The following is a 72,089-nucleotide window of genomic DNA, read 5'->3' as shown; positions in this document are numbered from 1 at the left end:
GAGCATCGCGCTTCCTTTGAGCATTTTGCTTTACCTTTCCACCTCTGTTTGCAGTTTTCTTTTTGGATGCTTTGGTAGAGGGTTCCACAATTTCAATATCCTCATCCCTAAATCTAAAAGATCGTCCGACCCCCCTAGAACCACCTCTAATTCTAACCATGGTGTAATGTAATCGGATGTTGATGTAGGAAGTGGTGCAAAGTGTATAAGATAGATGAAGAGTGCAATATGAATTAATGGTGATGCGCGAACCAACCACAAGAAGTCTGATTTGAAAAACTTAGGGTTTCTGATACAAATTAGGGAAATGTGAGGCAGTTGGGAGTTGGAAGAGATTTTTATGTTCAGACAACGGGCAATAGGGGTGTAATGGTGTCAATTGAATCAATTTCTTGGAACTTGATTAGAGGAGAGAGTAATTTGAATTTTGAACTTTGAGAGAGAACTGAAGGGTTGCGTCCGAGACAAAGAAAGTTAATGAACTTAATGAGGTAGGTGGCTTCCTTATATGAAGCAATTTTTGAGTGATTGTCCGAACCAGAATTTTTCAGAAAAGAATGAAGAACACTGTCGGACGTTCGTTTTAATCTATCGGACGTCCGATAAGAAGTGACCAAAGAGAAACTTAGAGAATTTTTTCTGAGACGCCCAGTTTTGTTCTCAGATACACAAATTGATCCAGTGGAAGGGCTTTTGTGAGGATATCAGCAATTTGATCTTTAAAACAAACATATTGAACACAAATTTCACCCTTGTGGACAAGATATCGAATGAAGTGATGCTTAATGCCTATATGCTTTGTCCTAGAATGTTGAATGAGATTTTTTATCAAATTAATGGCACTGGTGTTATCACAAAACATAGGTACGAAATTATACACTAAACCAAAATCATTCAAAGTGTTTTTCATCCATAACAATTGAGCACAGCAAGCACCAGCAGCAACATATTCTGCTTCGGTTGTAGATAATGAAATGGCATTCTGTTTCTTGCTGAACCAGGATACTAAGCAATTTCCAAGAAAATTACATATACCAGTTGTACTTTTTCTATCTACTCTACAGCCACCAAAATCAGCATCAGAGAATCCACACAAGGGAAGTTCATGACACTTAGGCTACCAAAGGCCAAAACTTACAGTTCCTTTTAAGTATCTAAAGATTCTTTTTACCGCAGTTACATGTGATTCCTTTGGACAAGATTGAAAACGAGCACATAAGCACACAGCAAACATGATATCAGGTCTACTAGCTGTTAAATAAAGCAAGTTACCAATTATACTTCTATACTTCTTTTCATCAACTTTTGTACCTTCTTCATCTTTGTCAAGCTTGGCAGATGTGCACATGGGTGTTCCAACTTGCTTTGAGTCCTCCATTCCAAATCTTTTCAGCAGTTCCTTGGTGTATTTGGTTTGATTGATAAATGTTCTATCTTGGGTTTGTGTCACTTTTCAGAAGGATCCCCAATGATAAGTTCCTTGGGATGATTTTGGACAAATTTCCAGGCTCTTGGAAGATCATTTGGAATTCCAGTGTCACTGTCATTGTCTTCTCTAGCAGGACTGTCTTGATTTTCATCTTCCTTTGAATTATTTTCTGATGGAGCTGTGCCTTGATTGCTGATTGTTAGCCTCTTTAATTCTTCTCGAACACCTGCATCATCATCTTCACCGCAACTCATGGAAGTGTCACCATTAGATTCATCAAAAGTGATATGTATAGCTTCTTCTATAACCAGAGTTCTACGATTATAAACTCTAAAACCTCTCTTGTTTTCACAATATCCCAAAAAGATCCCCTAATCAGATTTTTTATCAAACTTACCAAGATGCTCCTTGACGTTCAGAATGAAGCATTTGCAACCAAAAACTTTAAAGTAACCAACTACAGGTTTTTTATCAAACAACAGCTCATATGAAGTCTTGTTCAAGATTGGTCTTAAGAGAACTCTGTTCATGGTATAGCATGCAGTGTTTATAGCTTCAGCCCAAAAGTACTTTGGTAAATTGCATTCACTAAGCATGGTTCTAGCAGCTTCTTGAAGAGTTCTATTTTTCCTTTCAACTATTCCATTTTGCTGAGGTACTCTAGCAATAGAAAACTCATGTGTAATGCCATTGTTGTCACAAAATTCTGGAAATCCATAAAAATGAAATTCTGTGCCATTGTCACTTCTTATTTTTATGATTTTCAAACCAATTAGATTTTGAACCTTGGCAAACAGGGAAATAAAGTTTTTGAAAGCATCATCTTTATGTTCAAGAAATATCACCCAAGTGTATCTAGAATAGTCATCAACAATAACAAAACAGAATCTCTTGCCACCAAGGCTTATGGTTTGAGTTGGACCAAAAAGATCAAGATGTAGGAGTTCTAAGGGCTTTGAGGTAGAAACACAATTTTTTGGTTTCAAAGGTACCTTGACTTGTTTTCCAAATTGGCAAGCATCACAGATGCGATCTTTATAAAAATTGAGTTTTGGAAGTCCTCTAACCAGGTCCTTTTTGGAAATTTCTTTTAGCAACTCCATATTGAAGTGACAAAGCCTTCTGTGCCACAACCAGGGATCCTCATTTGCTACTTTGAGACAACTAAGGCTGGAAGCATCAACCTTTTCAAGAATCACCACATAAATGTCATTAACTCTTTTTCCTTTGAAAACAATGTTGAACTTTGAGTCAAGAACAAGGCATTCATGTTTCTTAAATAACACGAGCAGGTTCCTATCACATAGTTGACTAACACTCAGCAAATTGTAACTCAGGTTGTCGACTAAAAGAATATTATGAACAAAAGTCTGACCATTCTTACCAACATCACCAATACCAACAGTTTTGGCTTTATTATTGTCTCCAAAAGTAACCTTTCCACTTGTTTTTGGCTTGAGCTTGATGAACTGTGATGCATCACCAGCCATATGTCTTGAGCATCCACTATCTATGAACCATTTTGATTCTTTAACACTGTTCACCAGGTTCACCTACACAGTAGTTCACGATATAATGTTTGGTACCGATTACTTTTTGGGTCCATCATGGTTAGCATTATGTCTAATAACCCACATGCATCTCATTCCATTTCTCAAGTTTTTCTTAACATAACAGTTGCTATTCATGTGACCAAATTGACAACAAAAATTGCGTACTGTCATTGGATCAATCAAATGAACAGGTTTAATGAATCTGACTTGTCTTCTCCTATGGATAGCAAACTCATTCGCATTTTGATTCAGTCTTATCTGATGAGTGTTAAGGTGAGGTTCAGTGTCATTCTTTTGAAGGCGGTTCTGTTTCATATGATGTAACAATTGACATAAATCATCCATCCTTTTTTTTAGGCTGCATTATTCACTTCTTAGTATGTCAAAGAAATTTGTCTTTTTGTTAAGTTCAACAAGCATATCAATTTCAATCCTTTTCAGGTTCTCATTTTCATGCTTAAGACACTTATTTTGTCTAAAGAGATTTGCATTATCTTGTATTAGAAAGCTAATTTTCTGCTTTAGTTCCTTGTTTCTAACATAGGATTCTTTTAAGCTGTTATGCATTTTTTCTAGGAAAGAATTAATATCAACATCAGACTCACTATCACTATCAGTTTGAGAGTTACAATGAGTTATCTCTTCATCTCCAATGGCCATGAAAGCCACTTGGGCAGATTCCTCTTCTTCCTCTACTTCTCCTTCTGAATTGCAGTCATTCCAGGTGATCTGAAAATTGTTGAATTTTGGTTTTCGTTCACTTTTGTTCTCCTTCTTTTTCTTCATTGGACATTCATTTGCATAGTGACCAGGTTGGCCGCATTCAAAGCACTTATCAGTTTGCTTTTTGTTGAATTCCAGCTTTCCTTTATTTCCGAAGTTGTTGGACTGATTTGGAAAGGAATTGCTATGTCCTTCTTTTCTGAATCTTCTCTTGTTGAGTATTCTTTTGAAGCCTCTTGTGATGAGTGCAATGTCACTATCATCACCTTCCATGTCATCTCCATCCAGAGAGATCGTATCATCTTCTTCTTGTGAAGTCTTCAGAGCAATGCTCTTTCTAACTCTTGTGTCCTCTTCTTGCTGCACCTTAGACTTGAGTTTTAGCTCGTAAGAGGTGAGTGAATTTATAAGGGATTCAATAGATAAAGTGTTCAGATCTTTAGCTTCTTCAATGACAGTCACTTTGCTCTCCCAATCCTTTGATAGAGCGTTCAGAATTTTTCTATTTTTCTCACTTAGAGAGTAATCTTTGTCAAGAACTTCTAGATCCTTAATAAGATCATTGAATCTGCAATACATCTTGTCGATATTTTCGTGAGGTTCCATCTTAAAGGATTCATACTTCGTGACCAGAATAGACTTCTTCTGTTCTCTCACATTTTCACTTCCTTCGTGTATTTCTCGAAGTTTGTCCCAGATTTCTTTTACAGATTTACAGCCCTCGACTCTAACAGATTCGTTTGAGTCTAAAGCACTGTACAGTACGTTCATCGCCTTGGCATTCAGAGTGAGATGGGTTCTATCTTCAGCAGTTAGTTCCCTTCTTGTTTTTGATCTCGGCCTGTTTGTCTCTATATCAATAGTAGAGGCATCAAACAGACCTTCATTGACAATAAACCATAGCTCAATATCAATAGATTGTAAGAAGATAACCATCCTTTCCTTCCAACTCACATAGTTTGAACCATTGAACATAGGAGGTCTAGTAACAGATTGTCCCTCAAAGAACATGGCATTGTTGGTTGTCATTTTTACTCCTAAGCCGATTGAGCTTAATCTAAAGGAGACCAAACTCTGATACCAATTGTAAGGATCGAGAACAACCTAAGAGGTGGGGTGAATTAGGTTATCTAAAAAAGTAAGCTAAGATATGAGTCACCCCTTTTTTTTGACCTATTTTTCTTTTTCAAGAGGACCTCACAGAAAAGCAGTTGATCGACTAGCACAAGCAATTTGTGAGTAAAACAGGTAAGCAATATATATATATGTATATATAGCAAGACAGTAAATGAAGGGATAGAATTGCAAACCAAATTTCAAACTTGACTAAGTTTGAATATCACTTTATATATCAAGCTTCTTCAATATGATCAACTATCAACCAATCTCTTGTGTACAAATGAAGGATCACTTCCTTCTTGCCTCAAGTGTCACTCGATCAAGCAAGAAAGTTTTACAATCACACGGATAACCCTCACAAAGCTACACTATTGAAGAAATTGAATCACACTTGAAAAGCTAAAAAGAGATGACACAACTAAGAGTACAAATCTTCCTTTTGAAGTATTCACACACTTGAATCACTCAAGATCTGATGTAGACTTAATGTGTAAAAGTCATTTTGAAGAGTTGACTAATCCCTATTTATAAGGGACCAAAAAATTCTTCAATAAATGCTGTCAACGGATAGAAGGCAGATGGAAGGTCAGCTAGCCGTTGGTAGTGTCGGACGTCCGGTACTCTGATTTTATGCGTTCGAACGAAGACAGTGAGTTCAAGATGATTTCTTGCAATTCTTAGGACGTCCGGTCCCTCCACAGTATACGTTCGAAAGTGAACTTGCAAATCCTTCTTCATTTCTATCGGACATCCGATGCTCCAGTGTTTTGCGTCCGAAGTACAGCAACGTTTGTCGGACGTCCGGTATAGAGGTATTGTGTGTCCGAACGAGGTCAGTGATCATAGATGTCTTGACATATTACCTTCGGACGTCCGAGTGTGAGTTCTTCATGCGTCCGAAGTCACTCAATGGTTGTCGGCCGTCCGTTATGGTTCTTTTGTTCGTCCGACAGTAATTTGTCAAACCTTGATCCAGTTTTTGCTTCAGGTCTTTGATCTGGTTTTTGTTCCAAATCCTGAAATGAACTCTTCAAAGAATATTAGTAGCATCCAATTGTTTTGTAATCATCAAAAGTTATGAACTGAGATATACAATCTCCCCCTTTTTGATGATGACAAAACATTGGATGGATCAAAAAAGGATTCAACTCCTCCTTAACTCGACTCCCCCTTCCTTATAGATTCCATGACCAGAGTATTCGCAACTCCCCCTCATTTATACGATCCATATCCATTTTCCCCCTCATTTATACGATTCATATCCATTTTCTCCCCCTTTTTGTCATCATAAAACAGCCATACCAGCATTCAATAGACATTATCAATTTGACAAACCAGAACAATATATGAACATTATCAGCAAATGATAAAAGCATCCATTCATAGAATAAAAACATCAGTTAACAGAATAACATCATTTTTACAGACCAAAAGAGGATTATGATCCTCAATTCATAGCAGAAGTTTTTCAATGCAAAAGATGAACTAATGTCCTAATGATGAAATGCAAAGTCCTAGTAGTGCTTAGATGGTGATTTTTAATGATCCAGGCCTTCTCCTGGTTAGACGAAACTGCTCAGGATCCACTTGGTCTTCATCCTCAGTGTCCTCATCATCATCTTCAGTTGTCTCCACAGTTACAGGAGCCTTGCCTTTATCTTTGGGCTGAGAGCTGGAAGCATGTGCCTCTGGAGTGGCTTCAGGACCAGGAGTATGCTCTGTGGGCTGAGGTCTTGGCTCTTTTTGATGAGCACTTTCATTGAATTCAGGGATTGGAGGCACGAGGAGATTCCTTTTTTCAATGAAGATGGACTGCTGGGCAGGAGACATGGTCATCATGAGACCATCTTCAATGAGCAGAACATGTTGTTTGAGGTTCTCAAGTAAGGAGATGACCTCAGAATTGGAAGAGAATGACTTACTAGCTGATTTTCTAGGGTGGATGGTGAATGGAGAGACATACATGGACTGATCACGAGGAGTCCTAGGAGTGATAGGGGTTTCATGAAGATTTTTTCTCCTAGTTTCTGTCACAGTTTCCTTATAACACCAATGGCCCTAAAAAAATTTCAGATTCTTTCTTTCAAAATACGCTTGTGAGAAAACTGTTGAGGCACTATCTTTGGGTGATTTTCCAGTAAAAGGAATTTTAAAATGGGCAAAGATAGGAGTCAGAAATTTTTCATAAGAGAGTTTCCTACGACTATCAGTGCTAATCTTGAGCAGAAATTTGCACATCACAAACCCAAAGTCAATTCTGATTTTTTCAACAAAACAGTAAAAGAGATAAAGCTCCATTTTGTTCGCATCAGTTCTGTGGCCATCAGTGGGCACCAAGAAATTTGAAATGATGGTAAAAATTATCAAGTTCTGAGGACTAAGATCTTCTAATCTTGCCTCAGCAGGAGTGTTGAAATGTGATTGAAAATAGGTCATGAGTTTAGTAACGTGAAAATGATGATAGGCAGAGGGATATTCTTCATATGAAAAGGAATTTGCAACTTTTGCTTTAAAACCAGATTCAATACTTGTTTTCAGAATGTAATTCACAATGTCAGGAGTTAACGTGATGTCTACATAGTTGACCCTAGAGATGAGTTCAGTGTGTGAGTTACCCTTTCTGAGATTTGCAAAGAACTGATAAAGCATATCAGGGTAAAAAGTATTGGGGATGGACAGAAGATGAATCCATTTTTGCAACTCAAAGAGCTTAATGATAGGTTCGAGGTCAAGCTTACGAAATTCAGGAGGAAAAATGGTCCTTTGAGTGATGAAACCCTTTTGTGAGACCAACTCAAATCTGTCTCTGGCCTCATCATCAATGAATTTTGGCAGAGGAGAAGGTTCCTTAGCAGGCTGAGTCACTGGTTCCTTTCCAGACCATTTTCTTTTTGCAGTTTGCTTGGCAGATAACTCAGTATTCTGAACCTCAGGCCTTGTCCGTGGAGATTTTCTGGTAGATGGCTCAGGGGTGTGCTGAACCTCAGCATTTTTCTCTGCATTTGATTGAGGAGTGCTTCCCTTTTGGGCAGACATTTTTCTTTTCCCAGGAGATTTCGAGACAGTCACTTCAGCATGGGTGGGTTCCTCCATTTCTTCTGCACTCCTACCACCTAGATTTTCTTCAGAGTGATGCTCTTCCATCTGCTCATCAGATGGCTCAACAGTTGGAGCATCGCGCTTCCTTTGAGCATTTTTCTTTACCTTTCCACCTCTGTTTGCAGTTTTCTTTTTGGATGCTTTGGTAGAGGGTTCCACAATTTCAATATCCTCATCCCTAAATCTAAAAGATCGTCCGACCCCCCTAGAACCACCTCTAATTCTAACCATGGTGTAATGTAATCGGATGTTGATGTAGGAAGTGGTGCAAAGTGTATAAGATAGATGAAGAGTGCAATATGAATTAATGGTGATGCACGAACCAACCACAAGAAGTCTGATTTGAAAAACTTAGGGTTTCTGATACAAATTAGGGAAATGTGAGGCAGTTGGGAGTTGGAAGAGATTTTTATGTTCAGACAACGGGCAATAGGGGTGTAATGGTGTCGATTGAATCAATTTCTTGGAACTTGATTAGAGGAGAGAGTAATTTGAATTTTGAACTTTGAGAGAGAACTGAAGGGTTGCGTCCGAGACAAAGAAAGTTAATGAACTTAATGAGGTAGGTGGCTTCCTTATATGAAGCAATTTTTGAGTGATTGTCCGAACCAGAATTTTTCAGAAAAGAATGAAGAACACTGTCGGACGTTCGTTTTAATCTATCGGACGTCCGATAAGAAGTGACCAAAGAGAAACTTAGAGAATTTTTTCTGAGACGCCCAGTTTTGTTCTCAGATACACAAATTGATCCAGTGGAAGGGCTTTTGTGAGGATATCAGCAATTTGATCTTTAAAACAAACATATTGAACACAAATTTCACCCTTGTGGACAAGATATCGAATGAAGTGATGCTTAATGCCTATATGCTTTGTCCTAGAATGTTGAATGAGATTTTTTATCAAATTAATGGCACTGGTGTTATCACAAAACATAGGTACGAAATTATACACTAAACCAAAATCATTCAAAGTGTTTTTCATCCATAACAATTGAGCACAGCAAGCACCAGCAGCAACATATTCTGCTTCGGTTGTAGATAATGAAATGGCATTCTGTTTCTTGCTGAACCAGGATACTAAGCAATTTCCAAGAAAATTACATATACCAGTTGTACTTTTTCTATCTACTCTACAGCCACCAAAATCAGCATCAGAGAATCCACACAAGGGAAGTTCATGACACTTAGGCTACCAAAGGCCAAAACTTACAGTTCCTTTTAAGTATCTAAAGATTCTTTTTACCGCAGTTACATGTGATTCTTTTGGACAAGATTGAAAACGAGCACATAAGCACACAACAAACATGATATCAGGTCTACTAGCTGTTAAATAAAGCAAGTTACCAATTATACTTCTATACTTCTTTTCATCAACTTTTGTACCTTCTTCATCTTTGTCAAGCTTGGCAGATGTGCACATGGGTGTTCCAACTTGCTTTGAGTCCTCCATTCCAAATCTTTTCAGCAGTTCCTTGGTGTATTTGGTTTGATTGATAAATGTTCTATCTTGGGTTTGTGTCACTTTTCAGAAGGATCCCCAATGATAAGTTCCTTGGGATGATTTTGGACAAATTTCCAGGCTCTTGGAAGATCATTTAGAATTCCAGTGTCACTGTCATTGTCTTCTCTAGCAGGACTGTCTTGATTTTCATCTTCCTTTGAATTATTTTCTGATGGAGCTGTGCCTTGATTGCTGATTGTTAGCCTCTTTAATTCTTCTCGAACACCTGCATCATCATCTTCACCGCAACTCATGGAAGTGTCACCATTAGATTCATCAAAAGTGATATGTATAACTTCTTCTATAACCAGAGTTCTACGATTATAAACTCTAAAACCTCTCTTGTTTTCACAATATCCCAAAAAGATCCCCTAATCAGATTTTTTATCAAACTTACCAAGATGCTCCTTGACGTTCAGAATGAAGCATTTGCAACCAAAAACTTTAAAGTAACCAACTACAGGTTTTTTATCAAACAACAGCTCATATGAAGTCTTGTTCAAGATTGGTCTTAAGAGAACTCTGTTCATGGTATAGCATGCAGTGTTTATAGCTTCAGCCCAAAAGTACTTTTGTAAATTGCATTCACTAAGCATGGTTCTAGCAGCTTCTTGAAGAGTTCTATTTTTCCTTTCAACTATTCCATTTTGCTGAGGTACTCTAGCAATAGAAAACTCATGTGTAATGCCATTGTTGTCACAAAATTCTGGAAATCCATAAAAATGAAATTCTGTGCCATTGTCACTTCTTATTTTTATGATTTTCAAACCAATTAGATTTTGAACCTTGGCAAACAGGGAAATAAAGTTTTTGAAAGCATCATCTTTATGTTCAAGAAATATCACCCAAGTTTATCTAGAATAGTCATCAACAATAACAAAACAGAATCTCTTGCCACCAAGGCTTATGGTTTGAGTTGGACCAAAAAGATCAAGATGTAGGAGTTCTAAGGGCTTTGAGGTAGAAACACATTTTTTTGGTTTCAAAGGTACCTTGACTTGTTTTCCAAATTGGCAAGCATCACAGATGCGATCTTTATAAAAATTGAGTTTTGGAAGTCCTCTAACCAGGTCCTTTTTGGAAATTTCTTTTAGCAACTCCATATTGAAGTGACAAAGCCTTCTGTGCCACAACCAGGGATCCTCATTTGCTACTTTGAGACAACTAAGGCTGGAAGCATCAACCTTTTCAAGAATCACCACATAAATGTCATTAACTCTTTTTCCTTTGAAAACAATGTTGAACTTTGAGTCAAGAACAAGGCATTCATGTTTCTTAAATAACACGAGCAGGTTCCTATCACATAGTTGACTAACACTCAGCAAATTGTAACTCAGGTTGTCGACTAAAAGAATATTATGAACAAAAGTCTGACCATTCTTACCAACATCACCAATACCAACAGTTTTGGCTTTATTATTGTCTCCAAAAGTAACCTTTCCACTTGTTTTTGGCTTGAGCTTGATGAACTGTGATGCATCACCAGCCATATGTCTTGAGCATCCACTATCTATGAACCATTTTGATTCTTTAACACTGTTCACCAGGTTCACCTACACAGTAGTTCACGATATAATGTTTGGTACCGATTACTTTTTGGGTCCATCATGGTTAGCATTATGTCTAATAACCCACATGCATCTCATTCCATTTCTCAAGTTTTTCTTAACATAACAGTTGCTATTCATGTGACCAAATTGACAACAAAAATTGCGTACTGTCATTGGATCAATCAAATGAACAGGTTTAATGAATCTGACTTGTCTTCTCCTATGGATAGCAAACTCATTCACATTTTGATTCAGTCTTATCTGATGAGTGTTAAGGTGAGGTTCAGTGTCATTCTTTTGAAGGCGGTTCTGTTTCATATGATGTAACAATTGACATAAATCATCCATCCTTTTTTTTAGGCTGCATTATTCACTTCTTAGTATGTCAAAGAAATTTGTCTTTTTGTTAAGTTCAACAAGCATATCAATTTCAATCCTTTTCAGGTTCTCATTTTCATGCTTAAGACACTTATTTTGTCTAAAGAGATTTGCATTATCTTGTATTAGAAAGCTAATTTTCTGCTTTAGTTCCTTGTTTCTAACATAGGATTCTTTTAAGCTGTTATGCATTTTTTCTAGGAAAGAATTAATATCAACATCAGACTCACTATCACTATCAGTTTGAGAGTTACAATGAGTTATCTCTTCATCTCCAATGGCCATGAAAGCCACTTGGGCAGATTCCTCTTCTTCCTCTACTTCTCCTTCTGAATTGCAGTCATTCTAGGTGATCTAAAAATTGTTGAATTTTGGTTTTCGTTCACTTTTGTTCTCCTTCTTTTTCTTCATTGGACATTCATTTGCATAGTGACCAGGTTGGCCGCATTCAAAGCACTTATCAGTTTGCTTTTTGTTGAATTCCAGCTTTCCTTTATTTCCGAAGTTGTTGGACTGATTTGGAAAGGAATTGCTATGTCCTTCTTTTCTGAATCTTCTCTTGTTGAGTATTCTTTTGAAGCCTCGTGTGATGAGTGCAATGTCACTATCATCACCTTCCATGTCATCTCCATCCAGAGAGATCGTATCATCTTCTTCTTGTGAAGTCTTCAGAGCAATGCTCTTTCTAACTCTTGTGTCCTCTTCTTCCTGCACCTTAGACTTGAGTTTTAGCTCGTAAGAGGTGAGTGAATTTATAAGGGATTCAATAGATAAAGTGTTCAGATCTTTGGCTTCTTCAATGACAGTCACTTTGCTCTCCCAATCCTTTGATAGAGCGTTCAGAATTTTTCTATTTTTCTCACTTAGAGAGTAATCTTTGTCAAGAACTTCTAGATCCTTAATAAGATCATTGAATCTGCAATACATCTTGTCGATATTTTCGTGAGGTTCCATCTTAAAGGATTCATACTTCGTGACCAGAATAGACTTCTTCTGTTCTCTCACATTTTCACTTCTTTCGTGTATTTCTCGAACTTTGTCCCAGATTTCTTTTACAGATTTACAGCCCTCGACTCTAATAGATTCGTTTGAGTCTAAAGCACTGTACAGTACGTTCATCGCCTTGGCATTCAGAGTGAGATGGGTTCTATCTTCAGCAGTTAGTTCCCTTCTTGTTTTTGATCTCGGCCTGTTTGTCTCTATATCAATAGTAGAGGCATCAAACAGACCTTCATTGACAATAAACCATAGCTCAATATCAATAGATTGTAAGAAGATAATCATCATTTCCTTCCAACTCACATAGTTTGAACCATTGAATATAGGAGGTCTAGTAACAGATTGTCCCTCAAAGATCATGGCATTGTTGGTTGTCATTTTTACTCCTAAGCCGATTGAACTTAATCTCAAGGAGACCAAACTCTGATACCAATTGTAAGGATCGAGAACAACCTAAGAGGTGGGGTGAATTAGGTTATCTAAAAAAGTAAGCTAAGATATGAGTCACCCCTTTTTTTTTACCTATTTTTCTTTTTCAAGAGGACCTCACAGAAAAGCAGTTGATCGACTAGCACAAGCAATTTGTGAGTAAAACAGGTAAGCAATATATATATATGTATATATAGCAAGACAGTAAATGAAGGGATAGAATTGCAAACCAAATTTCAAACTTGACTAAGTTTGAATATCACTTTATATATCAAGCTTCTTCAATATGATCAACTATCAACCAATCTCTTGTGTACAAATGAAGGATCACTTCCTTCTTGCCTCAAGTGTCACTCGATCAAGCAAGAAAGTTTTACAATCACACGGATAACCCTCACAAAGCTACACTATTGAAGAAATTGAATCACACTTGAAAAGCTAAAAAGAGATGACACAACTAAGAGTACAAATCTTCCTTTTGAAGTATTCACACACTTGAATCACTCAAGATCTGATGTAGACTTAATGTGTAAAAGTCATTTTGAAGAGTTGACTAATCCCTATTTATAAGGGACCAAAAAATTCTTCAATAAATGCTGTCAACGGATAGAAGGCAGATGGAAGGTCAGCTAGCCGTTGGTAGTGTCGGACGTCCGGTACTCTGATTTTATGCGTTCGAACGAAGACAGTGAGTTCAAGATGATTTCTTGCAATTCTTAGGACGTCCGGTCCCTCCACAGTATACGTTCGAAAGTGAACTTGCAAATCCTTCTTCATTTCTATCGGACATCCGATGCTCCAGTGTTTTGCGTCCGAAGTACAGCAACGTTTGTCGGACGTCCGGTATAGAGGTATTGTGTGTCCGAACGAGGTCAGTGATCATAGATGTCTTGACATATTACCTTCGGACGTCCGAGTGTGAGTTCTTCATGCGTCCGAAGTCACTCAATGGTTGTCGTCCGTCCGTTATGGTTCTTTTGTTCGTCCGACAGTAATTTGTCAAACCTTGATCCAGTTTTTGCTTCAGGTCTTTGATCTGGTTTTTGTTCCAAATCCTGAAATGAACTCTTCAAAGAATATTAGTAGCATCCAATTGTTTTGTAATCATCAAAAGTTATGAACTGAGATATACAATCTCCACCTTTTTGATGATGACAAAACATTGGATGGATCAAAAAAGGATTCAACTCCTCCTTAACTCGACTCCCCCTTCCTTATAGATTCCATGACCAGAGTATTCGCAACTCCCCTTCATTTATACGATCCATATCCATTTTCCCCCTCATTTATACGATTCATATCCATTTTCTCCCCCTTTTTGTCATCATAAAACAGCCATACCAGCATTCAATAGACATTATCAATTTGACAAACCAGAACAATATATGAACATTATCAGCAAAAGACATTCAGCAAATGATAAAAGCATCCATTCATAGAAGAAAAACATCCGTTAACAGAATAACATCATTTTTACAGGCCAAAAGAGGATTATGATCCTCAATTCATAGCAGAAGTTTTTCAATGCAAAAGATGAACTAATGTCCTAATGATGAAATGCAAAGTCCTAGTAGTGCTTAGATGGTGATTTTTAATGATCCAGGCCTTCTCCTGGTTAGACGAAACTGCTCAGGATCCACTTGGTCTTCATCCTCAGTGTCCTCATCATCATCTTCAGTTGTCTCCACAGTTACAGGAGCCTTGCCTTTATCTTTGGGCTGAGAGCTGGAAGCATGTGCCTCTGGAGTGGCTTCAGGACCAGGAGTATGCTCTGTGGGCTGAGGTCTTGGCTCTTTTTGATGAGCACTTTCATTGAATTCAGGGATTGGAGGCACGAGGAGATTCCTTTTTTCAATGAAGATGGACTGCTGGGCAGGAGACATGGTCATCATGAGACCATCTTCAATGAGCAGAACATGTTGTTTGAGGTCCTTAAGTAAGGAGATGACCTCAGAATTGGAAGAGAATGACTTAGTAGCTGATTTTCTAGGGTGGATGGTGAATGGAGAGACATACATGGACTGATCACGAGGAGTCCTAGGAGTGATAGGGGTTTCATGAAGTTTTTTTCTCCTAGTTTCTGTCACAGTTTCCTTATAACACCAATGGCCCTAAAAAAATTTCAGATTCTTTCTTTCAAAATACGCTTGTGAGAAAACTGTTGAGGCACTATCTTTGGGTGATTTTCCAGTAAAAGGAATTTTAAAATGGGCAAAGATAGGAGTCAGAAATTTTTCATAAGAGAGTTTCCTACGACTATCAGTGCTAATCTTGAGCAAAAATTTGCACATCACAAACCCAAAGTCAATTCTGATTTTTTCAACAAAACAGTAAAAGAGATAAAGCTCCATTTTGTTCGCATTAGTTCTGTGCCATCAGTGGGCACCAACAGATTTGAAATGATGGTAAAAATTATCAAGTTCTGAGGACTAAGATCTTCTAATCTTGCCTCAGCAGGAGTGTTGAAATGTGATTGAAAATAGGTCATGAGTTTAGTAACGTGAAAATACTGATAGGCAGAGGGATATTCTTCATATGAAAAGGAATTTGCAACTTTTGCTTTAAAACCAGATTCAATACTTGTTTTCAGAATGTAATTCACAATGTCAGGAGTTAACGTGATGTCTACATAGTTGACCCTAGAGATGAGTTCAGTGTGTGAGTTACCCTTTCTGAGATTTGCAAAGAACTGATAAAGCATATCAGGGTAAAAAGTATTGGGGATGGACAGAAGATGAATCCATTTTTGCAACTCAAAGAGCTTAATGATAGGTTCGAGGTCAAGCTTACGAAATTCAGGAGGAAAAATGGTCCTTTGAGTGATGAAACCCTTTTGTGAGACCAACTCAAATCTGTCTCTGGCCTCATCATCAATGAATTTTGGCAGAGGAGAAGGTTCCTTAGCAGGCTGAGTCACTGGTTCCTTTCCAGACCATTTTCTTTTTGCAGTTTGCTTGGCAGATAACTCAGTATTCTGAACCTCAGGCCTTGTCCGTGGAGATTTTCTGGTAGATGGCTCAGGGGTGTGCTGAACCTCAGCATTTTTCTCTGCATTTGATTGAGGAGTGCTTCCCTTTTGGGCAGACATTTTTCTTTTCCCAGGAGATTTCGAGACAGTCACTTCAGCATGGGTGGGTTCCTCCATTTCTTCTGCACTCCTACCACCTAGATTTTCTTCAGAGTGATGCTCTTCCATCTGCTCATCAGATGGCTCAACAGTTGGAGCATCGCGCTTCCTTTGAGCATTTTTCTTTACCTTTCCACCTCTGTTTGCAGTTTTCTTTTTGGATGCTTTGGTAGAGGGTTCCACAATTTCAATATCCTCATCCCTAAATCTAAAAGATCGTCCGACCCCCCTAGAACCACCTCTAATTCTAACCATGGTGTAATGTAATCGGATGTTGATGTAGGAAGTGGTGCAAAGTGTATAAGATAGATGAAGAGTGCAATATGAATTAATGGTGATGCACGAACCAACCACAAGAAGTCTGATTTGAAAAACTTAGGGTTTCTGATACAAATTAGGGAAATGTGAGGCAGTTGGGAGTTGGAAGAGATTTTTATGTTCAGACAACGGGCAATAGGGGTGTAATGGTGTCGATTGAATCAATTTCTTGGAACTTGATTAGAGGAGAGAGTAATTTGAATTTTGAACTTTGAGAGAGAACTGAAGGGTTGCGTCCGAGACAAAGAAAGTTAATGAACTTAATGAGGTAGGTGGCTTCCTTATATGAAGCAATTTTTGAGTGATTGTCCGAACCAGAATTTTTCAGAAAAGAATGAAGAACACTGTCGGACGTTCGTTTTAATCTATCGGACGTCCGATAAGAAGTGACCAAAGAGAAACTTAGAGAATTTTTTCTGAGACGCCCAGTTTTGTTCTCAGATACACAAATTGATCCAGTGGAAGGGCTTTTGTGAGGATATCAGCAATTTGATCTTTAAAACAAACATATTGAACACAAATTTCACCCTTGTGGACAAGATATCGAATGAAGTGATGCTTAATGCCTATATGCTTTGTCCTAGAATGTTGAATGAGATTTTTTATCAAATTAATGGCACTGGTGTTATCACAAAACATAGGTACGAAATTATACACTAAACCAAAATCATTCAAAGTGTTTTTCATCCATAACAATTGAGCACAGCAAGCACCAGCAGCAACATATTCTGCTTCGGTTGTAGATAATGAAATGGCATTCTGTTTCTTGCTGAACCAGGATACTAAGCAATTTCCAAGAAAATTACATATACCAGTTGTACTTTTTCTATCTACTCTACAGCCACCAAAATCAGCATCAGAGAATCCACACAAGGGAAGTTCATGACACTTAGGCTACCAAAGGCCAAAACTTACAGTTCCTTTTAAGTATCTAAAGATTCTTTTTACCGCAGTTACATGTGATTCCTTTGGACAAGATTGAAAACGAGCACATAAGCACACAGCAAACATGATATCAGGTCTACTAGCTGTTAAATAAAGCAAGTTACCAATTATACTTCTATACTTCTTTTCATCAACTTTTGTACCTTCTTCATCTTTGTCAAGCTTGGCAGATGTGCACATGGGTGTTCCAACTTGCTTTGAGTCCTCCATTCCAAATCTTTTCAGCAGTTCCTTGGTGTATTTGGTTTGATTGATAAATGTTCTATCTTGGGTTTGTGTCACTTTTCAGAAGGATCCCCAATGATAAGTTCCTTGGGATGATTTTGGACAAATTTCCAGGCTCTTGGAAGATCATTTGGAATTCCAGTGTCACTGTCATTGTCTTCTCTAGCAGGACTGTCTTGATTTTCATCTTCCTTTGAATTATTTTCTGATGGAGCTGTGCCTTGATTGCTGATTGTTAGCCTCTTTAATTCTTCTCGAACACCTGCATCATCATCTTCACCGCAACTCATGGAAGTGTCACCATTAGATTCATCAAAAGTGATATGTATAGCTTCTTCTATAACCAGAGTTCTACGATTATAAACTCTAAAACCTCTCTTGTTTTCACAATATCCCAAAAAGATCCCCTAATCAGATTTTTTATCAAACTTACCAAGATGCTCCTTGACGTTCAGAATGAAGCATTTGCAACCAAAAACTTTAAAGTAACCAACTACAGGTTTTTTATCAAACAACAGCTCATATGAAGTCTTGTTCAAGATTGGTCTTAAGAGAACTCTGTTCATGGTATAGCATGCAGTGTTTATAGCTTCAGCCCAAAAGTACTTTGGTAAATTGCATTCACTAAGCATGGTTCTAGCAGCTTCTTGAAGAGTTCTATTTTTCCTTTCAACTACTCCATTTTGCTGAGGTACTCTAGCAATAGAAAACTCATGTGTAATGCCATTGTTGTCACAAAATTCTGGAAATCCATAAAAATGAAATTCTGTGCCATTGTCACTTCTTATTTTTATGATTTTCAAACCAATCAGATTTTGAACCTTGGCAAACAGGGAAATAAAGTTTTTGAAAGCATCATCTTTATGTGCAAGAAATATCACCCAAGTGTATCTAGAATAGTCATCAACAATAACAAAACAGAATCTCTTGCCACCAAGGCTTATGGTTTGAGTTGGACCAAAAAGATCAAGATGTAGGAGTTCTAAGGGCTTTGAGGTAGAAACACATTTTTTTGGTTTAAAAGGTACCTTGACTTGTTTTCCAAATTGGCAAGCATCACAGATGCGATCTTTATAAAAATTGAGTTTTGGAAGTCCTCTAACCAGGTCCTTTTTGGAAATTTCTTTTAGCAACTCCATATTGAAGTGACAAAGCCTTCTGTGCCACAACCAGGGATCCTCATTTGCTACTTTGAGACAACTAAGGCTGGAAGCATCAACCTTTTCAAGAATCACCACATAAATGTCATTAACTCTTTTTCCTTTGAAAACAATGTTGAACTTTGAGTCAAGAACAAGGCATTCATGTTTCTTAAATAACACGAGCAGGTTCCTATCACATAGTTGACTAACACTCAGCAAATTGTAACTCAGGTTGTCGACTAAAAGAATATTATGAACAAAAGTCTGACCATTCTTACCAACATCACCAATACCAACAGTTTTGGCTTTATTATCGTCTCCAAAAGTAACCTTTCCACTTGTTTTTGGCTTGAGCTTGATGAACTGTGATGCATCACCAGTCATATGTCTTGAGCATCCACTATCTATGAACCATTTTGATTCTTTAACACTGTTCACCAGGTTCACCTACACAGTAGTTCACGATATAATGTTTGGTACCCATTACTTTTTGGGTCCATCATGGTTAGCATTATGTCTAATAACCCACATGCATCTCATTCCATTTCTCAAGTTTTTCTTAACATAACAGTTGCTATTCATGTGACCAAATTGACAACAAAAGTTGCGTACTGTCATTGGATCAATCAAATGAACAGGTTTAATGAATCTGACTTGTCTTCTCCTATGGATAGCAAACTCATTCGCATTTTGATTCAGTCTTATCTGATGAGTGTTAAGGTGAGGTTCAGTGTCATTCTTTTGAAGGCGGTTCTGTTTCATATGATGTAACAATTGACATAAATCATCCATCCTTTTTTTTAGGCTGCATTATTCACTTCTTAGTATGTCAAAGAAATTTGTCTTTTTGTTAAGTTCAACAAGCATATCAATTTCAATCCTTTTCAGGTTCTCATTTTCATGCTTAAGACACTTATTTTGTCTAAAGAGATTTGCATTATCTTGTATTAGAAAGCTAATTTTCTGCTTTAGTTCCTTGTTTCTAACATAGGATTCTTTTAAGCTGTTATGCATTTTTTCTAGGAAAGAATTAATATCAACATCAGACTCACTATCACTATCAGTTTGAGAGTTACAATGAGTTATCTCTTCATCTCCAATGGCCATGAAAGCCACTTGGGCAGATTCCTCTTCTTCCTCTACTTCTCCTTCTGAATTGCAGTCATTCTAGGTGATCTAAAAATTGTTGAATTTTGGTTTTCGTTCACTTTTGTTCTCCTTCTTTTTCTTCATTGGACATTCATTTGCATAGTGACCAGGTTGGCCGCATTCAAAGCACTTATCAGTTTGCTTTTTGTTGAATTCCAGCTTTCCTTTATTTCCGAAGTTGTTGGACTGATTTGGAAAGGAATTGCTATGTCCTTCTTTTCTGAATCTTCTCTTGTTGAGTATTCTTTTGAAGCCTCGTGTGATGAGTGCAATGTCACTATCATCACCTTCCATGTCATCTCCATCCAGAGAGATCGTATCATCTTCTTCTTGTGAAGTCTTCAGAGCAATGCTCTTTCTAACTCTTGTGTCCTCTTCTTCCTGCACCTTAGACTTGAGTTTTAGCTCGTAAGAGGTGAGTGAATTTATAAGGGATTCAATAGATAAAGTGTTCAGATCTTTGGCTTCTTCAATGACAGTCACTTTGCTCTCCCAATCCTTTGATAGAGCGTTCAGAATTTTTCTATTTTTCTCACTTAGAGAGTAATCTTTGTCAAGAACTTCTAGATCCTTAATAAGATCATTGAATCTGCAATACATCTTGTCGATATTTTCGTGAGGTTCCATCTTAAAGGATTCATACTTCGTGACCAGAATAGACTTCTTCTGTTCTCTCACATTTTCACTTCCTTCGTGTATTTCTCGAACTTTGTCCCAGATTTCTTTTACAGATTTACAGCCCTTGACTCTAATAGATTCGTTTGAGTCTAAAGCACTGTACAGTACGTTCATCGCCTTGGCATTCAGAGTGAGATGGGTTCTATCTTCAGCAGTTAGTTCCCTTCTTGTTTTTGATCTCGGCCTGTTTGTCTCTATATCAATAGTAGAGGCATCAAACAGACCTTGATTGACAATAAACCATAGCTCAATATCAATAGATTGTAAGAAGATAATCATCCTTTCCTTCCAACTCACATAGTTTGAACCATTGAATATAGGAGGTCTAGTAATAGATTGTCCCTCAAAGATCATGGCATTGTTGGTTGTCATTTTTACTCCTAAGCCGATTGAGCTTAATCTCAATGAGACCAAACTCTGATACCAATTGTAAGGATCGAGAACAACCTAAGAGGTGGGGTGAATTAGGTTATCTAAAAAAGTAAGCTAAGATATGAGTCACCCCTTTTTTTTTACCTATTTTTCTTTTTCAAGAGGACCTCACAGAAAAGCAGTTGATCGACTAGCACAAGCAATTTGTGAGTAAAACAGGTAAGCAATATATATATATGTATATATAGCAAGACAGTAAATGAAGGGATAGAATTGCAAACCAAATTTCAAACTTGACTAAGTTTGAATATCACTTTATATATCAAGCTTCTTCAATATGATCAACTATCAACCAATCTCTTGTGTACAAATAGAAAAGATCAAGGAGAGGACTGAAAGTGAAGGAGTGAGGGCAGAGGGGGAACAACAGCTAAGCTAGAAAGGGGCTGGTCGAGGAAGAAAAGGAAAACAGAAAGCAAGGGAAGTCTGTAGAGGTCGGCGACCGAAGGAAAAGAAAGGAACCAGCAGCGGGTTCTTTATCAAGGTCGCAGCAGGTCTCACGGCTTTTCCCTGTGGAGTTCGTGCGTCTCTCCAGCTCACGGGTCTCCACAAATCTGGTGTTAGGGTTCTCAAGGTAACCTTTTCTTTTATCTTTCTCTGCAGCAAAAAGTTCCGCTACTTGATTTTGTTCCCATGGTCTATTTTTCTTCTTTCGGTTCTTTCATTTCACGCACAGATTGGTTCAGATTTTTGCTTCATACTGGTTGCATCTGGGTCTGGCATTAGTATGGGTCATAAGACTTCTTGTTTTTTGTGTGTAGAAACAATCTCATGTTTCTTCTAGCTAATAACAAACCTATTCCATTTGTCTAAAAAGTTTCATGAACGAATCTGGTTTTTGCAAATTGTTCCTCCAACTCAGATTTTCTCTCTTGTATGTGTTTAGTATTGCATCCGGATGATAGGTTTAGGATTGCTTATAAGTTTTATCTGATGAATCTGCGGGGCGTTGATATTTGTGGTTTTCATACATTTGAGCAAACAACTCAGAAAATGGCATGATGTTTCGGGCAAATCTGTTCTAATGTTTCTTGGATTGCTGTCCTGTATTTTTTCTCCTTGTTTGCGTAGCTTTGGTGCTGGATTTCAGTGTCAAATGGAGCAAGTGTCCAATTTTTGTTGTTTGTTTGGAATGTGAATCATCAAATCTACAGTTTAAATGCTACTTGAGACTTTAATTCTGGTTTAGCAAAAGGAAGTTGGCATCATGAACCCCTGAATCGGAAAGATAGAAACCAGCAATGAAAAGGCAAAGCTTTGACCCTGCTATATATTTTTTCTGTGGGTAAACGATTATGGCTATAATTTGCTAAGCTCAATCTGCGTTTTGTTGCAAATGAGAAAACCAGATGTGAAGTCAATAGATTCAGGTCCCTCTAGTTACGCTTGTTGGTCATCTTTGTTGCTCTCATTTCCTTTCTTCATGTTCACTGGTTTATCCAAGAGATTGTTATCTTCAAGTTGAGGTCATGGATCGTTGTTAAATATGTTGAACGATTCTGCTAGGAGTTTTGAATGAATCTTGACTTGTTTGCTTTGTCTTTTTCACGGTGATAAGCTTGCAAATGGTTGGCGGGTTAATGAAATGTTTTAGCAAACCAGGAAAGTTTCAAAGCGTAGGAAAATTGCAGAAACCAGCAAAGTTGCAGAAGCTTTTCTTCGTAAGCTTTGCATGAAAAGTTCCCAAAAAATTTCACTTTGACCCCTTGGCTTCCAACTAATGCTGCTATGACCCAATAAATTGAATAATCTCCTCAATTTGGTCCTTGGTAGTTTTAATTTTTGCAACTTCATTGCTTGCTTTGCTTCAATTAACTACCATGCTTTGTCAATTGCACTTAAGTCATAACTTTGGGGGCTTTACGATCAAGTGAGCTTTGTATTTGCGCATTTCTTTTAATTTTTCTCAATTAAAGTGGTACCTTGACTTTTTTATTGTTTTGAAGCCATTTTTCTTCCATTGGAGCTCCATTTCAAGGGAGGTATAACTTCTTTTATCTTTTTTGTCTCTCCCCTATGTGATCCAACGTGCTAAGTGAGAATTGCATGTCTACTTGGTTTTCCTTGCTTTTCCTTAATTTCTTTCATTTATTTCAATTACTTTTGCTTTTATTAAAGTCATTCTTTATTTATTTATGGGGTATGTGTACACCTCTTGGCTTGTAATAGATAGGGCTTGGAGAGCATTTTTATTCCCTTTTCCTCTTCCCCATTTGTTTTAGTTAGCAAATGTAGTAGTTAGGGCCTTAATTGCCTCGTGTGATTTGCATGCTTACGTGCTACGTGTTACTTGCTTTCTTAGGGTCTTGCATCTAGATACCATACTTATGTGTTATGTGCAATATGTGATTTATGTGTTTATTTGCTTTATTAGCCTTTACATGATTTATTTGATTTATAATAAATGTGTGACGTCACCGTGGCTAGTCCAACGTTGGCCATGGTCTTGCCCCTCGAGCTCTCGCAAGTCCAATGCTTGTGAGAGAATTTTAGAAAAGGGCTAGTCCAATGCTAGACCCAATAGGTCGTCCCCTCTCGTTAGTACATACTTGCATGTTTCACTACATTTCATGCATTTTTCTTAGTTTTTAGCATTTGGCATGCTCCTCCAATCCTTTCCCCTTCATTTTAGGTTTTTGCATCTTCATGCTAGTTATAGGGTACATTTGCTTGAGAGTCCCCTTTAGATAAGGGAAACGAGCGAGTGTGGCTACAAAATAGCCTTAGCACGCTAGTTCTTCCTTCTAATCAAAGGGAAAATTAAAGTCATGAAGTTAGGAGTCATTCCCGTACCCGACTTGATGCATTCCTATAGGTTCATACACTTTCATTCTCATCATGTCACTCCCTCACCCTCTTATCCACATTTTCTCACTACTTATATCCTTCTCAATACAAATGCCATGTTCACACATTTTTCTTCTTGTCACTTGTTTTTCTACCTCACAAATTGCACCCAATTGCACTTATATGTATCTACTATCATATTTTCATCCATTTGCACACAAACACCTTTATTTTCCCAATTTGCACACATGCACTTGTCTTACATTCGCACACATGCACGTTTTCTTACATTTTCACACTTGCACTCATATTTGAGTCTTCATTTGCATCATTCGCGACCTCTATGAGGACTTTCTTTATTGGCCACCACAACTCATGTGGTTGGGACCAAAAAGCCTCGTAAGAGACATTTTAGATTTAGGATTGCATTTCTTTTTCATATCCATTAGTCATATCCAACATGCAACGCATATTTTGGGTAGAAGAATTAGGAAACGTGGGGCTAAATCGCGCAACTAGCTTTGGCTAGGGTAAGGGAGTGCCTTAGGCTTTGCCTTTGCCTTCTCCCTTATCAACTGTGACCCCCGATCCCTTTCTTTGGTTACGTAGATCTAAAAGTTCTTAAAAAGGGGTTTGTTTACTTTGCTTTTCAAAAAATTCATTTTTGGGTGACTTGGTACACCCTAACTCTATACCAAGTGGCGACTCCATTTTCCATCCAAAAAACCCTTTTTGAACTATACTTTGGCCAAATCGTCGCATTTCACAATCCCACGGCCTTTTATTTTCATCTTCACACACGTTCACATACACACTACTTTCACACACATCAAAAAGTGGGGCGCGACAGTTGGCGACTCCACTGGGGATTTCCTAAGTGGGTCCAAGCATTTGATTTAGCTATTCTTTTCCTTTTTCTACCCTTTTTATGCATAGCATTTGGATATTAGGGTTGCATTTTTCTTTTTAGGACTTTTTGCCTCGCGCGCGTATCAAGCTGTTCCCTCACTCACGTATGTATGATTGGTTGTTTGGATGTATGTTGTACTTGTTTTATCTCGCGCTTTGCATTGCATTTGGGTGGGGGACATTACCCTAGAGCCTCGCGTTGGTTCTCGATCCCTCCCCTCCAAACGAGCACTAGCATACGTGCATACGCTTTTAATTATTTACCCTTTCTTTTTCCTTTTTCGTGGGCGCCATCCCACACCTCCTTGTAGGATTAGGATCGATTGCCTTGGGTAGGCGGATGGTGTGCCCTGCGCCCATAGCGCTACCTAAGGGATCACTCGAGCCACCGATCAAAGGCCCTGGGAGTGATGACCCTTCGCCTTTAGGTCTGAAGGCTTGGGATCCGAAACCTATCGAGTCTAGATGCATTAGTGAGCCAATACCTCATGCATCCATGATAGCTTGCCTAGGGTAGAGTCTGTCTTGCCTTATTAGGGACACTATTCACGAGGGGAGGGATCCAACCCCTTTTTCCCTTTTATTGCTTTATTTCTTTGTATTGATTTTATTGCTTTATCTCGTTGCTACAATGTGTTATGTGTATTTATCTGGCTGAACTAACTTTTCTTGGTTTTGTCCCCATCGCATTCACAAACCCTAGCAAATAAGAGGTCTGGCATGACCTTCTTTTAGAACCTACCCTTGTAGATAGGTTATTGCACGTTTAAAGATTTTGGTATATTGCATTCATACATTAATAATTGCATAGCATTCGAAGCCTACCTTGGCGTATAAAAGGTCCCTTTAGGTCATCATATCATGTTTACATCGCTTTAATAAACTGGCATCATGCATAAACCCCAGAAGGGAATGCCATTTAGGGGATCCCGTGTTAGGAATAAGCCACCTTGTGTCTCGGATACTTAATCCAAGGAGACTTGCACGTTTACATTTTGTACCATCCAAAGGGGTAGTGCACAAGGTAAGGTAGGATCCGATCATTTTCATAGAGCAATCTTTGGAATATGAGCGTTTAATAATCACTTTTTGGCCATTTTATCAAATTGGTAAAAATCCCTTGCAAAAAGGACATTAATTTGAAGAAATTCACAAATCATTCCTTGCTATTGAGACGATAAATAAACTGAGGCCAAAATTTGATTTTAGAAGGCTCATAGACTAATGCATCGCAATAAGCCGTTAATTCCATTCAGTCCATTGGATCATTTTATTCATCAATTTCATCTAGTCCATTTTATCAATTTGTGCATTTTTAGGGCAACCTAGTCGATTTCGAATTCATTTGACTAGTTTATCCATTTTAGGGCAATCTAGTCGATTTTTGAATAAGATCACCAATTTCATTCAATTCATTTGATTAGTTTACCCATTCTTGGGTCAACTCAATCAATTTTGAATAAATTCAAATCATCAGATTCGTTCAATTTCATTTGACTAGTTTACCCTTTTTAGGGTGATTTAGTCAATTTTCCGATCCATTTGACCAGTTTACCTATTTTTAGGGCAATTCGGTCGATTTTGAATAAATCATCCTTTCACTCGATCGGTTTGATCAATTGATTTCATTCAATTCATTTGATTAGTTTAATTCATTTTTAGGGTTATCCATTCAATTTTCAATAAATAATCAAATTTCATTCAATGAATTTGACCATTTTACCCCTTTTGACACATCATGCGTCGATCAAAATAAGCAATTCATTCGGACTTTGTCCTCATTTTTTAGGACGAATGTTTCTTCTCACTCCAGATTGGCCAAATTTTTCAAATCATTTTTCACTCAATCAATTGATCGGATTCGTCAGGTATGGTATAATGCCTACCCTAGAGGATTGCATTTTCATGCCAGGCCTACCCTTGGCACAAAAGGGCTCCCCCATAGGACATGCGTACCGATTTTACAATTTTGCTTACTAACTCCGGGTATTTTTCTTTTATTTTTCCCCTTTCCCCCTGCATTCATAAAAATATTTCAATAAGGTGAAAATACCTTTCTATATCTGATAACAATTTTGATCTGATAAAGTTTGAAAATTACAAGTATTACTTGATTCCTAGGCAGGCCCTACAATGCGAATTCGAAAATTCATCTGAAAGCGCTCGTACAAAACATCTAAGGGATTTCATTGCTCAAAGAAAAAGGGGATATTAAGAGAGAAAATGTGTATACATGTGCAAAGGAATTCTGTAGAATTGCTCAAACATTGGCAATAATGAAGCTTTTGTTCAGACAATTATTTGTTTTGTATAATACTCGTGTACATTTCATTCTTTATTGAGCTCATTAAGAGATTTCATGATGAATTTTAAGAAATAAGACCGAATTGAGATTTTTCAACCTCTAGCCTGAAAATTCGCAAGTGTATGCTTTCTAAAATCCTTGTGCACACTAGATTGGTGATCCGAGCTATACAATAAGAGTGCTCAAAAATTAAAAGAGGTCACTCAGAAGGCCCCATGAGATACCTTTCTTCTTCACTTAACCCCAAAATAAAATCAGTCACATTGATTGATAAATGGCAAATTGGGGCAATCTTTGCTTGAAAATGCTCACTGGTCTAACCAGATTCAATCACATCTAAGTGAAAGCAAAAATGTGCATTATTCTTATTTATTTTGAAAATTTGGAATGATACTTTGAGCATTCGTTTCTCTACCTATACAGATTTTATCATTTGCTCTCCCATTTGAGCCTTAAAAGAATAATTTCGTTTCAAGTAAGTGCCTTGATGATCATTACCCTACATTGGAAAATTTTCAAATACCAAAAAGGGGAGTGGATTTTCAATGACCATTTCGTTACTTTGGTTGTCATGAGGTGTAAGAATGATACTTTGGCCGTCGTTTCTACAACCTAAACACGGATCATCCCTTGCATCCTCATTTGAGCTAAAAATTGGTGGTTCTTTTCGAGTGCACATATGATCGGACCCCACATTGGGGAAGGAGATTGGGGAATTTTGAAAAAGAAAAGGGGAAAGGGAACTGCGAATTGGGGAAATTTGATTCTACCTGGGTTACGATTTTGAAAAGAAAAGAAAAGAGGAAAAAGGACAAGTTCTGTCCAGCGGATCACTTATGACATGAACGAGCAAAAGTCTTCCTCACTCAATTAATTCAGATATATGCAAGAAATTTCGCATTAATGAAAGTTTCCTTTCAGAGTTATTGTAAGGGACGGAACAAAAGTCAGGCCCTCTTCTTTTCCAATCAGACATTCTATCCCTAGTTATCCCTTTTGAGCCTTCATAATAAATTATTTCGTTTGGCAACCCCTGAGAATCGCAAACCCCACACTGGGGCAAGGTTGAGTTGAAAAGAAAAGTCCCAAAAAGTGAAAAGTGATAATGCAACAAAATCAAAAGCAAAAGAAGGGAAAAAAAAGAACCTCAGTTCAAAAATAAACTGGGGCAAATTTTGTGAAAGTTTCAAAGAATGGCAAAAGGCCGAAAAGTCAAAAGAAGAAAGAAAATGAAAGAAAAAGCCTCAATTGAGCATAAACTGGGGCAAATTCTGATTTAACCCTAAAATGGGGTTGGCACAACAATGCGATCTCAGATTACTTAAACCACTCTTGAAATCTGCCTTCAAGCCTTAACTTTTCTAAGCACCCCACCTGACCCCATTACAAAAGCCGAAAGTCCTGACTTCTGTTCTTTGCAATGGCCCTGTCAAGGAAATTTCTAATGCCGGAAAATTTTAGCTGTATTTCTGAATTGCTTGGGTATGGGGTTGACGCTATTCACCATGTGAAAATCCGCAAGGTCGGGAAAAGAGAAAAGGCAAAAGCAAAGCAAGAAAAGTAAATGTAAGAAAATGCAGAAAATTCGACGCTGAAGTCCCTGGTGAATGATAAGAAAAATGCAAACAAAGTCTGAGATCTTTGAGTTCAAAATAGGGGCAATTTTGAAAAATGCGATCTTTGGTGCAATGTCCTTGAAAGTCTTATTTCTTTAACTATCTTTTTCAAGCTACATTACAAGCTCATAAAGTCCATCGTTGACTTATTCCTTCATGACAACCCAAAGTGAGGATTATGCTCATAAGAAATCCATCAATCACTCATGATCATAAGGGTATAACCAATTTTCACATGTTTAGCTATCGTTTCTACCCATTTGTTGCAAGCTTAAAGCTTATATGTTGACTAAATTTTCTTAAGAAATAGGGGTGACAAACTATTTGCTTTCACTAAGATGTGGTATTGAAGGGATTACATATTTGGGCACAAGAATAAAACAAGTCCCGACCTCTCATTTTCCTTAGCCACTTCCAAATCAGAAATAACGTCCACTTGATTGGTCCTGAAAGATGAGCCAACAAGAAGTGGTGACCCGCTACTCTAAACACAGATGCTAAAAGTGAGGAAGCAATCTTCTGTAATTTGGTATTATTTCAAGAAATTCATCATGAAATTGTCTGTTAGGAAACATAGTTTCTTACAGTGTTCAAATAAATGGAGAGTCATCCAAACAAATTTTTGCAATTGAATAGGTCCACACTGGGACAAATTTTCATTTAAGAGATTTTGCAAAATGGTCCCATACTGGGGCAAATTTTTATTTGTGAGATTTCGCGAAATAAGCCCACACTGGGGCAAATTTTGTAATCCAATTGAGGATTTCGTCCAAGAATCAAATAATGCATTTTTCAAATCAATCACGCTGCTCTTTTCATGGAAATTTGAGTGCATGTCATATTTTGGTAAGCCCCCTGTGCAGGTATTCATAGTTGAAATCGACGAAAGAGCATCTGGTGATGTGGAAGGCCGATGCCGAAGAAAGAGAAGAAAGAAGGGAAAAAGGCCCTACACTGGGGGCAAATTATTTTTGGAAAGATTCTCTCAAAAAGAATCAAGAAAAAAAAAAGGTCAAAAATCAAAAATCAAGTTCAAATTCTTGTTTCTTGGAAAATCAAATTTAATTTCTGTTTTGTTGACAAATCAAATTCAATTTCTTGACCAATTGGATGGCAGGACTGGGTCTTATCCCACTGACCATTCAGAAACTTCACAAAAATCACGTTGGAACTGGGTTCTATCCCGCCAACCTCGGCAGAACTGGGTTCTATCCCGCTGACCGCTTTATCACGTTGGAACTGGGTTTTATCCCGCCAACCTCGGCAGAACTGGGTTCTATCCCGTTGACCGCTTATGTCACGTTGGAACTGGGTTTTATCCCGCCAACCTCGGCAGAACTGGGTTCTATCCAGCTGACCGCTTACACCACGTTGGGCCTGGATTTTGTGCCGCCAACATCACAAAAATCACGTTGGGCTTGGTTTTCGTGCCACCAACTTCACAAAAATCACGTTGGGCTTGGTTTTCGTGCCACCAACTTCACTTTATCACGTTGGGCTTGGATTTAGTGCCGCCAACTTCACAAAGATCACGTTGGGCCTGGATTTTGTGCCGCCAACTTCGCAAACATCACGTTGGGTTTGGATTTTTCACCGCCAGCTAAAGCAGGCTCGGGTTTAATCCCACTGACCAATTCATCACACTGGGGCAAATCTTTGGATAATTTTTCAAACAAGCCTTATACAGTTTCTTCATACATACATACCCGCATTTCATGTTGCATCACCACTAGCTGTGGGTCTATCCCATTAGTGAGCATTTTTATTTTGCATCGCCACTAGCCGTGGGTCAGTCCCACTAGTGAGCATTTCATTTACATCGCCACTAGCCGTGGGTCAGTCCCACTAGTGTGCATTTCATTTTCGTTGCCGTTAAACATGGGTCAGTCCCACTAACGTGCATTTCATGTTTCATTGCCGCTAAACATGGGTCAGTCCCACTAGCGTGCATTTCATCTTTATTGCCACTAAACATGGGTCTATCCCATTTACATTTCTGTCTGGGTCTATCCCATTTACATTTCTGTCCGGGTCTATCCCGTGGGTCTATCCCATTTACGTTTCTGTCCGGGTCTATCCCGTGGGTCTATCCCATTTACATTTCTATCTGGGTCTATCCCATTTACATTTCTGTTTGGGTCTATCCCATTTACATTTATGTCTGGGTCTATCCAATTTACATTTCTGTCCGGGTCTATCCCGTTTACATTTCTGTCCGGGTCTATCCCGTGGGTCTATCCCATTTAAATTCCTGTTCGGGTCAGTCCCGTTTTAAATTTCTTGTTCGGGTCAGTCTCGTTTTAAATTCTTGTTCGGACCAATCCCGTTTTTAAATTCCTGTTCGGGTCAGTCCCGCTTTAAATTTCCTTTTCGGGTCAGTCCCGTTTAAAATTCCAGTTCGGGTCAGTCCCGTTTTAAATTTCTGTTCGTTGGAATCATTTTGCTGCCAAATGACACAGGTGAGTATTTGGTGTCTATTTCTTTGTCTCAAGTTTTTTCAAAACTCAGACAAAGAGGGGCAAACTGTAGACACCAAAATTTTAGTGTAATTTCATTTACTATTTATTTTTTTAGTTTTTATTTGTCGTGCTAGGTTTATTCACTTTTTTAGTTTTTAGTGTTTTATTTTATTTCATTTTTAAACTTTAGCATAGAATTTCTCGGGAAAAAGGAAAATCATTCAAAAATTATGCTTTAGTTGTTTTGATTTAAATTCAATGTTTTTTTGGGAAAAATATGAAAAATGAAAAAAGAAAGAAAAATTAGCATTTCATTTTTATCTTTTTATGCCTAGTTCCACTCATTTTATTCAATCTTTCTTAATTAGTTATTTTTCTTAATTATTTATTTATATTTTGTTAAATTATTATTTAAAAAAAAAGAGGGGGGGTCCACACACACGTGTGAGGCACGCGCACCATTTCTTTCGAATTTTTGGTTTTCGGCTAAGTATAGAAAGGAATTGCAGTTGCATTTTCTGGCTGTTTTCCTTGGGTTAGATTATCCTATGGTTTGGGTATCAAGAATCATCGGACGGCTCTCAAAATTGTCATAAGAAAGGCAGCTTCATCCCCCACCTTTGCTGTGAGGGTTTAGGGAGTGGAGTTCCCTATAAAAGGGTCACAGCCGCAGCCAAAAAAAAGAGGAGGGGGGCTAGAAAAAGAAACCAACGATAGGGGATGACGGCTGAATGAGAGTAAGGGGAGAGATAGAGAGGTTTTGGGACGGCTGGAGAAAAAACACAAAAGGCTGAGATTGGAGAGAAGACTGGGGTGACGGCTAGGGCTGAAGAAAACTGCATAGAGAAAAGAAAAGATCAAGGAGAGGACTGAAAGTGAAGGAGTGAGGGCAGAGGGGGAACAACAGCTAAGCTAGAAAGGGGCTGGTCGAGGAAGAAAAGGAAAACAGAAAGCAAGGGAAGTCTGTAGAGGTCGGCGACCGAAGGAAAAGAAAGGAACCAGCAGCGGGTTCTTCATCAAGGTCGCAGCAGGTCTCACGGCTTTTCCCTGTGGAGTTCGTGCGTCTCTCCAGCTCACGGGTCTCCACAAATCTGGTGTTAGGGTTCTCAAGGTAACCTTTTCTTTTATCTTTCTCTGCAGCAAAAAGTTCCGCTACTTGATTTTATTCCCATGGTCTATTTTTCTTCTTTCGGTTCTTTCATTTCACGCACAGATTGGTTCAGATTTTTGCTTCATACTGGTTGCATCTGGGTCTGGCATTAGTATGGGTCATAAGACTTCTTTTTTTTTTTATGTGTAGAAACAATCTCATGTTTCTTCTAGCTAATAACAAACCTATTCCATTTGTCTAAAAAGTTTCATGAACGAATCTGGTTTTTGCAAATTGTTCCTCCAACTCAGATTTTCTCTCTTGTATGTGTTTAGTATTGCATCCGGATGATAGGTTTAGGATTGCTTATAAGTTTTATCTGATGAATCTGCGGGGCGTTGATATTTGTGGTTTTCATACATTTGAGCAAACAACTCAGAAAATGGCATGATGTTTCGGGCAAATCTGTTCTGATGTTTCTTGGATTGCTGTCCTGTATTTTTTCTCCTTGTTTACGTAGCTTTGGTGCTGGATTTCAGTGTCAAATGGAGCAAGTGTCCAATTTTTGTTGTTTGTTTGGAATGTGAATCATCAAATCTACAGTTTAAATGCTAGTTGAGACTTTAATTCTGGTTTAGCAAAAGGAAGTTGGCATCATGAACCCTTGAATCGCAAAGATAGAAACCAGCAATGAAAAGGCAAAGCTTTGACCCTGCTATATATTTTTTCTGTGGGTAAACGATTATGGCTATAATTTGCTAAGCTCAATCTGCGTTTTGTTGCAAATGAGAAAACCAGATGTGAAGTCAATAGATTCAGGTCCCTCTAGTTACGCTTGTTGGTCATCTTTGTTGCTCTCATTTCCTTTCTTCATGTTCACTGGTTTATCCAAGAGATTGTTATCTTCAAGTTGAGGTCATGGATCGTTGTTAAATATGTTGAACGATTCTGCTAGGAGTTTTGAATGAATCTTGACTTGTTTGCTTTGTCTTTTTCACGGTGATAAGCTTGCAAATGGTTGGCGGGTTAATGAAATGTTTTAGCAAACCAGGAAAGTTTCAAAGCGTAGGAAAATTGCAGAAACCAGCAAAGTTGCAGAAGCTTTTCTTCGTAAGCTTTGCATGAAAAGTTCCCAAAAAATTTCACCTTGACCCATTGGCTTCCAACTAATGCTGCTATGACCCAATAAATTGAATAATCTCCTCAATTTGGTCCTTGGTAGTTTTAATTTTTCCAACTTCATTGCTTGCTTTGCTTCAATTAACTACCATGCTTTGTCAATTGCACTTAAGTCATAACTTTGGGGGCTTTACGATCAAGTGAGCTTTGTATTTGCGCATTTCTTTTAATTTTTCTCAATTAAAGTGGTACCTTGACTTTTTTATTGTTTTGAAGCCATTTTTCTTCCATTGGAGCTCCATTTCAAGGGAGGTATAACTTCTTTTATCTTTTTTGTCTCTCCCCTATGTGATCCAACGTGCTAAGTGAGAATTGCATGTCTACTTGGTTTTCCTTGCTTTTCCTTAATTTCTTTCATTTATTTCAATTACTTTTGCTTTTATTAAAGTCATTCTTTATTTATTTATGGGGTATGTGTACACCTCTTGGCTTGTAATAGATAGGGCTTGGAGAGCATTTTTATTCCCTTTTCCTCTTCCCCATTTGTTTTAGTTAGCAAATGTAGTAGTTAGGGCCTTAATTGCCTCGTGTGATTTACATGCTTACGTGCTACGTGTTACTTGCTTTCTTAGGGTCTTGCATCTAGATACCATGCTTATGTGTTATGTGCAATATGTGATTTATGTGTTTATTTGCTTTATTAGCCTTTACATGATTTATTTGATTTATAATAAATGTGTGACGTCACCGTGGCTAGTCCAACGCTGGCCATGGTCTTGCCCCTCGAGCTCTCGCAAGTCCAATGCTTGTGAGAGAATTTTAGAAAAGGGCTAGTCCAATGCTAGACCCAATAGGTCGTCCCCTCTCGTTAGTACATACTTGCATGTTTCACTACATTTCATGCATTTTTCTTAGTTTTTAGCATTTGGCATGCTCCTCCAATCCTTTCCCCTTCATTTTAGGTTTTTGCATCTTCATGCTAGTTATAGGGTACATTTGCTTGAGAGTCCCCTTTAGATAAGGGAAACGAGCGAGTGTGGCTACAAAATAGCCTTAGCACGCTAGTTCTTCCTTCTAATCAAAGGGAAAATTAAAGTCATGAAGTTAGGAGTCATTCCCGTACCCGACTTGATGCATTCCTATAGGTTCATACACTTTCATTCTCATCATGTCACTCCCTCACCCTCTTATCCACATTTTCTCACTACTTATATCCTTCTCAATACAAATGCCATGTTCACACATTTTTCTTCTTGTCACTTGTTTTTCTACCTCACAAATTGCACCCAATTGCACTTATATGTATCTACTATCATATTTTCATCCATTTGCACACAAACACCTTTATTTTCCCAATTTGCACACATGCACTTGTCTTACATTCGCACACATGCACGTTTTCTTACATTTTCACACTTGCACTCATATTTGAGTCTTCATTTGCATCATTCGCGACCTCTATGAGGACTTTCTTTATTGGCCACCACAACTCATGTGGTTGGGACCAAAAAGCCTCGTAAGAGACCTTTTAGATTTAGGATTGCATTTCTTTTTCATATCCATTAGTCATATCCAACATGCAACGCATATTTTGGGTAGAAGAATTAGGAAACGTGGGGCTAAATCGCGCAACTAGCTTTGGCTAGGGTAAGGGAGTGCCTTAGGCTTTGCCTTTGCCTTCTCCCTTATCAACTGTGACCCCCGATCCCTTTCTTTGGTTACGTAGACCTAAAAGTTCTTAAAAAGGGGTTTGTTTACTTTGCTTTTCAAAAAATTCATTTTTGGGTGACTTGGTACACCCTAACTCTATACCAAGTGGCGACTCCATTTTCCATCCAAAAAACCCTTTTTGAACTATACTTTGGCCAAATCGTCGCATTTCACAATCCCACGGCCTTTTATTTTCATCTTCACACACGTTCACATACACACTACTTTCACACACATCAAAAAGTGGGGCGCGACACAAATGAAGGATCACTTCCTTCTTGCCTCAAGTCTCACTCGATCAAGCAAGGAAGTTTTACAATCACACGGATAACCCTCACAAAGCTACACTATTGAAGAAATTGAATCACACTTGAAAAGCTAAAAAGAGATGACACAACTAAGAGTACAAATCTTCCTTTTGAAGTATTCACACACTTGAATCACTCAAGATCTGATGTAGACTTAATGTGTAAAAGTCATTTTGAAGAGTTGACAAATCCCTATTTATAAGGGACCAAAAAATTCTTCAATAAATGCTGTCAACGGATAGAAGGCAGATGGAAGGTCAGCTAGCCGTTGGTAGTGTCGGACGTCCAGTACTCTGATTTTATGCGTTCGAACGAAGACAGTGAGTTCAAGATGATTTCTTGCAATTCTTAGGACTAACGGTCCCTCTACAGTATACGTTCGAAAGTGAACTTGCAAATCCTTCTTCATTTCTATCGGACATCCGATGCTCCAGTGTTTTGCGTCCGAAGTACAGCAACGTTTGTCGGACGTCCGATATAGAGGTATTGTGTGTCCGAACGAGGTCAGTGATCATAGATGTCTTGACATATTACCTTCGGACGTCCGAGTGTGAGTTCTTCATGCGTCCGAAGTCACTCAATGGTTGTCGGCCATCCGTTATGGTTCTTTTGTTCGTCCGACAGTAATTTGTCAAACCTTGATCTAGTTTTGGCTTCAGGTCTTTGATCTGGTTTTTGTTCCAAATCCTGAAATGAACTCTTCAAAGAATATTAGTAGCATCCAATTGTTTTGTAATCATCAAAAGTTATGAACTGAGATATACAATCTCCCCCTTTTTGATGATGACAAAACATTGGATGGATCAAAAAAGGATTCAACTCCTCCTTAACTCCACTCCCCCTTCCTTATAGATTCCATGACCAGAGTATTCGCAACTCCCCCTCATTTATACGATCCATATCCATTTCCCCCCTCATTTATACGATTCATATCCATTTTCTCCCCCTTTTTGTCATCATAAAACAGCCATACCAGCATTCAATAGACATTATCAATTTGACAAACCAGAACAATATATGAACATTATCAGCAAAAGACATTCAGCAAATGGTAAAAGCATCCATTCATAGAAGAAAAACATCTTTTAACAGACCAAAAGAGGATTATGATCCTCAATTCATAGCAGAAGTTTTTCAATGCAAAAGATGAACTAATGTCCTAATGATGAAATGCAAAGTCCTAGTAGTGCTTAGATGGTGATTTTTAATGATCCAGGCCTTCTCCTGGTTAGACGAAACTGCTCAGGATCCACTTGGTCTTCATCCTCAGTGTCCTCATCATCATCTTCAGTTGTCTCCACAGTTACAGGAGCCTTGCCTTTATCTTTGGGCTGAGAGCTGGAAGCATGTGCCTCTAGAGTGGCTTCAAGACCAGGAGTATGCTCTGTGGGCTGAGGTCTTGGCTCTTTTTGATGAGCACTTTCATTGAATTCAGGGATTGGAGGCACGAGGAGATTCCTTTTTTCAATGAAGATGAACTGCTGGGCAGGAGACATGGTCATCATGAGACCATCTTCAATGAGCAGAACATGTTGTTTGAGGTCCTCAAGTAAGGAGATGACCTCAGAATTGGAAGAGAATGACTTACTAGCTGATTTTCTAGGGTGGATGGTGAATGGAGAGACATACATGGACTGATCACGAGGAGTCCTAGGAGTGATAGGGGTTTCATGAAGTTTTTTTCTCCTAGTTTCTGTCACAGTTTCCTTATAACACCAATGGCCCTAAAAAAATTTCAGATTCTTTCTTTCAAAATACGCTTGTGAGAAAACTGTTGAGGCACTATCTTTGGGTGATTTTCCAGTAAAAGGAATTTTAAAATGGGCAAAGATAGGAGTCAGAAATTTTTCATAAGAGAGTTTCCTACGACTATCAGTGCTAATCTTGAGCAAAAATTTGCACATCACAAACCCAAAGTCAATTCTGATTTTTTCAACAAAACAGTAAAAGAGATAAAGCTCCATTTTGTTCGCATTAGTTCTGTGGCCATCAGTGGGCACCAACAGATTTGAAATGATGGTAAAAATTATCAAGTTCTGAGGACTAAGATCTTCTAATCTTGCCTCAGCAGGAGTGTTGAAATGTGATTGAAAATAGGTCATGAGTTTAGTAACGTGAAAATGATGATAGGCAGAGGGATATTCTTCATATGAAAAGAAATTTGCAACTTTTCCTTTAAAACCAGATTCAATACTTGTTTTCAGAATGGAATTCACAATGTCAGGAGTTAACGTGATGTCTACAGAGTTGACCCTAGAGATGAGTTCAGTGTGTGAGTTACCCTTTCTGAGATTTGCAAAGAACTAATAAAGCATATCAGGGTAAAAAGTATTGGGGATGGACAGAAGATGAATCCATTTTTGGAACTCAAAGAGCTTAATGATAGGTTCGAGGTCAAGCTTACGAAATTCAGGAGGAAAAATGGTCCTTTGAGTGATGAAACCCTTTTGTGAGACCAACTCAAATCTGTCTCTGGCCTCATCATCAATGAATTTTGGCAGAGGAGAAGGTTCCTTAGCAGGCTGAGTCACTGGTTCCTTTCCAGACCGTTTTCTTTTTGCAGTTTGCTTGGCAGATAACTCAGTATTCTGAACCTCAGGCCTTGTCCGTGGAGATTTTCTGGTAGATGGCTCAGGGGTGTGCTGAACCTCAGCATTTTTCTCTGCATTTGATTGAGGAGTGCTTCCCTTTTGGGCAGACATTTTTCTTTTCCCAGGAGATTTCGAGACAGTCACTTCAGGATGGGTGGGTTCCTCCATTTCTTCTGCACTCCTACCACCTAGATTTTCTTCAGAGTGATGCTCTTCCATCTGCTCATCAGATGGCTCAACAGTTGGAGCATCGCGCTTCCTTTGAGCATTTTGCTTTACCTTTCCACCTCTGTTTGCAGTTTTCTTTTTGGATGCTTTGGTAGAGGGTTCCACAATTTCAATATCCTCATCCCTAAATCTAAAAGATCGTCCGACCCCCGTAGAACCACCTCTAATTCTAACCATGGTGTAATGTAATCGGATGTAGATGTAGGAAGTGGTGCAAAGTGTATAAGATAGATGAAGAGTGCAATATGAATTAATGGTGATGCACGAACCAACCACAAGAAGTCTGATTTGAAAAACTTAGAGTTTCTGATACAAATTAGGGAAATGTGAGGCAGTTGGGAGTTGGAAGAGATTTTTATGTTCAGACAACGGGCAATAGGGGTGTAATGGTGTCGATTGAATCAATTTCTTGGAACTTGATTAGAGGAGAGAGTAATTTGAATTTTAAACTTTGAGAGAGAACTGAAGGGTTGCGTCCGAGACAAAGAAAGTTAATGAACTTAATGAGGTAGGTGGCTTCCTTATATGAAGCAATTTTGGAGTGATTGTCCGAACCAGAATTTTTCAGAAAAGAATGAAGAACACTGTCGGACGTTCGTTTTAATCTATCGGACGTCCGATAAGAAGTGACCAAAGAGAAACTTAGAGAATTTTTTCTGAGACGCCCAGTTTTGTTCTCAGATTCACAAATTGATCCAGTGGAAGGGCTTTTGTGAGGATATTAGCAATTTGATCTTTAGAACAAATATATTGAACACAAATTTCACCCTTGTGGACAAGATAGCGAATGAAGTGATGCTTAATGCCTATATGCTTTGTCCTAGAATGTTCAATGGGATTTTTTGTCAAATTAATGGCACTGGTGTTATCACAAAACATAGGTACGAAATTATACACTAAACCAAAATCATTCAAAGTAACAATTGAGCACAACAAGCACCAGCAGCAACATATTCTGCTTCGGTTGTAGATAATGAAATGGCATTCTGTTTCTTGCTGAACCAGGATACTAAGTAATTTCCAAGAAAATTACATATACCAGTTGTACTTTTTCTATCTACTCTACAGCCACCAAAATCAGCATCAGAGAATCCACACAAGGGAAGTTCATGACACTTAGGCTACCAAAGGCCAAAACTTACAGTTCCTTTTAAGTATCTAAAGATTCTTTTTACCGCAGTTACATGTGATTCCTTTGGAAAGATTGAAAACGAGCACATAAGCACACAGCAAACATGATATCAGGTCTACTAGCTGTTAAATAAAGCAAGTTACCAATTATACTTCTATACTTCTTTTCATCAACTTTTGTACCTTCTTCATCTTTGTCAAGCTTGGCAGATGTGCACATGGGTGTTCCAACTTGCTTTGAGTCCTCCATTCCAAATCTTTTCAGCAGTTCCTTGGTGTATTTGGTTTGATTGATAAATGTTCTATCTTGGGTTTGTGTCACTTTTCAGAAGGATCCCCAATGATAAGTTCCTTCGGATGATTTTGGACAAATTTCCAGGCTCTTGGAAGATCATTTGGAATTCCAGTGTCACTGTCATTGTCTTCTCTAGCAGGACTGTCTTGATTTTCATCTTCCTTTGAATTATTTTCTGATGGAGCTGTGCCTTGATTACTGATTGTTAGCCTCTTTAATTCTTCTCGAACACCTGCATCATCATCTTCAACGCAACTCATGGAAGTGTCACCATTAGATTCATCAAAAGTGATATGTATAGCTTCTTCTATAACCAGAGTTCTACGATTATAAACTCTAAAACCTCTCTTGTTTTCACAATATCCCAAAAAGATCCCCTAATCAGATTCTTTATCAAACTTACCAAGATGCTCCTTGACGTTCAGAATGAAGCATTTGCAACCAAAAACTTTAAAGTAACCAACTACAGGTTTTTTATCAAACAACAGCTTATATGAAGTCTTGTTCAAGATTGGTCTTAAGAGAACTCTGTTCATGGTATAGCATGCAGTGTTTATAGTTTCAGCCCAAAAGTACTTTGGTAAATTGCATTCACTAAGCATGGTTCTAACAGCTTCTTGAAGAGTTCTATTTTTCCTTTCAACTACTCCATTTTGCTGAGGTACTCTAGCAATAGAAAACTCATGTGTAATGCCATTGTTGTCACAAAATTCTGGAAATCCATAAAAATGAAATTCTGTGCCATTGTCACTTCTTATTTTTATGATTTTCAAACCAATCAGATTTTGAACCTTGGCAAACGGGGAAATAAAGTTTTTGAAAGTATCATCTTTATGTGCAAGAAATATCACCCAAGTGTATCTAGAATAGTCATCAACAATAACAAAACAGAATCTCTTGCCACCAAGGCTTATGGTTTGAGTTGGACCAAAAAGATCAAGATGTAGGAGTTCTAAGGGCTTTGAGGTAGAAACACATTTTTTTGGTTTAAAATGTACCTTGACTTGTTTTCCAAATTGGCAAGCATCACAGATGCGATCTTTATAAAAATTGAGTTTTGGAAGTCCTCTAACCAGGTCCTTTTTGGAAATTTCTTTTAGCAACTCCATATTGAAGTGACAAAGCCTTCTGTGCCACAACCAGGGATCCTCATTTGCTACTTTGAGACAACTAAGGCTGGAAGCATCAACCTTTTCAAGAATCACCACATAAATGTCATTAACTCTTTTTCCTTTGAAAACAATGTTGAACTTTGAGTCAAGAACATGGCATTCATGTTTCTTAAATAACACGAGCAGGTTCCTATCACATAGTCGACTAACACTCAGCAAATTGTAACTCAGGTTGTCGACTAAAAGAATATTATGAACAAAAGTCTGACCATTCTTACCAACATCACCAATACCAACAGTTTTGGCTTTATTATCGTCTCCAAAAGTAACATTTCCACTTGTTTTTGGCTTGAGCTTGATGAACTGTGATGCATCACCAGTCATATGTGTGACAGCCCCACCTTCCCCTAAGGCGAACCAAAGGGGTTAGCGGACTGCCTCCCAGCTCTCGCCAGGACTATGGTACAGTTACACGCGTTCGAATACGTTTCGGGAAAACAAAAGTGCGCTCGGACAAGCCATAAGTATCAAAATAGCAAAATAAAAAAAAATGGAAAACTGAATAGTGGCCTGGATAGTAGAATATACACATTGAAATCCAACATTTACAACCATAGTGGCATGCCACAGACATTCATAAAGGAAGTACATATTCAGTTTGCCTATCAAAAGGAAATGAACCCGTTACACATTAAGGCTTCATTTCAAGAGCTATACAAAAGACATTTATAAGCTCAACTTGGCAAGTGACTATCCAATCCATTCTCAAAAGTAATTATATCCCTGTAAGGAAAACAAATAACACGGAATGAGCTAAAGCCCAGTGGTATACTACTACATAAGCAACCAAAGTCACATAAGGATGAACTTTCATTTAAAGTGCACAAATAAGCAGTAAAACAAAACGGAAAAGGATACGGTCGGCTCTCAAGAGCCCATTTCCACGCTTGCAATCTTGATCCAACCTCATTGACCCTCCGTCAATAAAAAGTAACCATCCGTAGACATCACTTACATCCAACCGTCCAACTATCATACCCCAACCGGGCCCGCACTCCATTCAGTCATTTTGGTAATACTCGAGTATACCGGAACCAAAGGTCTCATTACCACAAGATTCCACAGTACAGTCCCCGTGGCATGACAATTTTCACGACCAAGCCCTCGCCGGCTCGATCCAATTGACTACCAAACGGGGTTGAGCTCAGTGATACAGTAAAGCCATTGGACATTCGCCCAAATGATACCAAATCAGTTTCCATGAATGGAATTCAGTATTTCATATATCAAGTGCAGTAATTCAGTAATGCAAGCACTAGCCATGCATGGAATCACAAGGGGTGAGGGCGGTCAAGTACACCCTCACCTCAATCATTTCCAATAACCAATTAAGCCTTCAAGGCATCAATACACATAGCACAAAGCCACATTATAACAAGTAAGTGAGTAGTATACTCACCAAGCAAGAAAGTGGTATTTCATGCACCACGATCACCAAGACGTCGTGAGCTATCGTCACGCCCTAGAGCATGTAAACAAATACCATAAGACTCGATAACGAGTCATAAAGTCAAACCAATTATCGCCCAATAGGGTTTCATGCATGGAAATTCAAGTGTTAAATACTTAACCTTTACTCAAGTCGAGAATATAGTTTTCTAAATCTCGAGTAAAAATTCGGGCAGCATGCCCTTTGTGTTTACCAAATTTTCCAGCCATAAGGCTTCATTATTTTTCTTCAATCACAACCCAACAACACACATATAAGCATTTCATGTCAAGAGCCGTTCCACAGGCTCACAATATCATAAAACAAGAAACCATACCGAGCCATAAACAACACCAATTCACAACCCCAATAGGGTTTTATAAACATATACAAGCATGAAAGCAAACCAGAAATTAAGAAAGGGCTTTAACCTAAGCCTTGATAAGAAAACCGGATTTGATCTCATAATGCGGTAATGGTACAACTCTCACTACAAATGTCGGATGGGGGTGTAAGACCCACCATTTCGAAGCCAAGAAACAGAGCTACAACAATGTAGAAGGCCTCTCAGTCCAAATCCTAGCACAACTAGGTCAAAAGTACCAAATACCAAACCAGAATTACCAAAACAGGTTTGCAAAACACACAAAACTGTAATACGTCAATTTCAGCCTACACAGGTCCAAATGCCGAAATTATAAAGGCATAAGTTAGCTAAGACATCCAGCTACATTTCCTCAGAAGACACCAACTTCAAAATCCAAACCAATTCCAGTCAAAACAGGAAATTACTATCGCAGTTCGGACATTCTGTGCACCAAAAACAGCAACAGTAAAAACGGCATAACTCACTCTACACTAGTCCAATTTCCCTGAAATTTTGCAGGCACACTAAAATCATCAATACCTACAACTTTCATGTTTTGAGTAAAATCCAATTCGGCCTCTAGCTATGACCTAAAATTTCGGGCAGATTAGGGGTTCATGAACCCTAACTTTTCACAATTCCATTCAAATCCAAAATTGATTGCATTTCACAACAATTCACACCTACTAAAGCCAAAGCCCCTTATTACCAACCATCATACTAGTCCACAACATCAAAATCATATGAAACCAGAAAATTCATCATAAAATGGAAAACTTCACCAAATCAAGCCAAACCAAGAAATAAATCATATATTCCAACACTCAAGCCACTTCTAAGCATACTATAACCATCATTAGGTGTAGTAGGGGGGTTCAAGCATCACTTACCAAGTAACAAGAGAGAGAGGGATGATGGCCACCTTAGAGCTTCAAACAAACTTCACTAGAGCACTCACTATCACCAAAAGAAAAGATTTTATGGAATGAAATCAAACCTAAACTCTTGTTTGTGGAAGATTGAGTGATATGGAAGCTTGAAAGTTGGGAAAATTTCTTCTTCTTTGAGAGAGAGAGGGCCGGCCAACACAAGGAAGAAAATGGTGAATTTTTGTGTTTTTTTTGAAGTATTTAACACTTAGTCAAAAATAGTCAAAAGGATGAATAGTATTTCTTAAGTCAAACCCAATGGTAGAGTGACACTTGTCACACTCATTTAATGCCCTCTTATCTTTCTTTTCTCTCTCACATCAATCACTTCACACACACTACTTATCTCTTAACACCCGATAAAATTTTCACAGTATCCGAAACTTAACCTTATTGGCCGAATTTTTCCGAACTTATCGCACTAGTGGGTCCCATGTCCAATATATATGCTTAATTTTCTAAAAATTCTCCCATACTAGAAAAATCATCTTAAATCTATAATTAAGCATAAAATCTACCAGAAAATATTTCTAAGCCCGAAAATGCAAAAATATAAGCAATTAAAGGGTAATAAACCCTAGGAAAATATTAGGGTTTTACGGGTTCTCACACTCTCCCCCACTTAAAAGAATTTCGTCCTCGAAATTTCTCACCTTAATCCCCGAATAGGTTTGGGTATTTCTTTCGCATTTCCTCTTCCATTTCCCAAGTAGCTTCCTCAACTCTGTGGTTTCTCCACAGCACCTTTACTAATGGAATCTTCTTGTTGCGAAGCTCTTTGACCTTCCGATCAAGTACCTGAACCGGTTTCTCTTCATAGGTCAGTGATTCATCTACTTCGATATCCTCCGGTTGCAATACATGGGATGGGTCTGGATGATACTTCTTTAGCATCGAGATGTGAAATACATCATGGATTCGAGAGAGACTGGATGGCAATTCCAATCGATACGCGACCGCTCCTACTCTTTGCAGGATCTTGTAGGGTCCGACGTACCGCGGTTGAAGCTTCTTTCCTTTATCCACTGTAAGACTTCGTAAAGGTGTGATCTTGAGAAATACGTAGTCTCCAACTTCAAACTCCAAGTCTTTTCTTCGATTATCCGCGTAGCTCTTTTGGCGACTTTGAGCGGTTTGGATCCGTTGCCTTTTCAACTTGACCTTCTCTTGAGCTTCTTCCATCCATGGAATGGTTGCCGGGTCTAGTGCTTTCTTTTCACCAACTTCATCCCAGTAAATCGGTGAGCGGCATTTGCGTCCGTAGAGAGCTTCGTACGGAGCCATTTGTATCGACGAATGGAAGCTATTGTTGTACGCAAACTCTACCAAGGTCATGTGCTGACCCCAGTTGCCTCCAAAATCCAGAATGCACGTTCGTAACATGTCCTCAAGAGTTTGAATCGTCCGTTCTGACTGGCCATCCGTCTGAGGATGATAGGTCGTGCTCAAATTGAGTTTTGTCCCCAGGGTTTCTTGGAACTTCTGCCAAAATCGTGATACAAACCGTGGATCCCGATCGGAAACGATGCTCACAGGAACACCGTGTAGTCTTACAACCTCATCCATGTACAGTCGAGCCAACTTGTCCATTGAATACTTCATGTTTACCGGCAAGAAATGGGCCGACTTGGTTAATCGATCAACGATCACCCAAACGGCATCGTGTCCTCTTTGCGTCCTCGGTAAACCGGAAACGAAGTCCATGGTGATGTTTTCCCACTTCCACTCGGGTATCTCCAAGGGTTGTAACAGACCTGATGGTTTTTGATGCTCTGCCTTCACTTGCTGGCAAATGAGACATTTCTGTACGTATTGAGCAATTTCCCTCTTCATGTTGTCCCACCAATAAGTCCCTTTCAGGTCCTGATACATCTTGCTGCTACCCGGATGAATTGTATACTTGGACCGATGAGCTTCCTCCAGAATCTCTGCTTTCAACGACTCATCCTTTGGTACCACTAGTCGGTTTCGATACTTCAAAATGCCTTCAGGACTCAAATTGAAGTCCGAAGTTTCTCCCTTTTCCACTTTCTCTCTCCACTTCTTTACCATCACATCTTCTTTTTGTGCCTCTTTAATACATTCCAGTAGAGTGGAGGTAACCCTAACATTGCCAAATATCACCTTATGGCACTCTAGACAGGGTTTCCACTCGCACACGGATTCAAGCAAATCCCACTCCTTAATCATTAGCCCTGCTATTTGCACTTTACGACTCAAAGCATCTGCTACCACATTTGCCTTTCCCGGATGGTAATTGATCGTACAGTCGTAATCTTCCAAGAACTCCATCCACCTTCGTTGCCTCATGTTTAATTCCTTCTGGGAGAAAAGGTATCTAAGACTTTTGTGATCCGAAAACACTTCGAAGGTCACCCCGTATAGGTAATGCCTCCACTTTTTTAGTGCAAAGAGAACTGCGGCTAACTCTAGATCGTGAGTCGGGTAGTTCTGCTCGTGAAGCTTCAATTTCCTAGAGGCGAAAGCAATCACATTTCGGTTCTGCATCAAAACACACCCCAGGCCTTCTCGCGACGCGTCCGCATAAACGGCAAACCCGTCCACTCCATTTGGCAAGACCAGTACTGGAGCCATGGTCAATCTTTTCTTTAATTCCTGAAAACTTGCTTCGCATCGGCCGTTCCAGATAAACTGGCCATGCTTCTTTGTCAAGTCAGTTAAAGGTCCTGCCAGTTTGGAAAAATCCTTAATAAACCTTCGGTAGTACCCCGCTAGCCCTGGAAAGCTACGAATTTCCGTGGGGTTTTCTGGCCTCTTCCAATTTGTCACGGCCTCAACCTTCGCCGGATCCACCGAAATACCTTCGTGAGAGATCACGTGACCTAGAAATGCTACTTTCTCCAACCAAAACTCGCATTTGCTAAACTTGGCGTACAGCTGATGTTCTCTTAATGTTTGTAACACCACTCTCAAATGCTCCTCATGCTCCTCGCGTGTCTTCGAGTAGACCAAAATGTCATCGATAAACACAACAACAAATCGGTCTAGATAGGGTTTGAACACCCTATGCATTAGGTCCATGAAGGCGGCGGGAGCATTGGTCAGTCCAAAGGGCATAACGGTGAACTCGTAATGCCCGTATCTCGAGTTGAAGGCAGTTTTCGGAATGTCCTCCTTCCTTATTAACAACTGGTAGTATCCTTGTCGGAGGTCTAACTTCGAGAAGACCACTGCTCCTTGCAACTGGTCGAATAACTCGTCGATGTGGGGCAGTGGATATTTGTTCTTGATCGTTACATTGTTTAGGCCCCGATAGTCAATGCACATCCTCAACGTTCCATCCTTTTTCTTCACAAATAGAACAGGAGCTCCCCAAGGAGACTCACTCTCGTGAAGGAATCCCCGCTCCAACAGATCTTGCAACTGCAACTTAAGCTCCTTAAGTTCTGCAGGCGCCATTCGGTAAGGGGTTTTTGAGATAGGTGCAGTTCCAGGCAACAAGTCTATGCGGAATTCTATCTCTCTTTCCGGAGGTAAGGCTACTAACTCATCAGGAAAAACATCCGGAAAGTCCCTCACTATGGCTACATCTTCTACCTTTAACTTATCCGTAGGGGTATTAATTAAGAAGGCCAAAAATCCTTGCGCCCCTCTACTTATCAGTTTCCTAGCTCGAATGCCCGAAATGAGAGCAGATGAGGCTAACCTACCCCTTATATCCAACCTTAAGGTTGCCTCGCCAGGAATGCGAAATTCTACTATTTTCGTTTTACAATCCAGTTGGGCGTTATATTTGGCTAACCAGTCCATGCCCAGAATCACATCGTACCCCTTAATGGACAAGCTAATCAGGTCTCCTAAAAATCTCTTCTCACCAACACATACATCGCAATCCCTATAAACCATACTAGTCACCAAACGTTGATTCCCCGTAGGTGTACTCACTTCTAGGTCATAAGGTAAACTAGCAGGTTTTATATCGATGCCACACATGAAATCAGGGTTAACAAACGAATGAGTGGCACCAGGATTAATTAAAACTTTGGCAAAGCGGTGGAAAATAGGGATCGTACCTTCTACAACCTCCGAAGACTCTGGGACCTGATGGGGCTCTAAAGAATACACCCTAGCTGGAACCTTCGGTTTGGACCCATCTCCCTTGGCGGGTCCAGTATTGGTCCTCGGCAGTGGTTGGCTCCCTTTTCCGTCTTGTTTCAGGACCGGGCATGTAGCCAGTTGATGGTCCGCACTTCCATACCGCAGACATTTACCCTGCTTCCTCCAGCAGTTATCCTTGGTGTGGTTTGCTTTCCCACAGTGCCCACAGGGACCGCGAGGTGCCAAAGCCGAGCCACTCTGAGCATTTCCCCTCTGTCCTCGCCCAGCTTGACCACCCCTAAACGGAGTCCCTCTGCCTGATCCAGATTGTCGACCACCTCCCGTGCCTCGTCCAAACTTAGACGGAGTGCTCTTCTCACCTTGCCCAGACGTACTCCCAGGAAAACCACGCTTTTTCGCCTGGAAGTTTCGGACTTTCAGCCGTGCACTCTCAACCCGTTGGGCTTTTTCCATTGCCTCGCTAAACGTGGTAATTTGAGCCGCCGCGAGGTCTTTCTGGATCTCGACGTTCAAACCCTGAATGAAGCGCCTAACCCGTCGTTGCTCAGTTATGATTAGCTCAGGCGCGAATTTGGACAAGCGGGTAAATTGACTCTCGTACTCCGCCACAGTCTGAGTCCCTTGCCGGGGCCGGATAAACTCGTCCTCCTTCCTCTCCTGGACTAGAGGAGGGAAAAACTTTGCGTTAAATTCGCGGATGAAGTTCACCCACGTCCTAGGCGTCTGCTCCCGTTCCCATTTCTGCCTAATTACGTTCCACCAGGAACGAGCAGCCCCTTCAAGTTGAAACACGGCAAAAGTCACCTGCCGTTCGTCTGGATAATGTAGAGCTGCAAAAATGTCTACCATCTTCTCAAGCCATTTCTCAGCAACGTCAGGGTCGGGTCCCCCAACAAACTTTGGCGGGGAAAACTTTTGGAAACGTTCGAGAGCTCTATCCTCGCTCTCGACATGGTGGCCAGGGTTCCCGGGATTTCCAGGGTTAGGGTTTGGGTTCGGGTTCTGAGCTTGTTGCTGCACTACTTGTGCAAGCAGATTTGTCATTTGCTGCATAGCAGCAGCGATCTGGGCATTAGGGTCGGCTTGGGGTTCAGGATCGGGTCCAGTCGAGGTTTCCCCTACACCCCTAACCGGTGTGGGTTGTCTAGCACCGCGCCCACGTCCCCGACCACTCCGAGTACCTTCCATAAGTTCCACTCGGTCTAGGCAAGAATACTAAACCACAGTAATAACAAGCCATATAAGTAACACGTAAACTTGCACAATAACACATTTATACAATCCAAGCATAAGCACAACCACACATATATACAAGCCAAACACATATATACAATCAGTCAGTCAAGTACGGCCAAAGCACGTACGTACACAAACGATCCACCGGAGGATAGGCCTATCAAAAGAGATTTACACGTAGCTAATCTAACGACCCTAAACGATTAGCTAAGGCTCTATCCCTATCCCTATGTACATACAAAAACCACCACTATCCAAAAGATGCCTAAAGATCAAGGCCTAGTCAGTCGCCGGGGTCTGGGATCCAGGCGATGGGGTAGACTCCTCCCCAGGGTCGGCCTCCGCACACGACGCCTCGTCGCTACACTCCTCAAGGCCATCGTCACACAGATTAAGGATCGCCTCAGCGCGACCCCTGACCTTGCGCGCTCGCTTAAGCTCTCGCTCTCGTGCCTCCCTCAGTTGGGCGCAAAGGTCATCAACCCTATCTTCAACCTCAAGCACATCGTATTCTAGCTCCTTTATACGCGCAGCTTGCTTATCCTTCGTCGCCCTATCCTGAATCGCATCGACCTCAAGGCGAGCATTCTCTCTAGCCAATACCTTGCGCTCTTTATCCAGCGCAAACACTAGAGTGTTCGGGTAAGCATATCTCTCCTTACACGGGCACCGTCGAAGACGGTTAGACGGGCTCCAACGAATGACGGCCCCTCCCGGCCGTATCTGATAGGGAATCACGGGGAGTACTTTGCGAGGTCTAGCCCCCGAAGGACTAGCACTAGGGTCACCCTGTCCGGCCATCCTACATCACAAGAACATGTAATCATCAATATCAGCTTAAAGGCCAAAAGCAACAATCCGCAAGTCAAACAATCCGATAACACCCAGGCTAATTCAAACCTAGGCTCTGATACCACCTGTGACAGCCCCACCTTCCCCTAAGGCGAACCAAAGGGGTTAGCGGACTGCCTGCCCAGCTCTCGCCAGGACTACGGTACAGTTACACGCGTTCGAATACGTTTCGGGAAAACAAAAGTGCGCTCGGACAAGCCATAAGTATCAAAATAGCAAAATAAAAAAAAATGGAAAACTGAATAGTGGCCTGGATAGTAGAATATACACATTGAAATCCAACATTTACAACCATAGTGGCATGCCACAGACATTCATAAAGGAATTACATTTTCAGTTTGCCTATCAAAAGGAAATGAACCCGTTACACATTAAGGCTTCATTTCAAGAGCTATACAAAAGACATTTATAAGCTCAACTTGGCAAGTGACTATCCAATCCATTCTCAAAAGTAATTATATCCCTGTAAGGAAAACAAATAACACGGAATGAGCTAAAGCCCAGTGGTATACTACTACATAAGCAACCAAAGTCACATAAGGATGAACTTTCATTTAAAGTGCACAAATAAGCAGTAAAACAAAACGGAAAAGGATACGGTCGTCTCTCAAGAGCCCATTTCCACGCTTGCAATCTTGATCCAACCTCATTGACCCTCCGTCAATAAAAAGTAACCATCCGTAGACATCACTTACATCCAACCGTCCAACTATCATACCCCAACCGGGCCCGCACTCCATTCAGTCATTTTGGTAATACTCGAGTATACCGGAACCAAAGGTCTCATTACCACAAGATTCCACAGTACAGTCCCCGTGGCATGACAATTTTCACGACCAAGCCCTCGCCGGCTCGATCCAATTGACTACCAAACGGGGTTGAGCTCAGTGATACAGTAAAGCCATTGGACATTCGCCCAAATGATACCAAATCAGTTTCCATGAATGGAATTCAGTATTTCATATATCAAGTGCAGTAATTCAGTAATGCAAGCACTAGCCATGCATGGAATCACAAGGGGTGAGGGCGGTCAAGTACACCCTCACCTCAATCATTTCCAATAACCAATTAAGCCTTCAAGGCATCAATACACATAGCACAAAGCCACATTATAACAAGTAAGTGAGTAGTATACTCACCAAGCAAGAAAGTGGTATTTCATGCACCACGATCACCAAGACGTCGTGAGCTATCGTCACGCCCTAGAGCATGTAAACAAATACCATAAGACTCAATAACGAGTCATAAAGTCAAACCAATTATCGCCCAATAGGGTTTCATGCATGGAAATTCAAGTGTTAAATACTTAACCTTTACTCAAGTCGAGAATATAGTTTTCTAAATCTCGAGTAAAAATTCGGGCAGCATGCCCTTTGTGTTTACCAAATTTTCCAGCCATAAGGCTTCATTATTTTTCTTCAATCACAACCCAACAACACACATATAAGCATTTCATGTCAAGAGCCGTTCCATAGGCTCACAATATCATAAAACAAGAAACCATACCGAGCCATAAACAACACCAATTCACAACCCCAATAGGGTTTTATAAACATATACAAGCATGAAAGCAAACCAGAAATTAAGAAAGGGCTTTAACCTAAGCCTTGATAAGAAAACCGGATTTGACCTCATAATGCGGTAATGGCACAACTCTCACTACAAATGTCGGATGGGGGTGTAAGACCCACCATTTCGAAGCCAAGAAACAGAGCTACAACAATGTAGAAGGCCTCTCAGTCCAAATCCTAGCACAACTAGGTCAAAAGTACCAAATACGAAACCAGAATTACCAAAACAGGTTTGCAAAACACACAAAACTGTAATACGTCAATCTCAGCCTACACAGGTCCAAATGCCGAAATTACAAAGGCATAAGTTAGCTAAGACATCCAGCTACATTTCCTCAGAAGACACCAACTTCAAAATCCAAACCAATTCCAGTCAAAACAGGAAATTACTATCGCAGTTCGGACATTCTGTGCACCAAAAACAGCAACAGTAAAAACGGCATAACTCACTCTACACTAGTCCAATTGCCCTGAAATTTTGTAGGCACACTAAAATCATCAATACCTACAACTTTCATGTTTTGAGTAAAGTCCAATTCGGCCTCTAGCTATGACCTAAAATTTCGGGCAGATTAGGGGTTCATGAACCCTAACTTTTCACAATTCCATTCAAATCCAAAATTGATTGCATTTCACAACAATTCACACCTACTAAAGCCAAAGCCCCTTATTACCAACCATCATACTAGTCCACAACATCAAAATCATATGAAACCAGAAAATTCATCATAAAATGGAAAACTTCACCAAATCAAGCCAAACCAAGAAATAAATCATATATTCCAACACTCAAGCCACTTCTAAGCATACTATAACCATCATTAGGTGTAGTAGGGGGGTTCAAGCATCACTTACCAAGTAACAAGAGAGAGAGGGATGATGGCCACCTTAGAGCTTCAAACAAACTTCACTAGAGCACTCACTATCACCAAAAGAAAAGATTTTATGGAATGAAATCAAACCTAAACTCTTGTTTGTGGAAGATTGAGTGATATGGAAGCTTGAAAGTTGGGAAAATTTCTTCTTCTTTGAGAGAGAGAGGGCCGGCCAACACAAGGAAGAAAATGGTGAATTTTTGTGTTTTTTTTGAAGTATTTAACACTTAGTCAAAAAGGATGAATAGTGTTTCTTAAGTCAAACCCAATGGTAGAGTGACACTTGTCACACTCATTTAATGCCCTCTTATCTTTCTTTTCTCTCTCACATCAATCACTTCACACACACTACTTATCTCTTAACACCCGATAAAATTTTCACAGTATCCGAAACTTAACCTTATTGGCTGAATTTTTCCGAACTTATCGCACTAGTGGGTCCCACGTCCAATATATATGCTTAATTTTCTAAAAATTCTCCCATACTAGAAAAATCATCTTAAATCTATAATTAAGCATAAAATCTACCAGAAAATATTTCTAAGCCCGAAAATGCAAAAATATAAGCAATTAAAGGGTAATAAACCCTAGGAAAATATTAGGGTTTTACGGGTTCTCACAATATGTCTTGAGCATCCACTATCTATGAACCATTTTGATTCTTTAACACTGTTCACCAGGTTCACCTACACAGTAGTTCACGATATAATGTTTGGTACCCATTACTTTTTGGGTCCATCATGGTTAGCATTATGTCTAATAACCCACATGCATCACATTCCATTTCTCAAGTTTTTCTTAACATAACAGTTGCTATTCATGTGACCAAATTGACAACAAAAGTTGCATACTGTCATTGGATCAATCAAATGAACAGGTTTAATGAATCTGACTTGTCTTCTCCTATGGATAGCAAACTCATTTGTATTTTGATTCAGTCTTATCTGATGAGTGTTAAGGTGAGGTTCAGTGTCATTCTTTTGAAGGCGATTCTGTTTCATATGATGTAACAATTGACATAAATCATCCATCCTTTTTTTTAGGCTGCATTGTTCACTTCTGAGTATGTCAAAGAAATTTGTCTTTTTGTTAAGTTCAACAAGCATATCAATTTCAATCCTTTTCAGGTTCTCATTTTCATGCTTAAGACACTTATTTTGTCTAAAGAGATTTGCATTATCTTGTATTAGAAAGCTAATTTTCTGCTTTAGTTCCTTGTTTCTAACATAGGATTCTTTTAAGCTGTTATGCATTTTTTCTAGGAAAGAATTAATATCAACATCAGACTCACTATTGTAGACACCAAATTTTGAATAATTTATATGTGGCATCTACTTCATGATTTTTATTTTAGATCGCTTGCATTTAGTTCATTGTTGTGTGTTTTGCATTTCTAGTTGTTATTTTATTTTAGTTTTTATTCATTTTTGCCCTTTTAGTTTGTCTATTCATTTTTATTTTGTCATTTTAGGTTTTTAATCACTTTTAAGTTTTAGATTTTAGTTTTTAGTTTTTAGTTTTTAGTTTTTTTAGTTTTTAAGTTTATAGAGTTTTTAGAAAGAAAAGAAAAATCATTTTAGTCATTTTGTTTTTATTCAATGCTTTCTTGAAAGAAAAATGAAAATGAAAAATCATAAAAAATGAAAAAAGAGGAAAAAGAGAAAAAGGGAAATTTGTTCGCAAAAATATGTTTATTTCTTTAAATTCAATCTTTGGGCACTTTAGTTATTTTTATTAAGTTATTTTGAGGAAAAGAAAATGATGGAAAAATGAAAAATTGGAAATTTTTAAAAATGGCCATTTTTGTTTAGTTTCTTTTGTTTAAAATTATTTTTGTTTTGTTATTATTATTATTACCTGGTTTGTGTAATTTTGTTATTATTGTTATTGTTATTTTATTATTTATATTTTCTGTAATCTTCAAGTTGTTTTCTTAAATAAATAAAAAAAAAAAAAAAAAGAAAATGTTTTCGGCAGGCAGGCTGCATTCTTTTTTTGCAGCTTGCCAAGGACATTTCATGCGTGCCATGGAGGGGCAGGATGAAGGCAGAGGCTGGCCTTCATCCTGACCATTCAGTGGAGGGTTTAAGGAACTTGGAGTTCCATATAAAAGAGAAAAGAAAAGCATCAGCCGCAAGGGTGAGTTGGGAGACCAGTGACGGGCAAACAGAAAAAAACTAAGCAAGGGTTTTAGAAGGGAGTTTCAAGGCAAAAACAAAAGTACAGAGAGCTAGTTTAGGAGAGAACCTGGAACAAAAGGGAACGGTTATAGGGAAAGCTAACGGGGAGAAGAAAGAGGGAGAGATAGCTGAGAGAGAAAAGAGAAGGTTTGAGTGTCGGACTAAAAGAGGAAGCTACGGGAGAGTGTGTGAAGAGAAGGAACCAAGCAAGAGGAAATAGAGGAAGGAGGAGCAGCTTCATTGGCGTTAAAAGTTCCTGCAGCAAGCCATTTTTGGTTTCTCTTTTCCGAAGAACAACGTGCTGTTCTGAGGTAACCCATTTCATTTTTGTATCATTTATCTTGTGAGGGTTTGAGTTCATCACGCCCGTCTCTGTTTCTTTCCGTGTACGTGCATCTGTTAGTTCCTCTGTCTATGATTTCTGATGCCCTTTGAGAAATTCGAAAGCTTTACGGTAAATGGATGCTCAATGATTAGATGATTCGGCTAGAAAAGTAGTACCTTTTGATGAATCTAGTTTTGATTTGGCTGCAAGTTTCTGCTTTTGTCTGTTGTTCTGTAATTAGCAGCCTGGTTAGATCTTTTGGACTTGGGCAATGCTATGAGGGTCGTGTGATTGTAGATGGGTTGAGGTCCTCACGGTGGGTTTTGGCTGTTGTGAAGCTTGTCTGAGTTTTCTTTTTCTTCTTCGCACATGTAGTCTTAGTTTCGGTTGAAATGATTGCAGAAAATGGCTAAAGTTTGCATCTTTTGCTTTCGGATTTTTCTGGATTTCAAATTAGGGGTCTCATATTTAAAAAGCGCAGAATGTTTGATGATCCTATGGCCAGATTGTAGATTGTGTGTGGCCAAAGGTCGATGCATAAAAATCTGTTTTGAGGTCTTGAATTCTGTTTCGGGTGCAGCGATGACCATAGAGTTGTTTCTTGTTGGTAACTGCAGTTTTGTTTAGCTAAATTTTCTTCTCGGGTCTGATGTTTGGTGGTTGGAGTGAGGCAGTTTAAAAATCTTTTGAACATGATGATGCCACCGCCGGTTTCATCAGAGGCCAGCTGCATTTCTCCGTGCGTCTTTCATTTTCTTGCTTTTGCTGTTTGTTTGGGTCCTCAATGGTTGCTTCATGTTTGAATCCTCCTTGCTTGTTGACGAGCTGGTTACTATTGGATTGTAATTGATGAGTTTGTTGTTTTGGTTTGAGGATTAACATAAAAATTTGGCTGCCAAAGGAATGTTGAATGCTTAAAGCAACGGAAGTTGCAGAAACCAGAATGCATGATGGCTTTTGCATGAAAAGTTCCCATGTCTTGCATCATTTCTGTGCTGCACTTATTTAGATGTCCAAGTTGTGTGTTGATTCGTTAATTCAAAGTTTGAGTTAGTTCTTGAGTTCTATGGTTGAAGATGAAAGTGCAACCGACACTCTAGCTGCAGCAAGTTTAAAATGCAGAAAGTTTAAAATGCAGAAATCTTCCTCGTATGCATGCTTTGCATGAAGAATGTCTAAAAAAAAATCGCAGCTTTACTCCCCTTAGTTTCCATCCATGTTTCAAAGGCCCAATTAGGTGTTTGTTCTTACAATTAGGTCCTAAAACACTTGCACTTTAACCCCCTAAGTTCCCTCTTGTCTTGTTATGGTCCAATTAGTTGAGTAATTTAATCAATTGTGTCATTCTAGAATTTTAATTGTTCTTGACATGCTTTGATATGATTTTGGGTAAAACTTTTAGTGAGTTTAGAATGATTTTGCAGATTTTAATAACCTTTATAGACTTATAGCTTTGATTTGAAACTTTAGTGGAATGTTGAATTTTGCCATTCGATTGTAAGATGGGGTTTTTATTCATTTCTTGTGAATTTTATCACATGATTGGAGGTCTCACTTTAGCTCCTTGCTTTTGTTGCATTTTAATCACTCAAGTCCCCTTGTTCACCGTGGCCTCAAAATTTGGAAAAATCAAATCCATTTTGCCTTTCTTGAGCTTAATCCTATGTTTGCCTATTTTATGTGACTTTTTGGGATACATTTATTTTGGGTTTTAGATCATAATTGTGGTTTAAATAATTTTAGTTGGTTTGTTATCTTGTTGGGCTTAGATTTATGTTTGGCTAATGATTTTTTTAGTTGGGTTTGTGTAAGAGGGTTTAATTCATTTTTGGGTTTTTGGCTTGGGCTAGAGGGTCATGGTCCATGTGTTTTGGTTGGCTAATTTTTGGGCCAAAATAATACTAGCCCACTCGTTTTTTCCTTGGACTTCCGATTGGGCCAAGTGATCTTGGCCCAAGAAGGGTGACAATGGCCCATTCCCTTTTGTTTTGGGATTTTCGATTGGGCTTGGAAGCTTTGGCCCAAACAAATAAAGGAAATGGCCCAATGGCTTGGTCCATTAAGAAACCAGAAAACAATTTTTGTAAATCAGTCCCTGAATTTCTCCTTAACTGTGCTGTGGCCTTGGATATTTTCAACTTCTTTCAATTGGGTCCTTAGTTTAATTGCAAATAGGTCCCTGAACTTTATTTTACTTTAATTTTGGTCCCAAAATTTTGTCAATCTTTGCAATCAGGTCCTTTCTTCTTTTGACTTCTTAAATGTGGATTGTTGACATGATTTAATTGATTCAAATTCATGCTTATTTTTATCTTTTGTGATTATTTAAGTGGTACCTTGACCTCTTTATTATTTTGGAGGGTAAGTTAGTAATTTCACTACGTTAGGGCGTCGCTTCAAGGGAGGTACACTCTATTCTTCATTTGCACTTCATTTGACCCTACGTGCTCCTACGTGTTATGTGAATATGCCTACTTCGCTTTCCTTACCTCCTTGCATGCATTTACTTGCTTTTACTTTTATTTAAGTTTTATGGGGTATGTGTACACCTCTTGGCTTGTAATAGATAGGGCTCGAAGAGCATTTGGTCCATTTTCCCTTCCCCTTTATGCTTTTATGGGGTATGTGTACACCTCTTGGCTTGTAATAGATAGTGCTCGTAGAGCATCTGGTCCATTTCCCTTTCCCCTTGGTTGCTTGCTTTTGTTGTTACATGTTAAATTGCTTTAGTAGGCTCTTGCATCTAGTCGAGCATGCTAAGTGCTACGTGCTACGTGTTTACGAGCGTTTTGGCATGTCTACTTGCTTTCATAACCATGAATGAATGGAATGGATGAATGTACGTCACCACACTAGCCTAATGCTAGTTGTGGCTCATTTTTATTAGGAATTCATAGAAAGGGCTAGTCCAACGCTAGACCCGATAGGATTTTTCCTTTGTTTTTTTATTAATGCATTGTTTGCCTGTTCACTACATATCACGCATTTTCCTTAGTTTTATCATTTGGCATGATCCTCGACCCCCTTTTCCCCTCACTTTAGGTTTTGCATCCCATACTAGCTATAGGGTTCATTTTGCTTGAGTGTCCCTTTCCGATAAGGGAAACGAGCGAGTGTGGCTACTCGATAGCCTTAGCACGCTAGTTCCGCCTTCTAATCAAAGGGAAAATCAAGTCACGATTTAGGTCTCCCCGTACCCAATATGCATGAATTCCCTAGGCTCATGCATTCTCAATCCACTCTATCATTACACTTTCACTTTTGTCTCATTTGCACACATGCACCTTTTTTATCACCTTCACTTGCACACGAACATTTTTTTTACTTGCACACGAACATTTTTATCTTCACTCGCACACGAGTACTTTCATCTACATTTGCACACCTTCACTCTTATCTTATTACTTTTATCATTTTTCTCATTTCACACAAACTCACGCTTTCACATGGCATGCATTCCACTCATTTTTCACGTCATTTAGGTTTAGGTGTGACCTCTCCAAAAGGATCATTATTGGGCTTCACAATTAATGTGATTGGCACCACTCAACCTTTGAAGAGAAATTTCCCCCAATCCCCCTAGGTCTAGGTTTTTGCATTCATATAGACATATCCAATACGTGATACATACCTTGGGTAGAAAATTTAGGAAAAATTGGTTCAAGTCACGCAACTAGCCTTGGCTAGGTCGAAGGGGTGCCTTGGATTTTTATCCTTGCCTTCCCTTTCGTCAAATGTGACCCCCGATCCCTCTTTTGGTTACGTAGACCCAAAAGTTCTTAAAAAGGGTTTATTTACTTTTTTATTCAAAAACAAAAAATCATTTTTGGGTGACTTGGTACACCCTAACTCTATACCAAGTGGCGACTCCATTTTTGATACAAAAAACCCTTTTTGAACTTCACTTGGCCAAATCGTCGCATTCTAAGTCCCATGGCCTTTTACTTTTCATTTTGCACACGTTCACACATTGCACACCACACACCACAATTCAACTCGAATCGAAAAGTGGGGCGCGACAACTATCACTATCAGTTTGAGAGTTACAATGAGTTATCTCTTCATCTCCAATGGCCATGAAAGCCACTTGGGCAGATTCCTCTTCTTCCTCTACTTCTCCTTCTGAATTGCAGTCATTCCAGGTGATCTGAAAATTGTTGAATTTTGGTTTTCGTTCACTTTTGTTCTCCTTCTTTTTCTTCATTGGACATTCATTTGCATAGTGACCAGGTTGGCCACATTCAAAGCACTTATCAGTTTACTTTTTGTTGAATTCCAGCTTTCCTTTATTTCTGAAGTTGTTGGACTGATTTGGAAAGGAATTGCTATGTCCTTCTTTTCTGAATCTTCTTTTGTTGAGTATTCTTTTGAAGCCTCGTGTGATGAGTGCAATGTCACTATCATCACCTTCCATGTCATCTGCATCCAGAGAGATCGTATCATCTTCTTCTTGTGAAGTCTTCAGAGCAATGCTCTTTCTAACTCTTGTGTCCTCTTCTTCCTGCACCTTAGACTTGAGTTTTAGCTCGTAAGAGGTGAGTGAATTTGTGACAGCCCCACCTCACCCTAAGGCGAACCAAAGGGTTCAGCGGACCGCCTGCCCAGCTCTCGCCAGGACTACGGAGTCGAATCACACAAATCCGATATTACGCGAGAGGACCCAAAAGAAATGAGCGATTGAAGACCGCTAAGCTTAAACATGGGGAAAACGCTTTCATATATACATGTCACTAGGTTTACAATTCAAATGGAACCAGTGAAACGAAATACATTTAGGGTTTGCTCATTCTCGAGGAGCTATACAAAAGAACAAAAGAGTTTCTAACTAGCTCAACTCGCTTCTCAAAATCATGATTTCCAAAAGAGGTTCCTGTAAGGAAAACAAAGATAACGAGGAGGGGGTGAGCTTACGCTCAATGAGGTACCAAACATGTAGCAGAAAAATCAGGTATTTCACGTTATACAAACCAGATACACATGCTCGCTATAAAGTAAGACAGGTAAACACAAGAACTCAAATAGGAAGGATACAGGTGGCTCTCAGGAGCCAGCTTTCCAGCGCAGTACTTGATCCAAGCCGGTTGACTCTCCGTCAACGTATATAGAACCAACACGTCCGTAGACCCCACTTTACACCAAATTCCATCCACCAAACACCCCTTTACCGGGCCCGCTCACCTCAACAGAAACAGAAATTGTAATACTCGAGTATACCGGAATCAAGGGTCTCAATACCCAAAGATCCCAAAATAGACTACCGTGGTTCGTTATCTAATCGTCCAGGCCCTTGCCGGCCCGACTCGAATAACTTAGCCACAGGATTTGAGCTCATAGGTCACAGATACAGATACAGATATCAGATACAGATACAGATTCAGATTGACACCAAAATTGGCATATGAACAGACAAGAGAACGAGTGCGATAAAGTACACCCTCGTCTCAAACAAATTAAACAGATTGCAGAGCAGAAATCAAGTTAAACAGCAATGAAGGGGAGTGGTACACTCACCGGTTCAAGTACAGATTCCTCAAAAGTTTTCACTTCGGATTGGCTTTAATCGCCAAGAAACCCTAAAATAATCAAAGTAAACCAATTGAAGGTTTCACATCCAGAATCGAGTAAACAAAATACACATGTGAGGCTCGACTACTAGTCGTATGCCTCGCCAAATAATTACTAATGCAAGGGTACAAAACATGATTTTTGGGAATAAAAAGGTAACATGAAGACCTAGGTTCAACAACCCAAAAGCCCTTCATTTCTATCACAAGCCAATTCAAACTTAAAGGAACCAATTGGCCTAGAAAAAAATTGGACAGCACTTCCCCTAAATTTCTTACTTTTCCAGCCATCACGGCTTCATTATTTTCCTCAATCAACTCCCAAAGTCATACTCAATATACATTCATCACCACAGCCGTTCAATAGGCTCAAGGTTATCCAAGTACAAAAGTTAGCTAGGAAAATGACAGGAAATAAAAGTCAAGCCCTAGAATATTCCACTAAGCACAAGAAGACTCGATTACAAGTCATAAACCGATGCCAACACGATCACAATAGGGTTCCATAAGCATATATAAGCATTAGAGGAAACCAGAAATTTCGGAAATGTAACTAGCTTTGGCCCTGAAAAAACAGTTTTTGTCCTCATTTTACGGTAATGGAACAAATTTCACTACGCTTATCAGATGAGGGTACAAGACCCACCATCTCGAAGCTAAAAGACAGGGCTACAACATCACAGAAGGTCACTCAACCCAGTTTTGAGTGAAAACATGTCAAAAATGCAAGATACTACATCAAAAACGTAAAACAGATTCACCAAAACGTATTCTAGCGGAAACATCATAACTCAGGTTCTACAAGTCCAAATCCAGAAATTCCAAAACTAGATGAAAGCTAAGAAACAGGGCTAAATTTCATCAGAAGGCCTCAACAACCAATTCGGAAGCAATTCCAGGCAAAACAACCAATTACAGGCGCAGTTCTCAATTTCTGGTAAAACCAGAACAACAATAGTAATTTTGACTTATCTCATTCTACACTACTCCAATTGACCTGAAATTGTTTAGGCACCTCTAAAATGTCATTTCCTACAACTTTCATTTTTTGAGCTAAGGCCAATTCGGCCTCTATCTAGGACCTAAAAATTCGGACAGAATGCTCCGTTAAGAACCCTAGGTTTTTCAATTTTCTTCCAAAACAGAAATTGGTTGCAATTAATCACTTTTCCCACCTCCTTAAGTCATTATAGACCATTTTCAATCACCATAGATAGCCACACAATCATGCTTATATTAAAACAGAAAAATCTCCAAAAATAATAAAACTTCATCATTTCAACCACAAATCAAGAAATAACCCATAAATTTGCATCTCATACAACCACTAAGCATGATTTAAGCATCAATTAAAGGAGGAGGGTGGTTCTTCACAACTTACCTTTAAAACAAGAGAGAGAGAGCTATTGGTCACCTTAACTTTCCAAACAACTCACAAACACTAAGTGAAGAGGTTTTATGGAGAAAAACTAAAATTAAACGGTTAAAAGTGAAGATTAAACAACCTTGGAGCAAAGAAATTGGAGAGCTTTTCTTCCCTTATTTCTTGAAGGTGGTCGGCCATATGAAGCTTAGAAATGAAGATATTTTGGGTCATTTTTGGTTATTTAAGTCAATGGTAAGAAAGGTCTTAAGGTAAGCCCAATCAAATGGTGACACTTGTCACCTTTTATTAACTCTCTACCTAACTTGTCTCTCTCATATCAATCCAAATTGCACCCTCCACTTATCTCTTAACACCCGGTAAATTCATTCCAGTATTCAAAACTTAATCTAGTTGGCCGAATTTTTCCGAACTTTTCGCACTAGTGGGTCCCACGTCCGGTATACGCTCTTAATTCCTCAAAAACTAACCGATACTAGAAAAATCATTTAAAAGCTATATTTACTCATAAAATTTATTTGCACAATGTTTCGAATAAAGAAAAGGTGGAAAAACGTATAATTAAAAGAAATTAAAACCTAGAAATTAAGAAAATTACGGGTCCTCACAGAATTTATAAGGGATTCAATAGATAAAGTGTTCAGATCTTTGGCTTCTTCAGTGACAGTCACTTTGCTCTCCCAATCCTTTGATAGAGCGTTCAGAATTTTTCTATTTTTCTCACTTAGAGAGTAATCTTTGTCAAGAACTTCTAGATCCTTAATAAGATCATTGAATCTGCAATACATCTTGTCGATATTTTCGTGAGGTTCCATCTTAAAGGATTCATACTTCGTGACCAGAATAGACTTCTTCTGTTCTCTCACATTTTCACTTCCTTCGTGTATTTCTCGAAGTTTGTCCCAGATTTCTTTTACAGATTTACAGCCCTTGACTCTAACAGATTCGTTTGAGTCTAAAGCACTGTATAGTACGTTCATCGCCTTGGCATTCAGAGTGAGATGGGTTCTATCTTCAGCAGTTAGTTCCCTTCTTGTTTTTGATCTCGGCATGTTTGTCTCTATATCAATAGTAGAGGCATCAAACAGACCTTCATTGACAATAAATCATAGCTCAATATCAATAGATTGTAAGAAGATAATCATCCTTTCCTTCCAACTCACATAGTTTGAACCATTGAACATAGGAGGTCTAGTAACAGATTGTCCCTCAAAGAACATGGCATTGTTGGTTGTCATTTTACTCCTAAGCCGATTGAGCTTAATCTCAAGGAGACCAAACTCTGATACCAATTGTAAGGATCGAGAACAACCTAAGAGGTGGGGTGAATTAGGTTATCTAAAAAAGTAAGCTAAGATATGAGTCACCCCTTTTTTTTGACCTATTTTTCTTTTTCAAGAGGACCTCACAGAAAAGCAGTTGATCGACTAGCACAAGCAATTTGTGAGTAAAACAGGTAAGCAATATATATATATGTATATATAGCAAGACAGTAAATGAAGGGATAGAATTGCAAACCAAATTTCAAACTTGACTAAGTTTGAATATCACTTTATATATCAAGCTTCTTCAATATGATCAACTATCAACCAATCTCTTGTGTACAAATGAAGGATCACTTCTTTCTTGCCTCAAGTCTCACTCGATCAAGCAAGGAAGTTTTACAATCACACGGATAACCCTCACAAAGCTACACTATTGAAGAAATTGAATCACACTTGAAAAGCTAAAAAGAGATGACACAACTAAGAGTACAAATCTTCCTTTTGAAGTATTCACACACTTGAATCACTCAAGATCTGATGTAGACTTAATGTGTAAAAGTCATTTTGAAGAGTTGACTAATCCCTATTTATAAGGGACCAAAAAATTCTTCAATAAATGCTGTCAACGGATAGAAGGCAGATAGCCGTTGGTAGTGTCGGACGTCCGGTACTCTGATTTTATGCGTTCGAACGAAGACAGTGAGTTCAAGATGATTTCTTGCAATTCTTAGGACGTCCGGTCCCTCCACAGTATACGTTCGAAAGTGAACTTGCAAATCCTTCTTCATTTCTATCGGACATCCGATGCTCCAGTGTTTTGCGTCCGAAGTACAACAACGTTTGTCGGACGTCCGGTAAAGAGGTATTGTGTGTCCGAACGAGGTCAGTGATCATAGATGTCTTGACATATTACCTTCGGACGTCCGAGTGTGAGTTCTTCATGCGTCCGAAGTCACTCAATGGTTGTCGGCCGTCCGTTATGGTTTTTTTGTTCGTCCGACAGTAATTTGTCAAACCTTGATCCAGTTTTGGCTTCAGGTCTTTGATCTGGTTTTTGTTCCAAATCCTGAAATGAACTCTTCAAAGAATATTAGTAGCATCCAATTGTTTTGTAATCATCAAAAGTTACGAACTGAGATATACAATCTCCCCCTTTTTGATGATGACAAAACATTGGATGGATCAAAAAAGGATTCAACTCCTCCTTAACTCGACTCCCCCTTCCTTATTGATTCCATGACCAGAGTATTCGCAACTCCCCCTCATTTATACGATCCATATCCATTTTCCCCCTCATTTATACGATTCATATCCATTTTCTCCCTCTTTTTGTCATCATAAAACAGCCATACCAGCATTCAATAGACATTATCAATTTGACAAACCAGAACAATATATGAACATTATCAGCAAAAGACATTTAGCAAATGGTAAAAGCATCCATTCATAGAAGAAAAACATCTTTTAACAGAATAACATCATTTTTACGGACCAAAAGAGGATTATGATCCTCAATTCATAGCAGAAGTTTTTCAATGCAAAAGATGAACTAATGTCCTAATGATGAAATGCAAAGTCCTAGTAGTGCTTAGATGGTGATTTTTAATGATCCAGGCCTTCTCCTGGTTAGACGAAACTGCTCAAGATCCACTTGGTCTTCATCCTCAGTGTCCTCATCATCATCTTCAGTTGTCTCCACAGTTACAGGAGCCTTGCCTTTATCTTTGGGCTGAGAGCTGGAAGCATGTGCCTCTGGAGTGGCTTCAGGACCAGGAGTATGCTCTGTGGGCTGAGGTCTTGGCTCTTTTTGATGAGCACTTTCATTGAATTCAGGGATTGGAGGCACGAGGAGATTCCTTTTTTCAATGAAGATGGACTGCTGGGCAGGAGACATGGTCATCATGAGACCATCTTCAATGAGCAGAACATGTTGTTTGAGGTCCTCAAGTAAGGAGATGACCTCAGAATTGGAAGAGAATGACTTACTAGCTGATTTTCTAGGGTGGATGGTGAATGGAGAGACATACATGGACTGATCACGAGGAGTCCTAGGAGTGATAGGGGTTTCATGAAGTTTTTTTCTCCTAGTTTCTGTCACAGTTTCCTTATAACACCAATGGCCCTAAAAAAATTTCAGATTCTTTCTTTCAAAATACGCTTGTGAGAAAACTGTTGAGGCACTATCTTTGGGTGATTTTCCAGTAAAAGGAATTTTAAAATGGGCAAAGATAGGAGTCAGAAATTTTTCATAAGAGAGTTTCCTACGACTATCAGTGCTAATCTTGAGCAGAAATTTGCACATCACAAACCCAAAGTCAATTCTGATTTTTTCAACAAAACAGTAAAAGAGATAAAGCTCAAATCTGTCTTTGGCCTCAAATCAGGAGTTAACGTGATGTCTACAGAGTTGACCCTAGAGATGAGTTCAGTGTGTGAGTTACCCTTTCTGAGATTTGCAAAGAACTAATAAAGCATATCAGGGTAAAAAGTATTGGGGATGGACAGAAGATGAATCCATTTTTGGAACTCAAAGAGCTTAATGATAGGTTCGAGGTCAAGCTTACGAAATTCAGGAGGAAAAATGGTCCTTTGAGTGATGAAACCCTTTTGTGAGACCAACTAAAATCTGTCTCTGGCCTCATCATCAATGAATTTTGGCAGAGGAGAAGGTTCCTTAGCAGGCTGAGTCACTGGTTCCTTTCCAGACCGTTTTCTTTTTGCAGTTTGCTTGGCAGATAACTCGGTATTCTGAACCTCAGGCCTTGTCCGTGGAGATTTTCTGGTAGATGGCTCAGGGGTGTGCTGAACCTCAGCATTTTTCTCTGCATTTGATTGAGGAGTGCTTCCCTTTTGGGCAGACATTTTTCTTTTCCCAGGAGATTTCGAGACAGTCACTTCAGCATGGGTGGGTTCCTCCATTTCTTCTGCACTCCTACCACCTAGATTTTCTTCAGAGTGATGCTTTTCCATCTGCTCATCAGATGGCTCAACAATTGGAGCATCGCGCTTCCTTTGAGCATTTTGCTTTACCTTTCCACCTCTGTTTGCAGTTTTCTTTTTGGATGCTTTGGTAGAGGGTTCCACAATTTCAATATCCTTATCCCTAAATCTAAAAGGTCATCCGACCCCCGTAGAACCACCTCTAATTCTAACCATGGTGTAATGTAATCGGATGTTGATGTAGGAAGTGGTGCAAAGTGTATAAGATAGATGAAGAGTGCAATATGAATTAATGGTGATGCACGAACCAACCACAAGAAGTCTGATTTGAAAAACTTAGGGTTCCTGATACAAATTAGGGAAATGTGAGGCAGTTGGGAGTTGGAAGAGATTTTTATGTTCAGACAACGGGCAATAGGGGTGTAATGGTGTCGATTGAATCAATTTCTTGGAACTTGATTAGAGGAGAGAGTAATTTGAATTTTGAACTTTGAGAGAGAACTGAAGGGTTGCGTCCGAGACAAAGAAAGTTAATGAACTTAATGAGGTAGGTGGCTTCCTTATATGAAGCAATTTTTGAGTGATTGTCCGAACCAGAATTTTTCAGAAAAGAATGAAGAACACTGTCGGACGTTCGTTTTAATCTATCGGACGTCCGATAAGAAGTGACCAAAGAGAAACTTAGAGAATTTTTTCTGAGACACCCAGTTTTGTTCTCAGAAACACAAATTGATCCAGTGGAAGGGCTTTTGTGAGGATATCAGCAATTTGATCTTTAGAATAAATATATTGAACACAAATTTCACCCTTGTGGACAAGATAGCGAATGAAGTGATGCTTAATGTCTATATGCTTTGTCCTAGAATGTTGAATGGGATTTTTTGTCAAATTAATGGCACTGGTGTTATCACAAAACATAGGTACGAAATTATACACTAAACCAAAATCATTCAAAGTGTTTTTCATCCACAACAATTGAGCACAACAAGCACCAGCAGTAACATATTCTGCTTCGGTTGTAGATAATGAAATGGCATTCTGTTTCTTGTTGAACCACGATACTAAGCAATTTCCAAGAAAATTACATATACCAGTTGTACTTTTTCTATCTACTCTACAGCCACCAAAATCAGCATCAGAGAATCAACACAAGGGAAGTTCATGACACTTAGGCTACCAAAGGCCAAAACTTACAGTTCCTTTTAAGTATCTAAAGATTCTTTTTACCGCAGTTACATGTGATTCCTTTGGACAAGATTGAAAACGAGCACATAAGCACACAACAAACATGATATCAGGTCTACTAGCTGTTAAATAAAGCAAGTTACCAATTATACTTCTATACTTCTTTTCATCAACTTTTGTACCTTCTTCATCTTTGTCAAGCTTGGCAGATGTGCACATGGGTGTTCCAACTTGCTTTGAGTCCTCCATTCCAAATCTTTTCAGCAGTTCCTTGGTGTATTTGGTTTGATTGATAAATGTTCTATCTTGGGTTTGTGTCACTTTTCAGAAGGATCCCCAATGATAAGTTCCTTGGGATGATTTTGGACAAATTTCCAGGCTCTTGGAAGATCATTTGGAATTCCAGTGTCACTGTCATTGTCTTCTCTAGCAGGACTGTCTTGATTTTCATCTTCCTTTGAATTATTTTCTGATGGAGCTGTGCCTTGATTGCTGATTGTTAGCCTCTTTAATTCTTCTCGAACACCTGCATCATCATCTTCACCGCAACTATTGGAAGTGTCACCATTAGATTCATCAAAAGTGATATGTATAGCTTCTTCTATGACCAGAGTTCTACGATTATAAACTCTAAAACCTCTCTTGTTTTCACAATATCCCAAAAAGATCCCCTAATCAGATTTTTTATCAAACTTACCAAGATGCTCCTTGACGTTCAGAATGAAGCATTTGCAACCAAAAACTTTAAAGTAACCAACTACAGGTTTTTTATCAAACAACAGCTCATATGAAGTCTTGTTCAAGATTGGTCTTAAGAGAACTCTGTTCATGGTATAGCATGCAGTGTTTATAGCTTCAGCCCAAAAGTACTTTGGTAAATTGCATTCACTAAGCATGGTTCTAGCAGCTTCTTGAAGAGTTCTTTTTTTCCTTTCAACTACTCCATTTTGCTGAGGTACTCTAGCAATAGAAAACTCATGTGTAATGCCATTGTTGTCACAAAATTCTGGAAATCCATAAAAATGAAATTCTGTGCCATTGTCACTTCTTATTTTTATGATTTTCAAACCAATCAGATTTTGAACCTTGGCAAACAGGAAAATAAAGTTTTTGAAAGCATCATCTTTATGTGTAAGAAATATCACCCAAGTGTATCTAGAATAGTCATCAACAATAACAAAACAGAATCTCTTGCCACCAAGGCTTATGGTTTGAGTTGGACCAAAAAGATCAAGATGTAGGAGTTCTAAGGGTTTTGAGGTAGAAACACATTTTTTTGGTTTAAAAGGTACCTTGACTTGTTTTCCAAATTGGCAAGCATCACAGATGCGATCTTTATAAAAATTGAGTTTTGGAAGTCCTCTAACCAGGTCCTTTTTGGAAATTTCTTTTAGCAAATCCATATTGAAGTGACAAAGCCTTCTGTGCCACAACCAGGGATCCTCATTTGCTACTTTGAGACAACTAAGGCTGGAAGCATCAACCTTTTCAAGAATCACCACATAAATGTCATTAACTTTTTTTCCTTTGAAAACAATGTTGAACTTTGAGTCAAGAACAAGGCATTCATGTTTCTTAAATAACACGAGCAGGTTCCTATCACATAGTTGACTAACACTCAGCAAATTGTAACTCAGGTTGTCGACTAAAAGAATATTATGAACAAAAGTCTGACCATTCTTACCAACATCACCAATACCAACAGTTTTGGCTTTATTATCGTCTCCAAAAGTAACCTTTCCACTTGTTTTTGGCTTGAGCTTGATGAACTGTGATGCATCACCAGTCATATGTCTTGAGCATCCACTATCTATGAACCATTTTGATTCTTTAACACTGTTCACCAGGTTCACCTACACAGTAGTTCACAATATAATGTTTGGTACCCATTACTTTTTGGGTCCATCATGGTTAGCATTATGTCTAATAACCCACATGCATCTCATTCCATTTCTCAAGTTTTTCTTAACATAACAGTTGCTATTCATGTGACCAAATTGACAACAAAAGTTGCATACTATCATTGGATCAATCAAATGAACAGGTTTAATGAATCTGACTTGCCTTCTCCTATGGATAGCAAACTCATTTGCATTTTGATTCAGTCTTATCTGATGAGTGTTAAGGTGAGGTTCAGTGTCATTCTTTTGAAGGCGGTTCTGTTTCATATGATGTAACAATTGACATAAATCATCCATCATTTTTTTTAGGCTGCATTGTTCACTTCTGAGTATGTCAAAGAAATTTGTCTTTTTGTTAAGTTCAACAAGCATATCAATTTCAATCCTTTTCAGGTTCTCATTTTCATGCTTAAGACACTTATTTTGTCTAAAGAGATTTGCATTATCTTGTATTAGAAAGCTAATTTTCTGCTTTAGTTCCTTGTTTCTAACATAGGATTCTTTTAAGCTGTTATGCATTTTTTCTTGGAAAGAATTAATATCAACATCAGACTCACTATCACTATCAGTTTGAGAGTTACAATGAGTTATCTCTTCATCTCCAATGGCCATGAAAGCCACTTGGACAGATTCCTCTTCTTTCTCTACTTCTCCTTCTGAATTGCAGTCATTCCAGGTGATCTGAAAATTGTTGAATTTTGGTTTTCGTTCACTTTTGTTCTCCTTCTTTTTCTTCATTGGACATTCATTTGCATAGTGACCAGGTTGGCCGCATTCAAAGCACTTATCAGTTTGCTTTTTGTTGAATTCCAGCTTTCCTTTATTTCTGAAGTTGTTGGACTAATTTGGAAAGGGATTGCTATGTCCTTCTTTTCTGAATCTTCTCTTGTTGAGTATTCTTTTGAAGCCTCGTGTGATGAGTGCAATGTCACTATCATCACCTTCCATGTCATCTGCATCCAGAGAGATCGTATCATCTTCTTCTTGTGAAGTCTTCAGAGCAATGCTCTTTCTAACTCTTGTGTCCTCTTCTTCCTGCACCTTAGACTTGAGTTTTAGCTCGTAAGAGGTGAGTGAATTTATAAGGGATTCAATAGATAAAGTGTTCAGATCTTTGGCTTCTTCAATGACAGTCACTTTGCTCTCCCAATCCTTTGATAGAGCGTTCATAATTTTTCTATTTTTCTCACTTAGAGAGTAATCTTTGTCAAGAACTTCTAGATCCTTAATAAGATCATTGAATCTGCAATACATCTTGTCGATATTTTCGTGAGGTTCCATCTTAAAGGATTCATACTTCGTGACCAGAATAGACTTCTTCTGTTCTCTCACATTTTCACTTTCTTCGTGTATTTCTCGAAGTTTGTCCCAGATTTCTTTTACAGATTTACAGCCCTTGACTCTAACAGATTCGTTTGAGTCTAAAGCACTGTACAGTACGTTCATCGCCTTGGCATTCAGAGTGAGATGGGTTCTATCTTCAGCAGTTAGTTCCCTTCTTGTTTTTGATCTCGGCATGTTTGTCTCTATATCAATAGTAGAGGCATCAAACAGACCTTCATTGATAATAAACCATAGCTCAATATCAATAGATTGTAAGAAGATAATCATCCTTTCCTTCCAACTCACATAGTTTGAACCATTGAACATAGGAGGTCTAGTAACAGATTGTCCCTCAAAGAACATGGCATTGTTGGTTGTCATTTTTACTCCTAAGCCGATTTAGCTTAATCTCAAGGAGACCAAACTCTGATACCAATTGTAAGGATCGAGAACAACCTAAGAGGTGGGGTGAATTAGGTTATCTAAAAAAGTAAGCTAAGATATGAGTCACCCCTTTTTTTTGACCTATTTTTCTTTTTCAAGAGGACCTCACAGAAAAGCAGTTGATCGACTAGCACAAGCAATTTGTGAGTAAAACAGGTAAGCAATATATATATATGTATATATAGCAAGACAGTAAATGAAGGGATAGAATTGCAAACCAAATTTCAAACTTGACTAAGTTTGAATATCACTTTATATATCAAGCTTCTTCAATATGATCAACTATCAACCAATCTCTTATGTACAAATGAAGGATCACTTCCTTCTTGCCTCAAGTCTCACTCGATCAAGCAAGGAAGTTTTACAATCACACGGATAACCCTCACAAAACTACACTATTGAAGAAATTGAATCACACTTGAAAAGCTAAAAAGAGATGACACAACTAAGAGTACAAATCTTCCTTTTGGAGTATTAACACACTTGAATCACTCAAGATCTGATGTAGACTTAATGTGTAAAAGTCATTTTGAAGAGTTGACTAATCCCTATTTATAAGGGACCAAAAAATTCTTCAATAAATGCTGTCAACGGATAGAAGGCAGATGGAAGGTCAGGTAGCCGTTGGTAGTGTTGAACGTTCGGTACTCTGATTTTATGCGTCCGAACGAAGACAGTGAGTTCAAGATGATTTCTTGCAATTCTTAGGACGTCCGGTCCCTCCACAGTATACGTCCGAAAGTGAACTTGCAAATCCTTCTTCATTTCTATCGGACATCCGATGCTCCAGTGTTTTGCGTCCGAAGTACAGCAACGTTTGTCGGACGTACGGTATAGAGGTATTGTGTGTTCGAACGAGGTCAGTGATCATAGATGTTTTGACATATTACCTTCGGACGTCCGAGTGTGAGTTCTTCATGTGTCCGAAGTCACTCAATGGTTGTCGGCCGTCCGTTATGGTTCTTTTGTGCGTCCGACAGTAATTTGTCAAACCTTGATCCAGTTTTGGCTTCAGGTCTTTGATCTGGTTTTTGTTCCAAATCCTGAAATGAACTCTTCAAAGAATATTAGAATATTAGTAGCATCCAATTGTTTTGTAATCATCAAAAGTTATGAACTGAGATATACAGTTTATACACGCCCAAAACGTTAAAGTATTTACAACCCAAGTAAAATCAACTCTAGTCGGGTGTTAGCGCGAGTACAATAGCAAAATCCAAAAAAACTAGACTACGTTAGTCTGTACAAGTCTCACACCTCGCTCGTATCCCCTGTAAGGAAAACAAATGGAGTGGAATGAGCAAAAAGTCCAGTGAGGTTCCAAATAGTAAGTTGACTATTATTTAAAAGTACAAGTATCAACGTAGCAAAAGAACGAGCATAACAAGTTCATAAAATTGAACAATACACTTCAAGTAGCACATTTCCAAGTGAACGAGTGAAAAATTCTTTTCTAAAAGAAACAATAACACTACGAATAACAATCCAGATGTAAGGATACCGATGGCTCTCAGGAGCCAAATTTCCCATTGCTTCACCAGAGTTTGATCAAGTATTAGTTGACACTCCGTCAACTTTCAAGAAAGGTAACCAGTCCAGCAGTACTTCGCTTAACTCCAATCTGTCCACCATTCAACCCCTTTACCGGGCCCGAACACCAACTAAATACTGGTGGTAATACTCGAGTATACCGATTAGTCGAGGAGATAACACTCCACTCGACA

This window comes from Coffea arabica, chromosome 2e, assembly GCF_036785885.1.
Source record: "Coffea arabica cultivar ET-39 chromosome 2e, Coffea Arabica ET-39 HiFi, whole genome shotgun sequence".
NCBI classification, from domain to species: Eukaryota; Viridiplantae; Streptophyta; class Magnoliopsida; order Gentianales; family Rubiaceae; genus Coffea; species Coffea arabica.
This window is presented reverse-complemented; position numbering follows the sequence as displayed.